This window comes from Carassius gibelio, chromosome A4, assembly GCF_023724105.1.
Source record: "Carassius gibelio isolate Cgi1373 ecotype wild population from Czech Republic chromosome A4, carGib1.2-hapl.c, whole genome shotgun sequence".
Lineage (NCBI taxonomy): Eukaryota > Metazoa > Chordata > Actinopteri > Cypriniformes > Cyprinidae > Carassius > Carassius gibelio.
Genome location: NC_068374.1, coordinates 7,736,627 through 7,808,715, shown reverse-complemented (window position 1 = coordinate 7,808,715; position 72,089 = coordinate 7,736,627). Strand labels below are relative to the sequence as shown.

At 38.8% G+C, this 72,089-nt stretch overlaps 1 protein-coding gene and 1 long non-coding RNA gene across 2 annotated transcripts in view; both read right to left on the bottom strand.

Moving 5' to 3' along the window:
• Positions 1-36,244: 36,244 nt before the first annotated feature.
• On the bottom strand, positions 36,245-59,580 carry LOC127967999 (oocyte zinc finger protein XlCOF20-like). Its single transcript, XM_052568798.1, has 2 exons — positions 59,467-59,580; positions 36,245-40,400 (listed from the first exon to the last, which is right to left on the bottom strand). Exons 1-2 carry the CDS (start codon positions 59,549-59,551, stop codon positions 39,139-39,141), a joined length of 1,347 nt encoding a protein of 448 aa, XP_052424758.1. The 5' UTR covers positions 59,552-59,580; the 3' UTR covers positions 36,245-39,138.
• An 11,033-nt stretch (positions 59,581-70,613) lies between these two features.
• LOC127968582 (uncharacterized) overlaps positions 70,614-72,089 on the bottom strand; it is an 11,456-nt gene continuing 9,980 nt past the window's right edge. Inside the window, exon 2 of the long non-coding RNA XR_008156020.1 lies at positions 70,614-71,428. This is a non-coding gene — a long non-coding RNA (uncharacterized LOC127968582). The remainder of the gene's footprint in view (positions 71,429-72,089) is intronic.

Sequence of the window (72,089 nt, the reverse complement as noted above, 5' to 3'; positions counted from 1 at the left end):
CAAATGTATTGGGAAATGTAAATGTAAATACAGAAATGCATTGCCATTTTACATATTGCATTGTCATTTTGCACATTACATCCCAAATTGAATAAGGCTACCCATATGCTTCCATATATTTCTGATAGCTATTGCCTACTCTCTCTAGTGTTCGATCGACAATGGTGCAGATACTCAGCCAGCAAAGTATAATATGACCTGATGTTACTGGTTTGTTACTTTGAACCTACATGATATCAAAGCGATGTTTTATTTGACCTTAACATGAAAGGCCCGCACAAGTTCTCTCGTAGGCCTACCTATAACATCTGTGAATGTTGAAAAAAAAAGACAATGAACTTAGACTCTCATTGCTGAACATGCAGACTTGTTATGTCTGATTCTAGTCGCTTTGATGTTAGATATTAAATTGTTGATTTAAAGCCTAGCATATACACTCACCTAAAGGATTATTAGGAACACCATACTAATACTGTGTTTGGTCCGTGTACGTTTTGATAGTTTGTTTTCCAATTTGAAATGAAATAAGCAGAAACGAGAAAACGGCCCCTTTATTCGTTTTTCGTTTTTTTGAAAAAAAAACGAAAAACTAGATTTCGGCTTGATTTTTCGTTTTTTAGTTCAGAGACATAAAACGAATAAATGACTTCAAAATTCGTTTTCCACATGTGGGCGGTCCTAAGACGCCCCCTTCCGCCGATTGGTCAAGCAAATCTGAGCATGTTACGTCATCAGTTGTCGCTCAGGTCTGTTCGGCAAAAAAATAGTCCTCTAACGTTACTATGGCTACCGATTCTTAAACTGTGCAGGGCAGGTCCTGTTGGGCTTTCTTCTGTGCAACTTTACGCGTTTCACAGAAATCTTTACATCAGAAATATTAAATATTAGTCTGCCACCAGCCCGTTTTAATTAGCGGTGCGGAGTTAAATCTGTGTGGTGAAGCTGCGCTAGACAGCGCCAAGCGGGAGAGGATCAATGACCAGTGTTCGGTCAGCAGTCAGAACTTGGTACCGATGATGGTGAAATACATTTTTACTGAAAATGACCCGCGAGTATGATTGACAGGACGATAGCGGAGACAATTAGAAGCGCAATATAACGTCTGTATAAATATATATATATATATATAAGCGACTTTGTCTTTGTTTTTAATAAAATAATTGTGAACCACAAACCGAGCATTCGTTTTAAAGGGCGATTTCCAAATATATTTTATTTATTTGTTATAATATGGGTATTTTATGTCACCCGTCTTATCTTAGTTTGATTATAGTAGGCTATACGCGATGTAAAAAAAATTTTTTTTTATTATTGTACTATTTTACTGTTGTTTTTTAATTAACAATATATCATAACAACTTAAAAAGATCAAAATCTGCAGAAGATATTAACAAATAACATTGGTGTTGTCATAAGGCAAAATAGGCAAAACACATCTGCTTTACAGTGTGATGGAAATAAACTTTTCTTAAAGCGTGTTGTATGTCACCACAGCTTTATTGGCACCCTTCTATATGTGTTGTATACTGTAAAAGACAATTATCCTGCAAAATGATGAGGTTTGAAAAAAAAAAAAAAAAAGCATTGCGAGCAAATGTCGAATTGTGTATTGAAATTTAAATCAACAACGTAAGAGGCTTCAGGCTGTCTGATGAACTCTGTATGAACAAACACCCAGCTTTGCAGTATAGGTGGCACAGAAACAGCATCTGACCTGGCTTTAGATGTACTTTACACACTGTCTATTGCAGCTCAAAGGAGGCACTGTGGATTTACATTGCAATTTCATTCTAAGAGGCTATTAAATGTGAAGTGACAACATGAAACACTACTTTTAATATATATAAAAAAAACACCAGCAGTTGGTGGCAAGTCACCCTAATAATGTTTAAATACCAATTTACTCATTTAGACTCACAATAAGCAGATTACATAATTATACCATGAAAAAAATAAAATAAATATATGTGTGTGTGTGTGTGTGTGTGTGTGTGTGTGTGTGTGTGTGTGTGTGTGTGTGTGTGTGTGTGTGAAACCAAGAAGTCCAGTCCTGGCTGTATAATCAAACAATAAAACGAGAAACAATGCATGCCATCAAGAACTTTTTTTATTCCACAGGAACTTGATCCAGTTCACTTGTTAAAGGATACTCCACTTTAAAATAAATTCTGTCATCATATACTTGCTCTTATGTTTTTTTCAGTCCTTTATGAATTTCTTTCTACTCTCAGTCCAGCCTCTCTCATTGTTAAACCATGGTTTATCACATGAATGACTACTGTAGCCCTAATCTCATTCGAGACCACTCTTCTTGTTCCTTGTCCTCCATTTCTGACTCGTCCTCTTCCTCCCCTTGCTCCCCTTCCAACTCCTCTTAGTCGAATTCATCCTCTGGCTCTCCCTCAAACTCCTCTTACTCTGCCTGCATTGTTTGCATCTATTGTCCAAAACCTATTACTTGACCTTTGGCCTGTTTATGGCCACTACTGAAGTTATGATTGGTTGTTGTTAAGTAAAGCTACAAGTGTTTGTACATGTGAGGAGTTAGTGTGATGCACGGATGAATTAGTGTGGCATTTTGATTGGTTGTGTTTATAAAAGGAAATAAAGAAAGTTCCTGTCAGATTTGTGTGTGTTGTATAGAAAATTGTGTGTCATGTTTTGCAAAAAGTGTTTAACGAAATTGAAAACTGAGTAAAAGGCCAAACATTTGTGTATGGTTTTGCAGATTTAGTGTGTGGTTCTGGTGTCTGAGTGTCTTTAGAAATTGGTTTTTAGAAATTGTGTGACAAGTAATAATTTTGTGTGTAAGCAGTTGAAAAAAAAACTGTAAGCATTTTAGAATATTCCCTTGCTTTGATAAATTCTTTGCTGAAATGTATTAGCTTGTGGCTGATGTGATTGATCATAAATGGGCAAGCAACCACAATTTTATCTTTTTTACAAAGTGTTGTTTTCATTTAATGTGTGCATTAGAGTTATTTAAATTAGTATTAAGCTTATTTAGATTAATTTTGTTTCTTAAATCTGAAACTTATACTTGCATGATATTTTAATATACATCACAAAAATTGAAACTTGTCATTAACAAAGACAATTTTTTAAAACCTGTTCTTTATTGCAATACTATTAAAAAACTTGAACCTTAAGTAATTACTGTGATATGAAATGTTGATACTTGCACATGCCTATTACATAATTCACACTTAAACTTTGTTTTACCTGGAATCCGGTGAGCATTCCAGGACTGCACCACACGGTCAAGACCAACTGTAGCAACCTGACAAGATGACACGCGATAACGTTTCAGGTCATCTTCCATGTCCAGTTCCTCCTGGTTCACTAATTGCATCAGTGCCCCTTTCACTGGATAATTCACTCTGTTATTTATTTCAGGCCATATTCTTTCAATTGTGTGATTCTGTTTATTTAAAAGGAAAAAAAGGAAAACAATTAGACTAGCACAACAGCTACATACAGTTAAGGAAGTTAGTTTATTACATACAATCTTGGACCTCTAGAGCAGTGGATCTTAAATCTGGTTGCTTTAAGGAGGTATTTCTACCTGATTCTACATAGAAATTCTAATGTCTTCATTGTGACCTACTTCAATCAGTTCGTTGAAACATAAAACAGGGAAAAGCTGTTATAACCTAATTGAGTTACATTGACTTAACATACAATTTCCATTAATGCTTGCTCAGGATGGACACATTCGACACATGTGCACCTGCTCATGAGTTCAATCAAAGTGAAAATCACAATTGACAGCAATACTCTTCAGCACAATGGTAACCACAAAATTTTATGACAGAAAAAATTGACAGAGTTGACACCCAATTAGATGTACAGTATCTGGAGTTGACCCTTTTCATTAACCATTTATGACAGTTAATGTGTCTGTCTCCCTTTTGCTATTTTTAGTTCAAGAATGTTTCCTCTAAAAATTGTAATGTTGAAAATCTTTGGATGTAAATTATTCTACAGCGCATTCAGGAAAATCTAACACTTTTGGCAAATATTATTTCATGATAGCCCCTGTTAATTATCGCAGTAAATCTTACAGAGTACAGGCATATGTAATTGAATCAATCGACTGCCAATGTAAATGTCACAGGCCGTGACTGTGTCAGAGTCAAGAATGCCTCCGATTTTGTAAATTACCTTCTATCATCTGTTAAAAGTCCCTTTCCTTATCAAATTACTGAAATTATGTTGATAAGATACATGTTCTTTTGTCTAATTATTATTATTATTATTATTAGAAAAGGGGGTTCCTAATGTTTTGGCTCATGGAGGATGCCAAAAGAGAGTGTCTGTGGATCTTTTGCCAAATGCAGTGGAGGATGCAGGCTGGTATGACCGTGAAGCAAGATCTTCATTGACACCAGTTTCAACTTTTGGGCAGTATCCATTTCAGGCAACAGAGGACCAGGTTGCTGTAGAGAGGCAGTTCTCTATGCAGTGTCCTGACATTGCATCTCTTTTTGAACGATGAGGGGGTGGTGTTGGTGTGAGAGACCCGGGTTTGAATCCACTGTGAGACACCAATGTGTCCCTGAGCAAGACACTTAACCCCTAGTTGCTCCAGAGGCGTGCGACCTCTGACATATATAGCAATTGTAAGTTGCTTTGAATAAAAGCGTCAGCTAAATGAATAAATGTAAATGTAAATGAACGTGTTGTCAATTTCCAACAAGAAGAGTTCCAGAATGCTTTGAAAATACTAATTGATCTTGTTCGAATTCATGCTTAAGAAAGAAATTCATAAAGGATTGAAAAAACATAAGAGCAAGTATATGATGACAGAATTTATTTTAAAGTGGAGTATCCTTTAACAAGTGAACTGGATCAAGTTCCTGTGGAATAAAAAATGTTCTTGATGGCATTCATTGTTTCTCGTTTTATTGTTTGATTATACAGCCAGGACTGGACTTCTTGCTTTTACACACACACACACACACACACACACACACACACACACACACACACACACATATATATATATATATATATATTTTTTTTTTTTCATGGTATAATTATGTAATCTGCTTATTGTGAGCCTTTTTATATATATATTAAAAGTAGTGTTTAATGTTGTCACTTCACATTTAATAGCCTCTTAGAATGAAATTGCAATGTAAATCCACAGTGCCTCCTTTGAGCTGCAATAGACAGTGTGTAAAGTACATCTAAAGCCAGGTCAGATGCTGTTTCTGTGCCACCTACTGCAAAGCTGGGTGTTTGTTCATACAGAGTTCATCAGACAGCCTGAAGCCTCTTACGTTGTTGATTTAAATTTCAATACACAATTCGACATTTGCTCGCAATGTTTTTTTTTTTTTTTTTTTTTTTTTACCAAACCTCATCATTTTGCAGGATAATTGTCTTTTACAGTATACAACACATATAGAAGGGTGCCAATAAAGCTGTGGTGACATACAACACGCTTTGAGAAAAGTTTATCTCCATCACACTGTAAAGTGATCTAGAGGAAAAGCAGATGTGTTTTGTCTATTGGCATACACAGCCTATTAAGTGTTTTTTTATTTATGCTATTATAATCACACTGGGTCACCAACTAATGAAAGATTGAATAAATTAACACATCCTTCTTGACTCTTCAACTGAATGTGATGGTATTTAAGAAGCCTTTAACATTATGTGCTCAACATTAAATCTGTAACATGTAGCCAACATTAAGAATAGGGTTGTGCCGGTGAGGAAAATTTCCCATCGATTAGTTAACTTATGACAACACCAATGTTATTTGTTAATCTCTTCTGTAGATTTTGATCTTTTTAAGTTGTTATGATATATTGTTAATTAAAAAACAACAACAGTAAAATAGTACAATAATAAAAAAAAATTATTTTTACATCGCGTATAGCCTACTATAATCAAACTAAGATAAGACGGGTGACATAAAATACCCATATTATAACAAATAAATAAAATATATTTGGAAATCGCCCTTTAAAACGAATGCTCGGTTTGTGGTTCACAATTATTTTATTAAAAACAAAGACAAAGTCGCTTATATATATATATATATATATTTATACAGACGTTATATTGCGCTTCTAATTGTCTCCGCTATCGTCCTGTCAATCATACTCGCGGGTCATTTTCAGTAAAAATGTATTTCACCATCATCGGTACCAAGTTCTGACTGCTGACCGAACACTGGTCATTGATCCTCTCCCGCTTGGCGCTGTCTAGCGCAGCTTCACCACACAGATTTAACTCCGCACCGCTAATTAAAACGGGCTGGTGGCAGACTAATATTTAATATTTCTGATGTAAAGATTTCTGTGAAACGCGTAAAGTTGCACAGAAGAAAGCCCAAGAGGACCTGCCCTGCACAGTTTAAGAATCGGTAGCCATAGTAACGTTAGAGGACTATTATTTTGCCGAACAGACCTGAGCGACAACTGATGACGTAACATGCTCAGATTTGCTTGACCAATCGGCGGAAGGGGGCGTCTTAGGACCGCCCACATGTGGAAAACGAATTTTGAAGTCATTTATTCGTTTTATGTCTCTGAACTAAAAAACGAAAAATAAAGCCGAAATCTCGTTTTTCGTTTTTTTTAAAAAAACGAAAAACGAATAAAGGGGCCGTTTTCTCGTTTCTGCTTATTTCATTTCAAATTGGAAAACAAACTATCAAAACGTACACGGACCGTGTTTGACCCCCTTTTGCCTTCAGAACTGCCCTAATTCTATGTGGCATTGATTCAACAAGGTGCTGAAAGCATTCTTTGGAAATGTTGGCCCATATTGATACGATCGCATCTTGCAGTTGATGGAGATTTGTGGGATGCACATCCAGGGCACGAAGCTACCATTCCACCACATCCCAAAGATGCTCTATTGGGTTGAGATCTGGCGACTGTGGGGGCCATTTTAGTACAGTGAACTCATTGTCATGTTCAAGAAACCAATTTGAAATGACTTGAGCTTCGTGACATGGTGCATTATCCTGCTGGAAGTAGCCATCAGAGGATGGGTACATGGTGGTTATAAAGGCATGGACATGGTCAGAAACAATGCTCAGGTAGGCCGTGGCATTTAAACGATGCCCAATTGGCACTAAGGGGCCTAAAGTTTGCCAAGAAAACATCCCCCACACCATTACACCACCACCAGCAGCCCGCCTAGTGGTAACAAGGCATGATGGATCCATGTTCTCATTCTGTTTACACCAAATTCTGACTCTACCATCTGAATGTCTCAACAGAAATCATCAGAGACTCTTCAGACCAGGCAACATTTTTCAGTCTTCAACTGTCCAATTTTGGTGAGCTCGTGCAAATTTTAGCCTTTTTTTCCTATTTGTAGTGTAGATGAGTGGTACCCGGTGGGGTCTTCTGCTGTTGCATAACTGCCTTCTGGATGTATTTTGCTTTCAACATTGCATATTAAATTAAATTAGATTTATGCATTTAGCAGATGCTTTTATCCAAAGCGACTTACAGTGCATTCAGGCTAACATTTTTTACCTAACGTTTTCCCTGGGAATCGAACCCACAACCTTGCGCTGCTAACGCAATGCTCTACCACTTGAGCCACAGGAACAGATATATGCTCATTCCCTCGTCATTGGGCAATCCTCGAGTGTGGCCTGAGGGAATCCACAGTATTACAGCACAACATCACACAAGCCATGACACAAAGTTATGGAAACCAAACAACCGAAAGCAATATATGTCTTCCTTAGATGTAATGTTAGTTCTGTACTTTAGCGTTGGGTAAAACACTATTATAATCCCCTTTGTGGTAGAGAACGATGCTTACATAGGCTACGGGTAACAGTGAAGATGTGAATTAAACATACACACAATCAGGTTTTCCACATGACCCTATAATCAAAACCTTACACTTAGCGCTTTCTTCATTTCTGCAGGTCAGTTTTTGTAACTGAATTACTTCATCGACCTGCTGCTTTGGTCGTAATCAACAGCTGCGTGCACCACCTGCAGGTGAGCGACTGACAGCAGATGGAGATCATGCATCAGTGCTCTACTGATATTCCTGCAGTTCCCGGATGTGCAATGGGGAATTATCTGCCGAATTGTAACCACTGAATTTGTGGAAGCAAATTTAGAAAGTGAAATAAAATGTACAGAAATTTGCCTGTTGAATATTATACATCGTTTTTTTTTAACTGATTGAATATTTGGAAGTTAATTCTGGAAGGTGAATATGAATTACTAATATTTTTATTATGAAAAGATGTGTGGAATATTTTGAACTGAAATATTCACAGCTTAAATGAACAACTGTGTTAAATTTCAGGACCTAATAATGTAAGCCCCGGAAATAAAAGGCATTAAAATGCAAGTACTGTTAATGCAATGCAATGCAAGCAAGTATTTAAAATATTTTTTTTTTCTTTAATCCATTTTTTTTTCTAATCATATTTATATTTAAGTGTATTGTATTTATATCATTTTATTTTGTCATGAATTATTTTGGATTCGTATCATTTTTTATTGTCTTAAGTTGTTTTCTTATTAAAAGCTGTATAGTTATTTTGTTTGGGTGTACTGCCATTTAGTTGTCTATTAGATGTATATGCAGTTATTAATAGGAGTCCAATTGATGACTAGTCTATTCTTGGGCTATGATCAGACATCTATAAAATTTTCACTGACAGCCCAAATTTAGCCTCTAGCCTAGACATCTGGGCTGTGTTTGGACAGCTATTAGACGTATTTAAAAACTGAAAATTGCTTGCTGGTTATTCTCCACACTGGTGGTATCCATGTTTTGTACTCAATCAATTCAATTCTGCACATACCAAAACACGAATAACAGTGGAAAGTAGTATTGGGGTATTAAAAAAGAGGTGGTCGCAGCACCGCATTTGAATTTGTTTCATTGATTATTATGTCAGTTTAGACAGGCTAATATTTCAGATAAAGTACACGTTTTGAATACACCCCAAATGTGCTTTGTTAAGAATGGCAGTGGAGCGAGAAAGCACAAATGTGATAGCAGCATGCTTTGTATTGCATAATTTGGCCAAGCAATGGAAAATGCCAGTTGATGGTCTGGGAGGTGTAGAAATTGAAGAGTTCCCACAGGAATAGCACTGCAGATAATTTCAAGACCCAGAAGTGCAACAGGGTGTAAATGTCAGGCGTACATCACACAAAATCAGTTCACTTAAAGGACACTATAGCACCTAATTGTCCTTTTTATATATCGTCAGTATTAAGTCCATACACAAATGATTTACAATAACTTATCTTTTTTTTTTTACGATAACTTTTTTTTACGTTATTATTTTTTTATTTAACCTCCATTCATTGTATTACTCAGTGTAGTACTCAGTACAGTACTATTTAGTTTATCTCTTAGTTGTGAATTCAATGACATATCCAAAAATAAATTCTAAACTATTTTTTTATTTTTATATTTCTTGTCAAATAAATTTTATGGTGTCTGCACACACATATTAAATAACTATACAAATTATATTGTATTAAAGTATAAGAATAATAAATATTAAAACAAATGTTGTGCTGCAAACAAGTTACATACAATAATAAACAGTATAGGTCTCAACGGTCCGTGTATCATCCGATTATTCAATTATTCCATTTAATCTGGCAAACCATAAACGAAATAACAAATCAATATTTTGTTTTTCTGTTTTTCTGTATGAACCAAATATGAAAAACTGACGTTTGTTTCTTTGCTTTCAGCTCAAAACGGGAAATATAATAAACAAGGAAACCAAAACAAAATAATGGATCAAATTTACGTTGTCTCAATTTTTCTTTATATGTTGTATATGTTGTAGTAGGTCTAACTATTTCCCACGGTGGCGTCCTGCTTGCTTTGCGCATGCGCTGTGGATAGTTTCAAAGGAGTAGGTCGCCCAACACGTATAGAAAATACGAGGTTTTAGAAGTAAAAGAGCAAGGTCATGCAAACAGATTTTAATAGAAGTTTCAGTCAAATATTTATGTTTTATGCCTATAACAAAACCCAATGTTAAAACAGAGCGCAAACAATTATATCTGGAACATTATGCACTGTAGACTAACCAATATGCGCTCACTTCCGTGTATTCATCGCGGGGATAAAGAACACGTTTTTTTTAAACAATCACAGGCATAGTTACAGTATGTCCAATAATAATACAACACGCTATAATAAAAATCTGAGAATGGTTTAAATGTCCTTTGAAATCACGCTAACCACTTGTTTTGGTATGTGGGGCATTTTAAGTAGATCATTAATTATTAAATACTATCTATCTCTCTCTCTCTCTCTCTCTCTCTCTCTCTCTATATATATATATATATATATCAAAGTTGAAAGAGATGTGTTTTTAGATGTTTCTTGAAGATGCATGCACTGCATGTTATACATATTTAGGTTTACAATATAACAATTTGAAAGGTAACAATGTAATTAAAAAGGCAATGGTTGACATACTGTAATAATGTTTGTAATAGTATTCTACCTGACAATTACTGTATCAGTTAAATATATTACACCCTTTTATTATACTGAATTTATAGAATAGAACACCTTTATTGCACAGATGTACTCTGAAATTTAAGTTCTAGTAGCAATACACACTTACAAACAGTTCTAGTGCACATGTTAACAAATACTGTATGCACAGAACTACGAAGTTAAATATTTACATTATTTTACAGTTACATTGCAATCTGTACAAATAAAACAAATTAATTTATTCCTTGTGTTATGTCTAAACCTAATTTTTTTATTCTTAATTCTCACATAAAATAAATGAATAGCCTAAAGACTACTGTCGTTTTTGTGAAGAATCAGCATAAAATCAGGGTTTCATCCCAATCTTTTTTTATTTAATTTTGAAATCTGAAAAATGAAATTCATTTACTTCAAACCTGCACTCACCAGAAATTATTCTATCAGTGTCATTTTCTATCACAAATCATTTTTATTAACCATTTAAACAGAATGTCTTATTAGGCCTAAATATAAAACCCGATTCCAAAAAAATTGTGACATTGTGAATAAAAACAGAATGCAATGATGTGGAAGTTTCAAATTAAAAAAAAAAAAATTCAGAATACAACATAGAATGCATATCAAATGTTTAAACTGAGAAAAGGTTATCAATTTAAGGGAAAAATAAGTTGACATCCCCTCTTCTTTTTATAACAGTCTGCAAACGTCTGGGGACTGAGGAGACAAGTTGGTCAAGTTTAGGAATATGAATATTGTCCAATTCTTGTCTAATACAGGCTTTTAGTTGCTCAATTAGGTCTTCCTCTTTATGATGCGACAAAAAAGATCTGGACTGCAGGCTGGCCATTTCAGTACCCGGATCCTTCTTCTACGCAGCCATGATGTTGTAAATGATGCAGTATGTGGTCTGGCATTGTCATGTTAGAAAATGCAAGGTCTTCCCTGAAAGAGACGACGTCTGGATGGGAGCATATGTTGTTCTAGAACTTGGATAAAACCTTTCAGCATTGATGGTGCCTTTCCAGATGTGTAAGCTGTCCATGCCACACACACTCATGCGACCCCATACCATCAGAGATGCAGGCTTCTGAACTGAGCGCTGATAACAACTTGGGTTGTCCTTGTAAATGAGCTTTGGCCCAGAGAAAACACCTGCGCTTCTGGATCATGTTTAGATATGGCTTCTTTTTTGACCAATAGACCTTTAGCCGGCTGCGGTGAATGGCACGGTGGATTGTGTTCACCAACAATGTTTTCTGGAAATATTTCTGAGCGCATGTTGTGATTTCCATTACAGTAGTATTCCTGTATGTGATGCAGAGCCGTCTAAGGGCCCGAAGATCACGGTCATCCAGTAGGGTTTTCTGGCCTTGACCCTTACACACAGAGATTGTTCCAGATTCTCTGAATCTTTGGATGATATCATGCACTGTAGATGATGATAACTTCAAACTCTTTGCAATTTTTCTCTGAGAAACTCCTTTCTGATATTGCACCACTATTTTTCACCGCAGCGTTGGGGGAATTGGTGATCCTCTGCCCATCTTGACTTCTGAGAGACACTGAGAGGCTCTTTTTATACCCAATCATGTTGCCAATTGACCTAATAAGTTGCAAATTGGTCCATTTAACTTTTACTGGCCTTTTATTGCTTCCTTTCCCAACTTTTTTGGAATGTGTAGCTCTCATGAAACCAAAGTGAGCCAATATAGGGCATGACATTTCAAAATGTCTGACTTTCAACATTTGATATATTATCAATATTCTACTGTGAATAAAATATAAGTTTATCAGATTTGTAAATTATTCCATTCCTTTTTCACTCACAATTTGTACAGTGTCCCAACTTTTTTGGAATCGGGTTTGTATTTATGTCATCCTTAATGTTAAATTCTTAAATGATAATGTTAAATTGGAATAAATGAAATAATTAAATCAGTATTAATTAAGCCTTCAGAGATAGCTGCGTCTGAAGTTGATTTTAGATGTATTAGGCCTGTTTACAGTATAATGCTGATCAGGCGGCTGTACATGCCTTTACATAGCAATTACAACTGTATAATGAAATGAGATTAATGTTTAATACAACATTTTTAACACAGAAATATGCAATGACAAAATGAAATGATAGGCCTACTTTATGATACTTATGAAAATAATATCTCCACCAGGTGTCGGTAAGTCACTGTGTTAATAAAGAAGCCTTTTATTCAATCTATTCGTTCAAGATTCAGATTCTTTCAGGAATGAATTCAAGTGTCTGTGTTTAATAATTTGTCACAGAATTGTCTATAATAATAGGTCTTTCAAAGACTGATTCATATCAGGATTCAGGAATGATACATCACTCTATAGTCTATACGCTTACTGTGACTTTGGTTTGATGACGTCAAGAAAATACCCCCCACCCATTCACATCTGAAAACTACTACTTACCTATGTCACACAATGTAACTGTAAAAATAATGTAAATATATAACTTCAAATAATTCTGTACATATTTGTTTACATTTTTGCATTTAAATAAAGAGAACTCTTGACCATCTACCTGCTCTCTGTTCGTTTTCTATCTAGGCTACTTTATTTTCATAAAAAAAAAACACTTTCTTTATATATTCTAAATATTTATATTCTAAATACTTGTTTTCTTTGTGTGTGTGTGTGTGTGTGTGTATACAGTAGTCAACATTTGAAGTGGATCAAATCCTTAAATCAAGCTGTCCTAAAACCAAATCCGAAATACGATATTATTTAACCTCTCTCTCTCTCTCTCTCTCTCTATATATATATATATATATATATATAGATAGATAGATAGATAGATAGATAGGCTATATATCGTTTTGATTGCTTTTGTTGATCTCATTAATAATAAAATAATCTGCTAATATGAATGTTTTAATTAATGATCTACTTAAAATGCCCCACATACCAAAACAAGTGGTTAGCGTGATTTCAAAGGACATTTAAACCATCTCTGATTTTTATTAGAGCGTGTTGTATTATTATTGGACATACTGTAACTATGCCTGTGATTGTTTAAAAAAAACGTGTTCTTTATCCCCGCGATGAATACACGGAAGTGAGCGCATATTGGTTAGTCTACAGTGCATAATGTTCCAGATATAATTGTTTGCGCTCTGTTTTAACATTGGGTTTTGTTATAGGCATAAAACATAAATATTTGACTGAAACTTCTATTAAAATCTGTTTGCATGAACTTTAACTTTGAAATATTTTAAATGTTGCCCCGCCTTTTACTTCTAAAACCTCGTATTTTCTATGATATAGTGCTGAGAAAACATGAAGGAACTTTGTGCTTCGTGAGATGGGCGACCTACTCCTTTGAAACTATCCACAGCGCATGCGCAAAGCAAGCAGGACGCCACCGTGGGAAATAGTTAGACCTACTACAACAAATAAAGAAAAATTTAGACAACATAAATTTGATCCATTATTTCGTTTTGGTTTCCTTGTTTATTATATTTCCCATTTCAAGCTGAAAGCAATGAAACAAACGTCAGTTTTTCATATTTGGATGAATATTGCATGAATATTACCTTTCATGCAGTGTGTCATGTAGCTGTATGTGAACATAAACTATCTGTAAAGATGTGAAGTTGACTGTGCATGATAGATAAAGTTGTCCTCTGCTTGCAATCGCCTAAACCAGTCATCAGAAATTCAAATCTTTTTCTGTTATGGTTTCATGTCACAAAGTAACACATTTGCATAATGTCTGCGAAGCCAACTTGACTGCTCACAAACACACTCAAATTTCAGTGTGGTAAACATCATGTTGAGAAGACGCTTTAAGAGTGAATTTGTTTTATCACATCATTTAAATAACACAAACTTGTTAACACTTGACACTTACCACTGAGAAACGTCCTGCTCCAGTCGTGCTTGTGAATCAGTCTCTGGTTGAGCCAATTCAACCATTTCATCATCAGACTCTAGCTCGAATTGCTGAGGTACAATCAATACTATTTTTACTTTGTTTTGACACGTCTCCAAGGTTTTCATTTGATCATGGCAATCTCTACGACTCTGGACTAATCACAAAGGACTGTGCCATCTGACCAATCACAGCAGTGCTCATGGAAATGAGAGGTTTAGAGAGACTGATTCCTTGAACTGCTTCGCACAAGTCATTTACGAATCATCTAGAAATTAGGTCAAATTATTTTTTTTTTTGAAAATTAAAGTGTTTTTTTTTCACCTTGCATGCATGTAAACCGAGCGGCAACCTCTCTCTCTCTCTCTCTCTCTCGTGAAGCCAATAAGGAAGTAACTAAAACTGCAATTCATCGACTGGCTGCTTGAGGCTGGCTGCAAAAGGGAGTCAGTCCCATAGACTCCCCATGTTAAAATGCCCAACTTTACAGCAGAAAAAAACATGTTTACAGCCTGGTTCAAAAAATGATTTTGGTCTATACTGCTAATTTTGCCCTTTATGACAACTGTGAGGGGGATGAATTTTTTTATAACTCATCCGTTTAAATTATATTAAGCCTTAAAGTTCTGCATAATTAAGGATATGGCCACTTGAGTGACAGGTGGATTGCCGCTGCTGACAATGCCGTCGCGCTAGGTGGGGGTAGCTTCAGCAATCAGCTCCCGCCTTTTTGCCCATTTCCATTATCCGGGAGAGTCGCGCGATGACACGCTGCCAAGATGGCGACTGCCCGCTCTGCATACTTTAGGCTTCAAAACGCTATTGAAGAGTCTATGGGTGACGTCACCGACACTACATCCATATTTTTTTACAGTCCATGATGTAAACCTGTTTTAAGAAACTCATAACACAATATTAGCAACCTTGAAATGCCATTATAAGGCCACGTTAACCCTTGGTCTTAAAGGGTTAGTTCACCCAAATAGCAAAATTGTGTCATTAATAACCCCTCATTTTGTTCCAAACCCGTAAAACCTCCGTTTATCTTCAGAACACAGTTTAAGATATTTTAGATTTAGTCCGAGAGCTCTCAGTCCCTCCATTGAAACTGTGTGTACGGTATACTGTCCATGTCCAGAAAGGTAAGAAAAACATCATCAAAGTAGTCCATGTGACATCAGAGGGTCAGCTAGAATCTGCAATTTAACTGTCAATATGACTACTAGGCAACATTTCAATGATGTTGAAGGAGTCAGTGATGTGCTGGTTGATCCAAAATGAGCGGGTGTCTGCAGTCACCCGCAGTTACGAGCAGTGTTGGGCAGTAACGCATTATTAGTAACTCGTTACTGTAACGCAGTTACTTTTGACAGTAACTAATACTGTAACACATTACTTTTTAAATTAATTAACTCTGTTGCCATTGCCATATGGTGCATTGTCCGTTACTTTTAAAAAAATAATAAATTTTGTGGCAGCGACGCATTGTAGGATTGGTGGATGCCAACCACTGTAAACTCGAAGACGCACTGTGGACATGTTTCCGTTTATTCAAGTATGTGCGGCAGTCATGGCGAATCAAGGTGAGAGCAAAACGAGTTTCTCAAAGTGGAAATATGCTCATTATTTCTCTTTAGTTGAGCATAAAGACAAAAACCTTTTAGTCAAATGTAAGCTGTGTCTTTCTGGTTTGAATGTCCTATCCTAGCCCACGAATTTCCAATCCGTGTGCTCAGATTTTGTAAACCATACCCTCAGTTTTTGAATCTGTACCCACAAATTCATAATCTGCGCGCACACTTTCGCATTCCGTTCCCATGGATTTGTAAACTGTAGCCTACTCACGGATTCATGCAGCCAGCTCCTACGTGTTAACATACAGTTTTAATGAATATTATTATGTGGAATGGGTCTACAGCAAAGTGTCTTAAGTGATTCTCTGTATGTTTTTCTCATACAGGTGAAACATTGTTGAAAACATGCAGTCTGTCTCTACTGTGGAGTCACTGGCTTTCAGTTAGCCCCTTAGCATGATAACATAGATTTCATTTTTAAACAGCATATATATATATATATATATATATATATATATATATATATATACACACTTTAGTATTTGATCCTGAATATATTATTCAGGTGTTTTGTTTTTTATTTCAGAAATCCTTATGATAAACAATATTCAGTTTGTGCTGGTCTGACTAAATCAAAATAGTGTTTAAAAATTACTTTCTGTTTTACTTTGTGTTTGTATAGACCATAATGCATAAAAGCCCATTAATGGGAACATTAAAGAAAGGTCTTTAAAAAAGTAACTAAAGTTACTTTTAACAGTAATGCATTACTTTTTGGTGTAAAGTAATTTGTAAAGTGTAAAGTCGTTTGAAATAAAAATGCCAATTAAACCTTTGTAATTTATATAGTACTATTCACAATTTTGAAATACACAGGCCTACACTTTATTGGCTGAATAACTTTTATGTTTATGTTTTTTTAACATTTACACACACATATAAGCAGCTCACTCACTGCAAAGTCTTGTTTAGCCAGTCTGACATTTCCGAGCGTTTTCCTTCTGTACTTGACCTTTGGATTGTTTATACCGACTCTGATTCTCTGCTGCCTGCCCCCGACATCTGCTTGTTTCTGTTATCAATTCTGATTATCCCTACATACCTGACGCCGTTACTGATCATTCTCATCATTAAAGTTCTGCACATGGATCCGAACGTCTCTGTCTCATCATTACAGAAGACTTCGCCATACCAGGATCCAGCAGCCCAGTATCCCCTTGTCACTGAGGTATCGGTTCCTGTTTCAATGTCGGCATATCACCAATCCAGCCTAACCACAGATCCAGTTGACCTGCTGTTAAATCTAAAGCAAGGAGATCGATCTATTAAGGACTATGTTCAACAGTTCTGTGAATTGGTATATCGAGTTCCTCTAGACGATGAAGTCTTGTTTAAGGATTTATTCCATTTTGGACTCAATGAACCAGTAAAATCATGGTTACCTAGAGGGGAGTTTAATTGCAGCTTAAGGGATATAATAGACTTTTCGCTCTTGTTATGTGGTTCTCCTTTCACTGTGGGAGAGGCAGAGGACTTTAAAGCCCCAAAACCACTGCACAAGATGGCTGCCATCCCAGCGCCGCTGCACAATATGGCCGCCAGCCCAGCGCCACAGCACAAGATGGCCGCCAGCTCAGAGCAACAGCACCAGATGGCCGCCACAGTGCCACCGACTCGCCACCATAGAGGGTGGAGGAGGAGGAGACGGGCGTCTACCGTTCCTCAAAGCGCGGAGTTCATTCCCGAGGCGGTGCCCGAGGCCGGTACCGAGGCGGTGCCCGAGGCCGTTCCAGACGCGGTGCCCGAAGCCGAGGCATTTCACGTCTCTACAGGCAGTGCCCGTGGACTTTCCAGAGTCGAGTCAAGTGCTCGTGGACCCTCCAGAGTTGAGTCAGGTGTTCGTGGACCCTCCAGAGCCAGGGCTAGTCACCGATGACCCTCCAGAGCCAGGGCCAGTCACCATTGTCCCTCCAGAGCCAGGGCTAGTCACCGATGACCCTCCAGAGCCAGGGCTAGTCACCGTCGACTTTCCAGAGTCAAGTAAGGTCACCGTTGATCAGGTCCCCGTTGATTTCCCAGAACCTAGCCAGGTCACCGTTGATCAGGCCCCCGTCGACTTTCCAGAGTCAAGTCAGGTCACTGTTGATCAGGTCCCTGTTGATTTTCCGGTGTCTAGTCAGGTACCCGTTGACCATTCAGAGATGGGTCAAGTCACCCCTGACCGTCCAGAGACAGGTCAAGTCACCTCTAACACCCAAGAGTCAAGTAAAACAACAGTTAAACTTCATGAGCCAAGACAAGTCACATTTGATCCTCAGGAACCTAGTCAGGTCACCGTTGATCAGGTCCCCGTTGATTTCACAGAATCAATCAATCAATCAATCACCTTTATTTATATAGTGCTTTAAACAAAATACATTGCGCCAAAGCACTGAACAACATTCATTTGGAAAACAGTGTCTCAATAATGCAAAATGATAGTTAAAGGCAGTTCATCATTGAATTCATTGATGTCATCTCTGTTCAGTTGAAATAGTGTCTGTTTTAATTTGCAATCAAGTCAACGATATCGCTGTAGATGAAGTGACCCCAACTAAGCAAGCCAGAGGCGACAGCGGCAAGGAACCGAAACTCCATCGGTGACAGAATGGAGAAAAAAACCTTGGGAGAAACCAGGCTCAGTTGGGGGGCCAGTTCTCCTCTGACCAGACGAAACCAGTAGTTCAATTCCAGGCTGCAGCAAAGTCAGATTGTGCAGAAGAATCATCTGTTTCCTGTGGTCTTATCCTGGTGCTCCTCTGAGACAAGGTCTTTACAGGGGATCTGTATCTGGGCTCTAGTTGTCCTGGTCTCCGCTGTCTTTCAGGGCAGTAGAGGTCCTTTCTAGGTGCTGATCCACCATCTGGTCTGGATACGTACTGGATCCGGGTGACTGCAGTGACCCTCTGATCTGGACACAGACTGGATCTGGTGGCCACGGTGACCTCGGAACAAGAGAGAAACAGACAAATATTAGCGTAGATGCCATTCTTCTAATGATGTAGAAAGTACGGTGTTATGTGAAGTGTTCCGGTTCCAGTTTACCTAATTAATGCAGCCTAAAAATCCTTTAACGGATTTGGATATTAAAAGCATATTAGTATGTTATGTGTATGCCAGGTTAAAGAGATGGGTCTTTAATCTAGATTTAAACTGCAAGAGTGTGTCTGCCTCCCGAACAATGTTAGGTAGGTTATTCCAGAGTTTAGGCGCCAAATAGGAAAAGGATCTGCCGCCCGCAGTTGATTTTGATATTCTAGGTATTATCAAATTGCCTGAGTTTTGAGAACGTAGCGGACGTAGAGGAGTATAATGTAAAAGGAGCTCATTCAAATACTGAGGTGCTAAACCATTCAGGGCTTTATAAGTAATAAGCAATATTTTAAAATCTATACGATGTTTGATAGGGAGCCAGTGCAGTGTGGACAGGACCGGGCTAATATGGTCATACTTCCTGGTTCTAGTAAGAACTCTTGCTGCTGCATTTTGGACTAGCTGTAGTTTGTTTACCAAGCGTGCAGAACAACCACCCAATAAAGCATTACAGTAGTCTAACCTTGAAGTCATAAATGCATGGATTAACATTTCTGCATTTGACATTGAGAGCATAGGCTGTAATTTAGATATATTTTTGAGATGGAAAAATGCAGTTTTACAAATGCTAGAAACGTGGCTTTCTAAGGAAAGATTGCGATCAAGTAGCACACCTAGGTTCCTAACTGATGACGAAGAATTGACAGAGCAACCATCAAGTCTTAGACAGTGTTCTAGGTTATTACAAGTAGAGTTTTTAGGCCCTATGATTAACACCTCTGTTTTTTCTGAATTTAGCAGTAAGAAATTACTCGTCATCCAATTTTTTATATCGACTATGCATTCCATTAGTTTTTCAAATTGGTGTGTTTCACCGGGCTGCGAGGAAATATAAAGCTGCGTATCATCAGCATAACAGTGAAAGCTAACACCATGTTTCCTGATGATATCTCCCAAGGGTAACATATAAAGCGTGAAGAGTAGCGGCCCTAGAACTGAGCCTTGAGGTACTCCATACTGCACTTGTGATCAATATGATACATCTTCATTCACTGCTACGAACTGATGGCGGTCATATAAGTACGATTTAAACCATGCTAATGCACTTCCACTGATGCCAACAAAGTGTTCAAGTCTATGCAAAAGAATGTTGTGGTCAATTGTGTCAAACGCAGCACTAAGATCCAATAAAACTAATAGAGAGATACACCCACGATCAGATGATAAGAGCAGATCATTTGTAACTCTAAGAACTTAGTCAGGTCACCGTTGATCAGGTCCCTGTTGATTTCACAGAACCTAGTCAGGTCCCTGTTGATCAGGTCCCCATTGATTTCACAGAACTTAGTCAGGTCACCGTTAATCAGGTCCCCGTTGATCAGGTCCCCGTTGATTTCACAGAACCTAGTCAGGTCACCGTTGATCAGGTCCCCGTCGACTTTCCAGAGTCAAGTCAGGTCACTGTTGATCAGGTCCCTGTTGATTTTCCGGTGTCTAGTCAGGTACCCGTTGACCATCCAGAGACAGGTCAAGTCACCTCTAACACCCAAAAGGTCAAGTAAAACAACAGTTAAACTTCATGATCACATTTGATCCTCAGGAACCAAGTCAAGTCACCAATGATCTTCATGAGCAAAGTCAAGTCACCAATGATCTTCATGAGCAAAGTCAAGTCACCCTTTACCTCCGTGAACTAAGTCAAGTCACAGTTGATCCTCAGGAAACAAGTCAAGTCACAGTTGATCCTCAGGAACCAAGTCAAGTCACCAGTGATCTTCATGACCAAAGTCAAGTCACCAATGATCTTCATGATTAAATTCAGGTCACCAATGATCTTCATGAGCAAAGTCAAGTCACCATTAACCTCCGTGAACTAAGTCAAGTCACAGTTGATCCTCAGGAACCAAGTCAAGTCACCAACGATTTTCATGAGCAAAGTCAAGTCATCAATGATCTTCATGAGCAAAGTCAAGTCACCATTTACCTCCGTGAACTAAGTCAAGTCATAGTTGATCTTCATGAACCCAGTCAAGTCACCACAGATCTACCAGAGCCTCGTCACACCTCAGCCGAACTCCCAGAGCCTCGTCACATCTCAGAGCTCTCGTCTTATCCTGTCACGACCAGGGAGGCCGTCAATGAGCTGTCATTCATTCCGGTCAGGGCTACGGAGACCATACACCAACTCTCTGTCTGTCCTGTCATGGCCACGGAGGCCGGCTACCATCTCATCACGGCCACGGAGGCCGCTATTAACCTGTTAATGTTCTCTGTTTCAGTCCTACCAGAGGAGACTTACTCTCCTGTGCCATCGACTCCACTGTGGTGGTCCTCTGCACCGCCCTGGTGGGCTTCTGTGTCGTCTGCTCGGCTGTGGTGGTCCTCTGCAACGCCCTGGTGGGCTTCTGTCCCGTCTTCTCAGCTGTGGTGGTCCTCTGCTTTGCCCTGGTGGGCTTCTGTCCCATCTTCTCGGCTGTGGTGGTCCTCTACTCCTCCCTGGTGGGCTCCAGCTCCACCTGCTCTATTCTGGTGGGCTCCCACGCCACCTGCTCTGCTTTGGTGGACCCTTGTTCCCGAGTTAGGCCCATGGCAGGCTCCTGTTCCCGAGGTAAGCCCTGTCCCGAGTTAAACCCACGGTGGGCCCCTGTTTCCTATGTCAGGCCCAGGAGGGGCTCCTGTTTTCCCGAGTTAGGCCCAGGAAGGGCTCCATTTCCGCCTGCTCTGCCCCGGTCCCCGACCACTGCACTTCCTCATGGACCTGGCCCTCCATCCCTCCCCCTGTTCCGCTTCCGCTCCACCGCCCTCTTAGATTGTTTTGAGCGTCTGGAAGCCGCTCCTTTGGGGGGGGGGGGGGGGCTATGTCACGAACATTAGATGGAGTGCCCATGAGCTTTAGTAGAGGGCACTCCACTCAAGACCATTCCACCCATCAACCACCAGATGTCACTTGGACACTAGCACCTCTCATACTGTTGCACCACACCCAAACTACATTACCCGTAAATCACTGCATCACAATCACCCTGCCACACATGCACCTCATTCATCAGCCAATTTCCTTGCCACACCTGCACCTCATTTACACACATACATATAAGCAGCACACTCACTCTCACTCACTGCGAAGTCTTGTTTAGCCAGTCTGACATTTCCGAGCGTTTTCCTTGTGTTTTCCTTCCTTCCTTGTGTTTTCCGTTACTGATCATTGACTGTCTGACCATTCTCATCAAAGTTCTGCACATGTATCCGAACGTCTCTGTCTCATCATTACACACGCACACAATCAATCTATATATATATATATATATATATATATATATATATATATATATATATATATATATTCCGTATTTTCCGGACTATAAATAGTTTGGCTAGTCCTGTGACTTATAGTCGGGTGCGACTTATTTATTGAAATTAATTTGACATGAACCGAGAGAAATGAACCAAGGGAAAACATCATTACCATCTTCAGCCATGAAAGGGCACTTTATGTTGCTCAGTGCTCCTGTAGTCTATTGTAAACTGAGAAAATAGAGCGCCCTCTCGCATCTGTAGACGGTAATGTTTTCTTTTGGTTCTTGGTTCTTAATAAATGAGACTTATAGTCCTTATATTTATATTTGTTTTTTTCCTCATTTTTGGACTAATGCGACTTATACTCAGGTGCGACTTATAGTCCGAAAAATACGGTATAAAATGTTGTTTTGACTTTTTTTCTCTCACTACTGGGAATTTTCCCTTACACTGCTGTGTATCTCATCACCACGGTAAGCAGGGAGGGGACCAGAGCATATTACAGTGTCTGACATCGTGCTTGCAAGTTCAGACACCTCTTTAACACTCCATTATGGGCTGAAAGTGCTCTACCTAACTTAAAATTGTAAGTTTCCTACTTCAGTGTGTTACACACATAATTTTGGTGTCTTTGGAAAGAAAACCCTCTGGGCTTTGATAATGCTCAAAAATATTAAAAGTTATAGACGGTTTCAACGGCAACAACATAAACAAACGTTACTGCGCATGCGCGGCTTTGTGGACCTAACTTAACTTCCGGTAGAGTTCCGCAAATAACAAAAACAACAGCAAACTCCATCTAGAGTAGATTTCTAATAATAAGCTAAATATATAGCAATTAAATTAGGTAGCAAGTAGGTAAAACTATGTCTAGTCATTATTATTTGGGGTTACCAGTAGATGAAAAGAACCATTATTTGACAAACTTAAATGCGACAAAGTTACACTACCAGACCCGTTCAAAAAAATTTTGAGGCAAGAATGTTTTTCTGCAGACCTATCTGATTTACCGGAGGTCAGTCAGGTACACATCTTTGAATACCTAGTCGAGAAGGAATGTGTATATACAAGGGAGGCGTTCAAGGCATATCGCAGCTTGGATGCGTATAACCATTTTCATTCCGGAAAAGTTAAACGGATTCTAACCTATACGAATGGAAATACCTGTGATGTTTACGGGGAAATTGAAGCGGGTCAGACGCTTTCAAAGAGCTACTCCGCCTGGATCGTTGTGAGGAAGTCTAGCGAAGTCCAGAGTGGGCATTGTACCTGCATGACAGGGTAAGTATGGTTGTCTAACTAAACAATACAGCTAACGTTACGTTTTAAAGTAGCATTTAGATAACCCATTTAAATAAAATGTCTATCTGGATCTGTGCAGCAATGGAGAGGTGTGTAGTCATGTGGGTATGATTTTAGTTGCTGTGGAGCAGTGTGTCCAGGATGGATTCCAGAGTGGCCCATCTGTCACTTCAAAACCAAGTGTTTGGTCACGGGTGACTAAGAAGGGGAGCTTCCCTTTCGAAGGGAACTTCGACAATACGTCAACGACGCTATGGGGAACGCCTCAGGTGTGACAGGTGTCTGAAATCAAATATCAACTCACAGCAATCATGCTGACCGGCGACAGCCGTGAATCATCAGCTTGAATGATGAGCGTGCGACCTGGATATAAAAAGGGCGCCTTGAAACCATGACAATATCCTTTTCGTCTTCAGGGACTGTTTTGTCTGATTTAAACGTCTGCTTACAGCGAAAATGAAACGCACATCTAAGGCAAGTCCTAAAAATTTCGTGAAATGTGCTGACCCGTGCCCAAGATATTTGTCGCCGGGTGACACTCACGAGATGTGTGTGTACTGTTTGGGTGAAGAGCACGCACGGGATGCTCTTGAGGGAGCGTCCTGTGCAAATTGTGAGCGTTTTCCCATGAGAACGCTCCGCTCTCGTCTGGCTCTCTTCTCGAGGGAAGAGAGTTCAGCGTCTGGTCCTCGCGGATCGGGTCCCGCTCGTGCCGAGGCAGAGCGGCGACGCGCTTCATGGGGCTCCCAGATGGAGCTCGCTGACAGTCTCGAGGGGGGCGTTAACCTCTCGGACGCGTCATCGGCTGACGAGAGTGAGCTGCAGGGGGATGACGGAGACTTTTCTCCTACTAATACTGCAGCGAGTGCTCTTCGGGCCGGGCAAGAGATGGCTGAGGAGGATGATTTAGATCCTCAACCTCGTCAGCCATCCTGCCCCGTGTACGCAGAGTTGGTGGAAGTTATGGAGCGCGCCACTGACAAACTTCAGTTGCCATGGCGGCGCGCTCAGGGAGAGATCGTTCGCGGTCGTTTGGATGATTGGTTTCTCCCTGAACATAGACCACCAGCTCAGCAGAGCCTTCCATTCCTTCCTGATCTCCATTCAGAGATCGAGAGGGCATGGAAGAAACCGTACTCTGCCCGTATTCATCGACATCAGCAGGGTAACTTCGCTGATGTTGAGGGGATCGGTGAGTACGGTTATGTGTCCATGCCGCCCGTTGACGAGACGTTTGCGAACTATCTCGTTTCTGGGCGGGTGTCGACACTAAAAGCTCCGACTCTGCCATCCAAGCCCCTTAAAACCACGGCTCGCTTGAATGGCAGAGCGTACACGGCAGCAGGTCAGGCTGGTGCTGCCCTTCATACCATGGCAGTGCTCCAAGCCTACCAAGCTGACCTGCTGCAGGATCTCAACCAGGGGGCAGGGCTGTCCCCTGAGGCGGTCGCTGAGTTGCGCCGGACCACAGATTTGTCCCTCCGGGCCACTAAACAGACTGCTGCCGCGATCGGCCGATCGATGGCGGCGATGGTGGCCACAGAGAGGCATCTGTGGCTCAACTTGGCTGATATCGGGGAGAAAGAAAAGTCCCTTCTCCTTGATTCACCGGTTTCGCCTGCTAAACTTTTTGGCACCTCCGTTGAGGCGGTGGTTGGGAAGTTTAGGGAGGCGAAGGCGCGCTCGGCTGCATTTAAGACCTGTATACCGCTGAGATCCGGGCCCCAGCCCAGGCAGGCGGGAGGACCTGGTCCGTCTTGGTCTGAGGACCGTAGGCAGGACCAGAGGTCTAGTGTCGCCTCTCGTGCCCCCCCTCCATGGAGGAGTAGGACACAGAGGAGGCGAGCCTCCCGCAAAAAGAGGGACTTAAGGGAGGTCATTCAGCACAAGCGCTGCAACGCTCAGCGGAAGTAGGGTCTGATCTCCCTGGAGGGCTTTTTCTACCAGCCCTCTCCCTCTTCTTGACTCCCCAGGCGTTTACGTTACACCAGCCCTGGGGATGGGCCTTATGATGAGAACTATGTTCTGGTGGGCCGCCGTAGCAACTGGTTGATGTGAGCGCCTCTTTTAGGCATGTAAAAGTGGTGGACCCCAGATTCATTGAGAACTCTCTGGCGAGTCTTCACTCTGCACGCCGCAGGTGAACTTTTGGTTTGTAAAATTCTGTGTGTATAACTAACACTGATTGTATTTCTCTACAGACCCTGTTCCCTGTATAGACCTAGGGGGTCATTCTTAGAGGAGCAATTAAAGTATGGACTTTAGGGCCCTGAAGCCTCCCCCAGTTGGTGGCTAGAACGAATTAGGAAGAAGCTCAAAGAAGATTTGGCTTCTGTGCTGAGTATGTGATGGCCTTCCTGTCATAACATTTTATATGCGTGGTGGGCCACCGCTCATTTCTGTTAGCCTCAGGGCTATTAGCCACCCAGAGGGTAGAGTAGTTGGTCTTCCTAGAAAAAAAAAAAAAAAAAAAAAACTTTTTTGCTTTAGGTTTAGACTGACGCTGGCGCTTCAGATAGATCTTCAGATAGATGTCCTGCCTATCGGTTTGTGACATTGGTATCCTGAGTACTCGCTCCCCTGAGCTCTGTTGGGTTTCAGTAGGTTGAGTGTTTTCACGGCCTCTCAATCAAGTAGGCTGTGGCTCCTCCGAGCCCTCAGGTAGATCTATGCTTGTAGGTCGGCCCTCATCCGGGCCGCCTCTGTAGCTGGCCTAGGCTATGCTAGGGATGTTGGAGGTGTGTTGCTAAGTATAGCTGCCACATTCATTATGTGTTAGGCTTCCTCCCCTTGATTTCAGCCTCCTCCCTTAAATGGGAGTTGTTGGCCAAGGCCCGCCCCTTTCTCTGCATTCAGGGGTGACAGAGTAATGCAGGGTGGTAGCTGAGGTAGGATCAGTCTGGCAGGGTTAGGCCATCTTTCGCTCTGCGAAGTGAGAGTTTGTCAGACCCTGCCGAACAGAGATGTTTTTGGGCCTCTAGAGCTGGCTCCACTCAGCCCGTTGGGCTAATCGCTCGACCGATGGGTTGAAGTGGGTTGGCTTGCAATTTAGCCCCCCCGCTCCCCTAGGCTGGGCGCAGGACAAATCCCTGTCACCCTTTGGAGCCACTTGCAGGCCTGTTCCCTGTCTAACATTGCAGGGGCATATGGTTGTTACTCCCCCGCTAACTCAGGGTAGTTTTGAGTAGTCCATTCTCAGCTCTGTATGTATCTACGTCACACCACGATGGCTCCGGTTGAGCAGGGAGTTCTAAACTACATTCCATTCCGGTTTTTGAACTCCGCTCCCTTTGAAGCCAGAGCATTGCCATGGGCTGATGCCTATGCATTTAGTAGGTAGGCCCCTAATGGGGCCTCCACTAGGCAGAATGGCGTATGTTGTACTCCCCTGCTATAAGGGTATTGCTATTTGCTGAGTACACTGCCTCTGGCAATGTGATTAGGTACCAGGATGCTGTAGCAACAGATTTCTGCCGCAAAGGCTGCAGTTGGGTAGTAGGCCCCAGCAGGCCTCCTTGACGGAATAGCCCCCAATAGGGCTCCTAGGCCAGCTCACCTTCGATGGTTGGCCCTGGTAGTTCGGGCAGAAGGCTCACTGCTGATTAGTAGGCCTTAACAGGCCTCCTCTGAGGTGGGTCGCAACATTGTGGAACATACACTTGGACAAAACTATAGGAAAAGTTTTTAATAGTATGGTTCCAGCAGTGTTCGGTAAAGTAGCAGAATAGACTCGCTATCAGCTAGCAGGCTCGCCCAGGCCTCCCTGTTAGGCGAGTCCCCAGCAGCAGTTACATCCAACTGATTAGACTGTTTCAGGTAGTAGGCCTCTTCAGGCCTCCTTGAAGGTGGGCTCCCACATTTTGTGGTAGTCAGGTAGTAGGCTTTACTAGGCCTCCCTGAGGGTTTAATCCCACATACTGTGGTTACTAGGTGGCAGGCCCCACAGGCCTCCCTGGAGTTGAATTCCCGCTTCTTTGAACTGTCAGGCAGTAGGCCTCATAAGGCCTCCCTGAAGGCAAAGCCCCAAATACAGTCAACTGGACTGCCAGTCTGGCTCACTATCAGCTATGGTTTTCAGGTAGTAGGCCTCTCCAGGCCTCCCTGAAAGTAAGCTTTCCTGCACTGTGTTTATCAGGTAGTAGGCCTCACTAGGCCTCCCTGAAGTTGAGCTCCCACATACTGTGGTTGTCAGGTGGTAGGCCTCACCAGGCCTCCCTGGAGTTGAGTTCCAAATGACTTTCAGTTTCCACTTAAGGTGGTTATCTGGTAACAGGTAGTAGGCCTCTCTAGGCCTCTCTGTAGGTGAACTCCCACATATTGTGGTTATCAGATAGCAGGCTTCACCAGGTCTCTCTGAAAGTGAGCTCCCACATACTGTGGTTGTCAGGTAGTAGGCTTCTCCAGGTCTCCCTGGGAGTAGTTTCACGGTGATGCTGGGTTTCGTAAGCTAGTGGCCACTTACTTTCAGTTTAGCAGTCCTTATCAGGCAGCTACTGGAGGTGAGTTTGCGCCCTGGCTCGGCTCAAGTTTTTATTCTCTGCTACGGGTTCCCTCCTGGAACCTTTTTTATCCTGCTACAGCCTGGTTGCCTACCAGGTAGATCTTATGCTCCCCTCACTGAGGGTCAATGTGAGTATGTGGTCTCCTGAGTCTGGTCCGTCGGTCGTAGGCCTCTCATGAGGCCTCCCAGTTAGATCAGTCCTAAGGCCCTCACAGGCCTCCTCAGTGTTTTTGAAACACAAACACTGGGTAGATCCGTGGATCGAGTAGAGAAACTCCCCTCGCTGGCAAGGGTTGTAAAGCACTACGCTGAGTCATACTCTCCAGGATATCCCGTCTCTGAGATCCGGGCCGAGTGGTTCACTGCCTGCTCCGCAGTTCCTCGGGCTGGATGCCTTCCTAAAGGCAAGTGTCCAGAGGCTCTGTCTTCGGACAGACAGGAAGTGGCCAGTCTGTAGTGTCTTATGTAGTGACACCAGGTCAGGCCTGCCTGGTGGCTTTTCAGGTGGTACATTCCCCTGAATAGTGACTGGCTGGGGTTCCCTCGGGTTCCCTAGCCACATTCCCTAGAAGGGACCCCTTCTAAGAAGTTGAAGTTGTGGTCCTAGGCCCTTGAGCAGGCCCAGGTAGACCTTTCACTAAACTATGTTTATGGAGGTTTTCTGTGGTATCATATAACTTGGGCTATGACCGTAGGGAGTGCTGTCACTGACAGCCCTGTGTGACCTGAGGGTGAGTGGTTCTAGCGTTCACTGAATGCTGGTTCTGACAGTTGTCACTGCCATTGGGCATGCACTCCCTTTAGCATGGTGGCGTGGGTATTTCGTTCCCCATAGCGTCGTTGACGTATTGTCGAAGTTCCCTTCGAAAGGGAACGTCTCAGGTTACAAATGTAACCTTGGTTCCCTGAGAACAGGGAACGAGACAATACGTCTCCCAGCCATGCCTCAGGGTCTGCCTGCCAAACAGTCCCTTCAGACGAAAGGATATTGTCATGGTTTCAAGGCGCCCTTTTTATATCCAGGTCGCACGCTCATCATTCAAGCTGATGATTCACGGCTGTCGCCGGTCAGCATGATTGCTGTGAGTTGATATTTGATTTCAGACACCTGTCACACCTGAGGCGTTCCCCATAGCGTCGTTGACGTATTGTCTCGTTCCCTGTTCTCAGGGAACCAAGGTTACATTTGTAACCTGAGACGTTTTTTTGCAATGATTATATTTAATAAATTAAATAATTATTGGTATTTTGCACAACATTACATATATCATGGCTATTTTCCTTAATAATTATTTTTATAAAGTATGTTTATTAGGGGTGTAACGATACGCGTATTCGTATTGTACCGTTCGGTACGAGGCTTTCGGTTTGGTACGCGGTACGCATTATGTATACCGAACGGTTCATTGGACTAATTAATTATGTTTGAAAAAAAAAAAAGAGAAATATAATGATATGCGTTCAACAAGGTAGCCCAATAACCCAAACGACGTAACAGGCAACGCTCCTGACACTCCCGAAGAAGAAAAAAACACCAACTTATAGTTAATTGTTTATGTTAGGATACTCAGTCCGGCGCTCGCTCACTCAGTACGCGCTGAAGGCTCGTTGCAAAATGGCCAATGCGTTTAACAGACCAGAAATAGAAGATCCTCCAATAACCAACAGGTCTGGTGTTTGGGTGCACTTTGGATTCCCTTTAAGCTATAATGGTGATGGCAAGAGAGTGGTGGATAGAAAAAAACAACGGTATGTCGCATCTGCTACATGACAATAGGGTACACCAGCGGGAATTAAAAAAAAAAAAAAAAAAAAACGCGGGAATACTTGAAACATGTCAACTGGTTTACGCCGACATCACATTATTGTGTCAGTATCTGGGAAAAGACGAAAAAAAGGAGAAACATACACGCAACAAACTATTCCCGCAGAATTTAGACACCGGTACACCATTATAGCTTACAGGGAATCCAAAGTGCAACCAAACACCAAACACCAGACCTGTTGGTTATTGGAGGATCTTCTATTTCTGGTCTGTTAAATGCATTAGACATTTTGCAACGAGCCTTCGGGGCCGTTCACATATCGCGCCTAAAAACGCGATATGTGAACACATATCCTTTCCAAAGCGCTCGGGCAGAAGCGCTCATGAGGCGTCTGCCTTTGCTAAGCAACAATGAAGTGCTCTCTCCATGAGACGCGGAAATTTCAGCAAAGGATAAATGGATTTGCAGCTCTAAAAATCGCTTGCAGTAGCTCTGCTACTAAATTTATTTCAAAATTGCAATCCATATACAGCTATGATCAGCTGTTCCTTCATCTTGGCTGAGCTTTCAACGTTGTTACGGTAAAGGATTAAGCTGATTGGTTAGTTCTTGTCACATGACCCGCGGTGCGCTTGCGGCATTCTGAAAAGTTGAAATGTTTTTACATTTTGCTATAATCTAAAACGTACCGAACCGAACCGTGACATCATCGTATCGAACCGAACCGTGAATTTTGTGAACCGTTACACCCCTAAATTTATGTACAATGTTAACCCCTTTGAGTGCAAACATCGCTGACGGCCCCAGTTTATTATTGTTTCACTTTCACAGCACATTAAACATCACTGTCTTACTTCATCTGGACAAACTGTGCATCAATGGAAAGTTTAAAGACTCAAGCTTCGATATTTGACCAGTATTTTGATAAAACATTGTTGCAGTGACAGATATTTAGTGATTTATGTCAGGAGTGCAAAATAATAAATCCGTATTATGCCACATTTTGAATAGAAATTAACAACTCCCTCATATTCAGTCACGTCAAGAGCGGTTTATTTGTGTTCACATAGACTCACTGAACAGCGTCAATAAGGATTTACAGACCAAAGATGCATATCTGCGGAGATATATGGATATATTTACTGATGTTTACTTCATATTTCTTCAGACAGAATCGTCATTTCTATTCATTTTCCACGGATTTACGCGATCAGATGATAAACAGCCTCTCCCAGCGATCTGTGTGTGCGTGCAGTAGTCACAGCTCGTGCGGTGTGTGACTCAGACTCTGATTGGGTCTTTCAAACGTCAATCTGAGAGTGTAATATCTGGACACCGCCCCATCGTGTCACATGCTTCCTGCACACTTCCTGGTAGTTATCTGGCCAAAACAACACTGAAACACCTCTGTACACACAAAATATCCGAATAATAAACCCGCGATTACGATAGTAAAGCTTGGTTTGAGAATTTCTTGAGATCTGGGGCGTTTTTATAAAAAAAATCGAAAATGTACATCGGAAATGCTAACTTGTGCAGCGATGAAAAAGGCTACAAATAACATATTTTTACAACAGTAAACGACCAAATTCCACCCCTGATCGCTAAAGGAAGTTATTATAAACACTCGATCGGGGTTTAAAGTGAGTTTTGAGTAAAAGTGTATTAATAATTTCATAAATTGTCAGATGTAGCTTGATGCTAACGTTAGCACCAATGCTTCTAATAGCAGGTGCTTTTCTTCTTCATAATGCATTTTTGTCTCAATAATTCACGTAAGGTCGTAAGAAAATGTTTTGTTGTATTTTTATACTAAGACTTTTGATAAATAAGGGCTAAATGCAAAGAGAGACTGAAGTGAGATCGCTGCTTTGTTGCTTTGTAAAGCCTGAAAAACCACAATCAAGGCTAATAAAGGTGGAATAAAAACAAAAGAATAATGATAAAAGAATAATGCGGATAATGTGTCATACTTGGCGGAGGTGTGAAAGAACCGTTTGGTGAGAACAATACAATCATGACTCGGGCAGTTTTCAACAGTGAAACATACACAAAGAGCACAGGAGAGTTTACATGTGAGATCTTACAGAGATGACAAGGGCCATAAATCAATCTGATGAGCCTTCTCTAAAAACACACATGACATGGCCTTAGAAAATATTTCATAAAATTCACAGTTTTACAGATTCGATTATGAAATTTTTTATGAAGTCTTGGAAGACTTGTGGCCTTAGCTACACTGTGTTTTCAAACTCATTTCCTACATCAACATTTTTTTAAATACATTTAAAACATATGTTTTTAATATTTTTATTTTTGTTTTTATGTTTGAGCTTATATATCTCTATTATCATAACAGTCTGAGTGATTCTGATTCCTGAACAGTAAACTTTAAAGTGTCAGCTTTGTGAATAAAGGTTGGTTATGTATCTAGTGAGAAAGAATCATGAGCAGAAACCTTTTTATTTTGGGTATGTAATTTCGGTCTCCATGCCAAAAAAGGGGGGTTACTAGTAAGGGGTTAATTTCAAATATTCTTTTAGGCTGATCCACAACCAGTAGCACAGTGTGATTTCTTGAAACCTGGCAAAAAGATCAACCACCCATCTCCCCTCTGCCTTCCACCTCTAAATCCAGATGGGTCACCAAAAAAGCTTTTTAAAGCCCTGAAAGTAAGTTATATTTCATATATATCTAACAAATCAACCAGTTGGTCTAATGTAAAAGATTCAGTACGATATATATGGCAGTGTAGGTAAGATCTTTTCACCATTTCTTTTAGGAAGTTGTGCCAGACTGCGCTCTCTTTTCTGTCATGTGTGACAACAGTGAGACAGACACAGCCTCTAAGTCAGGTAGTCAGGATTTCACCAGCAGTCAGGGAGAGCAGGGTGCTCAGGGAGAGGAATTCAGTGTGTGTAGTAGCTTAGCTCAGCTCCACAGTGAACATGGTAGTGCTCTGAGCTGTCCTAAGTGCACAATATTTTATGATGCCTTCATTAAACTGAACCCAGATCAAGTGGTTGAACTAGAGAGAAACACAAGAAAACAGAGCATAGAACCACTCTGGCATGATGCACGCAAGCTGCGCATAACAGCAAGCACAGCCAGCAAAGTGCCTCAGCGTGAGACAACTGACCCCGGTGAAGTTTGAACACCTCTACTCAAAGTTCCAGAGAAGTGTGGCCACAAGGTATGGGAAAGAAAGTGAGGGACTTGCAAAGGAGCAGATTAGGGAGAGGGGCTGCATATTGATGGACAGAGGGTTGGTGGTATGTCCTGGAGACCCATGGCTGGCAGCAAGCCCTGATGGTATCACTGATAACAAGCTGATAGAAATAAAATGCCCCATAACACTCAGTGCTTGCACATCCCTTCTTGATGCACTCACTACAACAAACCAAGAAATCAGAGTGGAGGGTGGGCAGTACATTTTGAACCCAAAAGGCCCCAGCGGTTACTATAGGCAGGTACAGTTAAGGATGCACTGTCTTGGGCTGAAAACCTCCTGTCTTGCTATTTGGACCCCAATACAGCACCTGGTGCTTGATGTGCCTTATGATAAGGGATTTGTCAATAGATAAATGCAAAGGCTACATAGCTTTTACTTTAAACACATGCTGCCAAAACTTGTGGATGAATTTGTAGAGGGAAGACTGCAGTTGAGTGACAGTTACATGAATATGGTTTCAAAAGCAGCTCAGTAGCGCTGATCTAAAATCAGTCTAGCAAGAAAAAGGGTGTTTTCTGAAAAAAATAAAAATAAATCTTTCACTTTTTACATTATATAAATAAATTAAAAACAGCAGAAATCGTATTCTATAGTACTTTATTCATCAGTCAATAAATCAGTTAATCAGTGTTTGTTAGTGTTCATTACTAAGTAGTATATAATTTCATTTTTTATTTACAATCCATGTGAAACACTGTGATACAAGTGCAACATTAGAAATATTATAATGCATGTTTTTGACATTTTAAAATATGTAATAAAAAAAGTGATCTCGTATCAAATGAAGTTGTGGTTCAGTCTTGCTTTATTTTGGTAAGTGGTTTCCCCAAATTTGAAAGTGCTGCACAAACAATTATTATTCTATCTATTGTGCAAAGACTGTTATCATTTCTCCGTTTGACCATACTGACTGGCAGGGTGTTCCGCAGAATTCTGAATGACTTCAATTTTCCTATGGCCCTTTCCACATGGATTCTCACTCGTGACATTTTTCTAGAGTGTTTCACCTCTAATCCTCTCAATTGTTTTCTTCCTTTTGTAGATGCTGGTACATGAAAACGGACACATTTGTTTGCAAAATATTCAGGAAAATTGAAGCCTCTATCAGCCATTACATGGTCTCCTTGTTCAAGAAGGTTAATCAATCCAGAATTTTTAGTTATAACTTTGTCGCTAGCACGACCACCCCAGACTTTTGACAAAAATGTAATAGTCCCTGTTGGACTAATACCAACAAGGAACTTCACAGTATTATGTGATTTGTAGTGGGAGTATGTGATTGCTCATGCTTGCAAACTAGTTGGCCTCTCAGTGAACACTTCAGTACAGTCTATTATACATCTAACTTTATTGAAACCTGTTGTCTTGAAGAGGGTGGGGAGATTTCTTCTGATTTCTTTTCTGGATGGCCACCGGACAAGGCATTGTAATTCTTTAGCCATCACACCGAGCCATTCATGAAAGATGTTTGAGACAATTCCACAACTCATTTTTAAATCGAAAAACTAGGTCTTGATGAGTTAAGCCTAGACGAAGCTTCATCAGGACCACAAGAAACTGCTCGGGAAGGGTAAGTATTGTTGATGATGCATTCCATATTGCTGTCAGGTAAGTGAGGAGGGTGAAAAACACAGAAGTAGATGGTAGACCTGTGTAAAAATGAGTGTGCTTGTCATCATTTAAAATAAAATCAGACAGACTGACGAACATATGATTTTGTATTTGTTTTTCTTGTGATTCCAGTTTCTTCTCCAGTGAAGCCATTTTTCTTTTTAATTCAATGTTTTCATTCTGTAGCTGGTCAGTATCTGCCATTGACAGATCTGTACACACAGCAGTGCATCCTTCTTCAGGGTCAGTCTGTGTGACCTCTAAGGAAGTTGAATCCATGGGCTCAACCACAGATGATCTCCTCTGACTCCTCTGGTATCGCTCCAACTTCCGTGAACCATCAGTGGTGTTTTTGTATGTGAATATTGATGGAACATAATCAGGATGGCATGGGTCCACTGATGGTGCACCTAAAATAAAACAAGTGACAGGAACAGTTAGTGTTGACAGTATTGCACCTTGCTGAGCATCATACATCCTTTGCATAATCCATCAATTTTCTGGTTACATGCACATTTTTGTGTAAAGAAATTATTATATGATATTGCTTAAAAATGATTAAATGTATTAGTATCCTACTATTACAATGAAATGAGATATATCAAATTTATTTGTAGCACTTCTCACAATTCACATTGTTGCAAAGCAGCTTTACAAATAAAATAGTTTTAGTGATAGTGTAGTAAATTTGTCAATGAAAATGTTGTAAAAGCCTTAATTTAGTAATTCATTTAAAGCTTCATTAGAAAAGCATACGTATTATTGTATGTGTTATGTCCCCAGGGAGCAAGCCAAAGGTGGCTGGTAAATACTTGTGTTTTTTGTACAGCATTGATGGAAAACCATTGTGGCTCTTATGTTTGAAAAATATCTGTCTCTCTATCATGAGTTTGTTACCTGTAACGAAGTGCGTGTTACAGATCCTTGAATTCTTGCTTGGCAGCCAAGCCTCTCTTCGCACAGCGGTAATCCATTCTTGCCGTCTCGTCTTGTCTTTAGGAAACCGAAACATTTTTATTTTTGTCAAGGCGTTTGTTCCAGATGTCAGATTGCATCCCACAGCACAACACGCTGAGCTCAACTTCGATCTACTCATCACCTTAACTTTAACTGCGTTTGTAGTCGGTGCCATATTACTAACCAGGCCACTGACCCATAAATAATGGCAATATAATAATATATAATTATAATATAATAGTAATAATATATTATAATTGTTATATATATATATAGTGAGTCTGATCGATAAACAAACACAGACTGGAAATTAACTTAGGTTCACATGCATGACCATGGTAACGCGCATGCGTTCGATGAAACCGTCTATAGACACTGAAGTGCCTTGAATTTTTTTTTTTTTTTTTTTTACCACACTTTATTTTTTTATTTGATATGAAAATACATTAAGTGAGTCCTTAGTGAGTTGAAAATCACGTCTCATGAGTTTAGATTTCAAATCTGAATAAGATAGCATGAAAAATTAGATATTTTTATGAGACTATGTCTAGACCCCCCACCCCCCAAATATAAAAATATTTACCAATAGTATTGAAGGCTTCTACAAACTATTTAGTCATTAAACATACCACTGCATAGGTTTTTTTTTCAATTATAAAACACTAGACAGAAACTTAGACATCATATAAGTGATTTATTTGAGCACTAAAAAATACAGTAAGAATAACTTGAGTAAGAATAATAATAATAAAAAAGATTTACCTTTATTTGCCAATTACAGAACATCCTGAGATTGCTAGAAATGCAGCATTTACAATGAATTACAATGAAAATAAGGGCTGATGTGCTGATGGCCACTTATACAGATGGTAATAACACAAAGGTGCCATAAAGTAAATAATCCACTCTCTCTATTGATAGACACGTTCACTTTGATAGCCGTTATCATACAGTAATAGCGAGCTGATTTGGGCTCAAATCAGAGCACGTCACGAGCCGCCATGAGACAAAATTCAAATAAACTATCTTTCGCCTATCTTTCATTCATAATTTTTTTCTGGTGAATCATCTCATTCTGTTTGTGACACTGTACGCTGCAAAACCATGCCGTTTTTTTACTACCAAGATACAGTTTCTGACCATGAGTTATTCCATAACGGACGCAAACAGTTCTGATGCTGAAGAACTGAAATGTAAACAAAGGAATTATGATGCATATTACAATGTTATTGCTTCATTGGACTAAACGTGCTCCATGAGATGTCGTTCAGTGGACCCTTACCTTTCTAACTAAACTGGGATTTACAGCTGTGGATGTGTTTATGACTCGTTGTAACGACGAATCTGGTATGTACTGCGTTTCCATTGTGCATGTTTTGATGTGTACTGCTTACACAAATCTAGTCAAATACATTCTTTATAAGCTTTCCATTCAAAAACAGCGATCTGTCGTCGATGCTTGAGGCTTAGACGTTTATAATGATACATAGTTTGTCAAGATTAAATTTTTCCCGTTTCATTTAATCTATTCATAAACACTGACACCTGCGAGTTGAGGGGCATTGAGGACGCCCGCGTCGGGGTGCAGGTTAACAGTTTAATGTTATTTTTAGTGATCTCCGACTGGGGAAAATTCTAACATCATTAGTTAGAATGATGTTAGAACTTACTGTATTTATACTTACTGTATTTATGTTTAGCATTAGCCAGCACTTTTTAAGCGTGAGTGGAAATGTGAATGACAAGCTAACGAATGCTAATGCGGTGTATGGGCAAAGCATTTGCAATGTAAAGTTAAAAGCGAATGGTCAGATTAGTTTGATAGATAATATATGGTGGGAATTAGGTTTATATTTGATCACTTTAGACAACAGAGAGTGATAGTAAGATGGAGATTCAACAGAAAAGCGAAGCTACATGGAGCTACAACCACACATGGAGCACTTATACACACGATGACAACTGGATGACAAGGAAAACAGGAGAATACACCGGAGTGATCACTGGAAAGTGGGAGCACAGGTAAGCAGTTTATTCTCAATAGAGTGGCCACATGCGCCGTTCATACGGGACACGTCCTGGCCAGGATTTTAATATTGCCTAAAATATCCAGGTTGTGTGACATTCATGAGCTATAGAGAGCAGAGCAGACAGCTCCTAATGCTTTCGATTTGCTCTCTCGATCCTACTTTGGTGTCTTTTTTAGATTGGTCAAACGACAGAACAAACACGTTTGGACCGCTTTGATCGTTCCTTGTAGTTCTCACCCTCTCACGCCCAGCCCCACAATTGGTCAATTATGAACAATACCTGCATGTTATTGGTCAAATTGTTTGGATGTCAACTCTTTTAGGTCTTCTTTGTCACATCTTCTTCTTTATGATGCCTCAAATGTTTTCTAAAATTGGGAGGGGGGCTATATAAAATAAAATTCCAGTACAAAATATTATCCAATTATTCAATAGCTGCTTGATAACCTTACTAGACATACTCTTTCACACCACACAGACAATATGTCCAGATCAGGGATAGGCAACGTGGTCCTGGAGTGACGATGTCCTACAGAGTTTAGCTCAAACCTTGAAAAAACCAACACCTGCCTGTAGCCCTTGTAAATTTGAAGACTTTAATTAGCTTGTTCAGGTGTGTTTGATTAGGGTTGGAGCTAAAATCTGCAGGACAGTGGTACCCAGAACCATCGTTGCCTATCCCTTGTCTAGAGTGTTGAAATGAATAATCAGTTATCACCTTCAAGATATTTAAAAGAGTTTCCATATCTGTAAGAATCTCTTCAGTTTACCAGCAATTTCACATCAGAATTTCTCCATATGTAGCACACTGCTAAACTCTGTTAGCCACATCTCAAATTTGTGTACAAACTTTCTTCCACATCTTCAAAATAGTGTTTTCTTTGCCATTGTCATCCCATACTGGACTGACTGATTTTGACTGGGACTATAGGTTTCCAAACATGGAGACCAGCCGAATTCTCAAGTGTTTCTTGAGGCTTCCTCCAGTTGAGCAAAGTTCTCTTTCCACAGAGATGGCACAGTAAAGGCTTTTCTCAGACGTGAATTTTAACATGATTCTTAAGATGTTCCCTCTCTGTGAAACTCATTTCACACTGATGACATTTAAAACTGTTCTCTCTTGAATGAAACTTAATGTGATTATTAAGGCTTTCTTTATATCTGAAACTCTATCCACACTGACCACATGCGAACGGACTCTCTCTAGTTGTGAATCCTCATGTGATTCTTTAGGTATATGTTATGTGAGAAATTCTTTCCACAGAGTTTGCAGATAAAAGGTTTCTCTCCAGTGTGAATACTCATGTGGACATTAAGGTGATTTTTCTGTGTAAAACACTCTCCACAAATTTTGCAGGTGTAAGGTTTCTCTCCAGTGTGAATTCTCATGTGGACATTAAGGGTATTTTTCTGTTTAATTCACTGTGAATGCTTGTGAATCTTAAGCTCTCCAATTCGTGTGAAACTCTTCTCACACAGCTCACAGGTGTAAGGTTTCTCTCCAGTGTGAATTCTCATGTGGCCATTAAGGGTATTTTTATGTGTAAAACACTTTCCACACAATTTGCAGGTGTAAGGTTTCTCTCCAGTGTGAATTCTCATGTGGACATTAAGGGTATTTTTCTGTTTAAATCTCTTCCCACACTGAGGGCATATGAATGGTTTCTCTCCAGTGTGAATTCTCTTGTGGGCATTAAGGTGATTTTTCAGTGTAAAACACTTTCCACACACTTTGCAGGTGTAAGGTTTCTCTCCAGTGTGAATTCTCATGTGGACATTAAGGGTATATTTCTGTGTAAATCTCTTTCCACACTGAGGGCATAAGAATGGTTTCTCTCCAGTGTGAATTCTCTTGTGGGCATTAAGGGTATATTTCTGTGTAAATCTCTTTCCACACTGAGGGCATATGAATGGTTTCTCTCCAGTGTGAATTCTCTTGTGGACATTAAGGCTATTTATCTGTTTAAATCTCTTTCCACACTGAGGGCAAATGAATGGTTTCTCTTCACTGTGAATTCTCTTGTGGACATTAAGGTGATATTTCTGTGTAAAACACTTTCCACACAGCTCACATGTGTAAGGTTTCTTTCCAGTGTGAATATTCATGTGGACATTAAGGGTACGTTTATGTGCAAAACACTTTCCACACAATTTGCAGGTGTAAGGTTTCTCTCCAGTATGAATTCTCATGTGGACATTAAGGGTATTTTTGTGTGTAAAACACTTTCCACACAATTTGCAGGTGTAAGGTTTCTCTCCAGTGTGAATCCTCATGTGGACATTAAGGGTACGTATCTGTTTAAATCTCTTTCCACAATGAGGGCATATGAATGGTTTCTCTTCACTGTGAATTCTCTTGTGGACATTAAGGTGATTTTTCAGAGTAAAACACTTTCCACACACTTTGCAGGTGTAAGGTTTCTCTCCAGTGTGAATACTCATGTGGACTTTAAGGTTATTTTTATGTGTAAAACACTTTCCACACATTTTGCAGGTGTAAGGTTTCTCTCCAATATGAATTATGTTGTAATTAAGGGTTTTAGTTTGTAATTTCTGAGTCTTTTCAGTCTGTGAACAACTAATTGATTTTTCTTCAGTTTTGAAATCATGATGTTTCTCATTTTGATCTTTCTCTTCTGTTTCATTCATTCCTTGACTCTTCTCTTTCAGTGCCATCAGGTCTGAGGTAAAAAGAGACAAATACTGGTTTAATTACACAAAACAACTGACATCTAAACATTTAGACTAATGCTGTCAATCGATTAAAAAAATATTAATTGCATATTTTCAGAAAATAAGTTATTGTATATATTGTCAACTTCACATTGAATCTCCAAATTAATGTATAGACAACGTAAGTCATGTCAAGTCTGCTTTATTGTCAATTCTTCCACATGTACAGTACATACATACAGAGAATTTAATTGCATTACTCTAAGACGCTCGGTGCAGACAGGTAACACTAACGGTAGAACATTAAATACAGATAAAATATCAATTAAAGCTGCAAGAAGCGATGAAAGGGCCCTCGCACCCGGGCTCAGCACCACCCGTTGCCATAGGAGAACAGCGAACATTGGGCCATATGCTTATAAAATGGTAAATATTTGAGCCACATTCCCTGCTGCCAACAGTAAATGTACATGTGTTCAGGCCAAGACTCTTTCCAAACATGCAAAGTTTTGGTCAGATTAGACATTGCATGTTTAAGTTAGTGTAAAAGAAGTAAATTCCTGTTGCCGAGAGGTGGCGCTAAGACTAAATAAATATTGGCCTAAAGATCAGTTGAGACCAGGGCCCGTATTCATAAAGAATCTTAATGCAAAAAGTAGCTCCTAGTGACAAAATTCTAAGAAAATTCTTAGAAATGTGGGCGTTTACTCTTAAAATTAAAGAAAAAATCCTAGTAAAGAGAAAAGTAATTCAGAAGGGATCTTAAGGTCAAACTTGTTAGGAGCACAGAAGAGGACTTTTAAGATGCTTAAGAGTTTCTTTAGCAGAGGAGAAAATGGCAGAAAGAAGAAGAGGCAGAAGAAATGTGTTGCAGACAATGACAGTGAGTTAATAAGACGCTATAGATTAGATCGTGCAGGGATCATGTTTGTGACTGATCTTATTAGAGACGTGCTAACATCTCTGACACAGCGCAGAAATGTCATAGCGCCAGAAATTAAAGTAATCACTACATTACAATATTTGTCAACTGGGAAAATGCAACAATTCAATAGTGATGATTTGGGTCTGTCACAACCTTCTGCAAGCAGAGTGATCACACAAACAATTACAGCACTTTCAGAACATCTTATTGTGTCGCAGTTCATTTAGTTTCCACTGGATATTCCCTCCTTGCAGGCTAAAAAAACTGCATTTATGAATATAGCAGACTAGTGTTGTCAGGATACCAAAATTATTGTTTCGATACCGATACCTAGTCAAGAATTGCGATTTCGATACTTTTTCGATACTTTTCCTGAAAAGGGAAAATACACTCTCAAATATCATTGCTGTGCTTTATTTTAAAACCGGGACAAAATTCTAATCATATAACTCACTAATAAATGAACTTATGAACAGCAGATATATTAAACATTTGAACAAAATATGAAATATAAATAAATAAATAAAGCAATGACATTCAAGGTAAAGAAATAATACATTTAGCAGCATTAACTCAGTTATCATAAGAAACATTAGAGTAATAAATTTATCTTGATTCTGAACTTTGAATAAAAATATGAACAGCGATTATATTAAACAATGATTCTGAACTCAGAAGTTTAAATGTCAAAAGATAAATAATATCAATTTAAGCAATGGCATTCAAGTAAAAAAAAAAAGCTAATAAAATGTAGCAGCATTATCTAGATATTGTAACTTATTCTGTCAGTTATGCAACCTTTTCTTTCAGAGGAGAAAACTAAAGCCAGTGAGCTTTAATGAGCGTCATCTTTAGTGAGCGTCATCTTTTTCTACCAGTCGTGGACCGGCGGCCACAGTACCACTTGTGCTCGCAGATGCAGTCTAGTGATGCGGGTCCCGCTTTTATGAAATTATTTGGCCCGCCCCAGCCCAAAAATAAAGTAACATTTCTTTACCCATCCGGACCCGCGCATCGGGGACATCACGGAAGATACGTTGCTACTAGACTCTCTTGTTCACTGAAGTTCCCATAGACAGTAAAAGTTCCTCCCTCCACAGCAGCGCATGCGCAGCTCGTGAACAGCTCTTTGAACTGCTTCATCCTGTCAAAGAGTTACTCAAGATGTGACAGAGCATGTGATTTGTTGAATGTAGTGAACGAATCTGCCCTTCACTGAACGAGATCGAGGGACCTTCTCATTCGTGAACGAGCTGAATGATCTGATACATCTCGTTTATGAATGAAATGAGTGAGCCAAGCATGTAAATCTCGATCAGCAATCAGCAGATACAAAGCAAGTTATAGGTGCTGTGCAGATACGCTTTTTTCATTTTCATATTTAGCATACAGAACATAACTCCATGTTTAAGCCCCGATTAATGTGAATATTATATATGAACTGTCTGACCAAACAATTAAAATGTCAATTATGCAAAAAAATCTCGTGCTTTGTTCATCTGAACAACTTATCTAAACTATTTAATGTGATTATGCACACATTTTAGTAAAGTCAAATCAGTTTTGTAAAGCCATTAATGCAGACATCTCGCTGTAGTGCTTTTTTGCTGCTTGCGTGAAAAGAAAACACACAGACGTCCATAGGGAGGCACTGGAAGCGTGCGTTTCACCAACATGAAATACGTCTCTTTCAAATCTGGAACTCAGTCATTCTTTGAAGTATCAATACTAATAAATTTAGGTATCGTGACGTATGACGATACTTTTGAAGCATCGGTGCACCGTGCAACACTATAGCAAATTTATAGGTGCGCACAAGCAGAGGGAATGAACCGTTAATAGTTTGTGTTATACGCTCCCATGTCTGCTTCTTGTCCCTTGCTGTGACACCTGGTCCGAATTTTCCTTTAAGAATGGCCTTGTGTTCATCCACTAACTGGGCTAACATACATAGCAACGGGGTCAACCCCGCGTTCTCACTAAGATGAAAGTTTTTGTCTTTTCCTTACTCAGAGTTGCTCTCAGATCGATCCCTAATCGCTCTTAAGCTAAGACTCCAACGTAAAAGGTTTTAAACTAAATTAAGAGTTTTCTGAGAGGATTCTTAGAATCTTTATGAGTACAGGCCCAGAAATCTTATCAAACGTGAAGTTTAGGGCAGATCAGAAATTTTATGTTATACATGTTATAAGTTTATGTTATAATTTTAAGTTATATAGGAGGAGTTACACCGCACTCACGATCACCAAGGTGCCAGACAAACAAGACTGAAAATCTCAAATAATAAACTGTCTGCACACTTGAATCCTTAAAGCATATTTAATCACCAAGCATTAAGTCAAATGACCTGAGGATTAGGTTATTTAAAATAACAACATTTCCTGTTGCCAGCAGGTGGCGCTATAATTTAATATTAGCCTTTAGATGTTTTCAGGCCAGGACTCTAATCAAATGTTTGAGGCAGATTGGACATTGTATGGACAAGTTATAGTAATGTTCTAGTTTCACTGCATTAATAGCATGTTTTAACACTTAGTTAAGTGTTGCTAGCTTTTAGCATACTTCTAAAATGTTGCCAGCCTATTACACACTTGTTGATGCTTTTTATTATGTTGCTAGAAGTCCATAAATGTAAACCATGTCACTTCCTGTTACCAGCAGGTGGCGCTATGACTATAACTGAATTTGGGCATGATGATGTGTTCAGGACAGGACTCTTGTCAAATATGTGAAGCTTAGGGCAGATTGGACATTGCTTGCCTTAGATACAGCAACTTTCTTTATCACTGCATTAGTAGCATGCTTTAGCACTTACCTAAGTGTTGCTAGCATGTTTTATTATGTTTCTAGCATGTTGCCAGCCTATTTAGCACTTGCTGACACTTTTTAATATGTTCCTAAACAGTGTTAACCATGTCACTCCTTGTTGCCAGTAGGTGGCGCTATAGCTATAACCGAATACGGGTTATGTTGATGTGTTCAGGACAGGACTCTTGTCAAACATGTGAAGCTTGGGGCAGATTAGACATTGCTTGCCTGAGTTACAGCAACTTCCTGTTTCACAACAAAACAACAAAATTTGTGAGGCCGCCAGAGAGACACCCCTTGATGAAAACTCAAAATCTTCACAATTTAACATCACAAAGGTCTTATGATGATCCTCACTTCACCAATTAATCAAATCACAATCGCGATCTGAGACATTGTGATTTTGCTAATCGTTAAGCCTGCGACATGATATTACTCTGTTCCAGAGCTGTCAGCCTTGAGTGACAGTCTTACTAACCAATAGAGTGAGGGCACCTCCGTTCTCCCCAATCAGCTCTGCTCTAACCAACTGTGTAAACGCCCACCATAAAAAAAAGAGAGTGAGTGTTTGTGTGTGATTATGGCATCTGCAAGGTCGATAAATTAATGTAATATGAGATTACTTGGCTTCTAACAGATAGACAACAAACAAAAAGTAATGTTAATTTACAAGAGCTGTGTCACAACAATTATCAAGAGCTCCCTTATTGGTTCTGCTTTAAGTACTTAAAAATTAGGGCTGCAACAAACAATTATTTTGATAGTCAATTATTCTAACGATTGTAGCCGATCTGACTCGAACCAGACGATTAAAGAGTCGATCAGGGCTGTGCTTAAAGATTCATAATCCTGTTTGGTATGTGTGTGATTGAATCTGCTTGCTTGAAACAGTCATGACCATCAGTTATTTGTCAAATGTATCATATTCTTGTTAGGAATCATGTCCAAAATTAGACCCTGCAAGAGCGGGAAAATTCGGACCATGTGCTTGATAAGATAACATATGATTTATGATACCCCCGAGCCAAGACAATATCTGATTGGTCAAGACAACATTTGAGGTGTGGCCAACAGGCCAGTTTAAATACTTAGGACACCATAAAATCTTGCATTTAGTTTTTAGCTATGCGTTTAGCTTCTGCTATTAGTCATGCCTGCTTTTAGTTTGCTTTTAGCTTTTGCTTCTTAGCTCTAGCTTTTAGCCATGATGTTTGTCATCACTGTTCTTTGAGCGCGGTTCTAGCGTGCTTCGGCCTGCACGCCTGATGCTACTTAGCTACAATGAGAAGAAACACCACCTAGTCTCGTAAAACTTTACTTCTTTTCTTTTCCATTTGAGAGTTTTGTGTTCTGAGTTAAGTTTTGTAACCGAGTTCAACTTCAACCAGCCACACAACTCTGCATCTTCAGCCAACGCCCAACCACGGGCTTCCCAAGACGTCACTTCAGCGATTACTGAACTTCCAGCCAATCAGCGACATCGGAAACCCCCTTTCAACGACAACAAAGGGACACCTTTGCACAGGCAATGTACTTTCAGACATTTGTACTGGTGTATCTAATATAATTTTAACCTCATAGAGGAACTCAATGTGAGGGTTAATTAAGTGATTGATGGTTGTTCATGTCTATGCAATTTAACGTATTGCTGTAAACTTGGGATTCCACATTTCCATTCTCTTAAACTCATCTTTCCCTAACTTTCGATCTACCTGCAACTTGTGTGAATGTGTTAGTGTGTGTGTGCTTATGTGTTAGATTAGTTTATATTAGGGCCGGGACTCGATTAAAAAAATTAATCTAATTAATTAGAGGCTTTGTAATTAATTAATCGAAATTAATCGCATTTTAATCGCATATTAATATTTGACCTGAGAACAGTGAGAAGTAATTTTTTTTCACATGGATTTATAGTATACCATTGAATAATGACTGAATACATAAGCTTAAGCAACAAAATATTGTTTATTTTTGTTCAACAAAGTCTAGCAGACCAGTGCAATTTTTGCCATTAAGTGTAGCAATAGCATATTTAGATACAATTTAGAAATAGTACATTTCAGAAACTCGTGAAATAGGTGCTGGAACCTTCTTTAAAGTGTTTTTTTAAGTAAAACACAATACTGTCAATTACATTCAGAACATTGGAAACCCTGACTATTAGAAAACATCTCTCTGTTGCTTCAGAGGCCATAACATACTAAGTCCAACTCTCAATAACCTTGGCCAAAACAATAAAGAGTTCAACATAAAGTGCCAGTTGCACCAACAAAATAATACACAGTTCAACATAAAGTGTAAAGTCCACGCTAGCTGCTATATGTTTTGAGTTGAGGTGATACTTGAGGCTCGATCTTTCTTTTACTGTCTATGGGCTCGATGTGCTGCAGTCATATGCGAACGCTAGTTGGTGCTCCAGTATAATCGGTCCGCCGAAACTCATCCAGTGAGAAACGTTCCCGGTGCAAAAATAAGTTATTAAAAATGCGGGAATTTTTTTTCTGTAATTAATTAATCTTAGTTAACGCGTTATTTTTTGTGTAATTAATTCATCTCAATTAATGCGTTAAAGTCCCGGCCCTAGTTTATATGTCTTAGATTTATCTTAGACAGTTAAAATACTGTTTTACATAAATAAATAAAAGATAGTCTAATCATTTCAGCTTTGGGAAATAATATTATGTAAATACAATTATTATATAATTAATTTATACAAATAGATATATTTGACAAAATGAGATGACAGAGAAACCATTTAAGTACTATATGAAAATTAACGGAAGGACACATCATTCTGCATAACATCTCCTTTCGTAAGTGTGTAACAAGGATAAGAGTCAAAATCAAGTTAAGTGATTAGATGTTTTCATAAACCATTTTATTCACAATATACACTACCACTCAAACATGTTTGAACAGTAACATTGTCTTTAAAGAAGTATCTTCTGCTCATCAAGCCTGCATGTATTTGATCCAAAGTACAGCAAAAAACAGTAACTATTTATTTTAAAAAACTTTTTTATTTTAATATATTTTAAAATGTAATTTATTCCTGTGATTTCAAGGCTGAATTTTTAGCATCATTACTCCAGTCACATGATCTTTCAGAAATCATTTCATTCTAATATACTGATTTGCTGCTCCAAAAGACATAATTATTATCATTATCATTATTATTGAAACAGCTGAATATAATTTGTTCAGGTGTCTTTGATGTTCTATTCATCAAAGACACCTGAAAAAAATATATTCAGCTGTTTCAATTATAATAATAATGATAATAATCATAAGCAGCAAATCAGTTCAGAAGATCAGAATTTATCTGAAATATAAATCTCTTGTAGCATTATAAATGCATGTCAATTTAAAGCATCCTTGCTAAATAGAAGTATTAATTTCTACAATAACCCCCCACCCCAATAAAAAAATTAAAATAAAAATTATATTGACAAGCCTTTTCATGGTATTGCATATAATGTTACAAAAGGTTTTTATTTCAGATCAATTCTGATCTGATTTATTACATTGCTGTTTGCTTTGATTTTGGATTAGATTGGTGTTCTTGTTGTTAGATTAGTTTTGGAGTATTTCACAACCCTAGTAATTTTGTTTTTAAATTAGGGTAATTTAGTTCATGGTGTCGCATACGCCAAAGATCACACATTTTTCTTTTTAGTTTAGAAGATAGTTACATATACATTACATAAAAAAAAAACACATACAAATGAAAATAGCAAATAGAAGCAATTCAGACCTATATAAGGGTAACAGTATTCAAGTGCTGTAACAAGCCTTAAAAAAGCTCATTGAAGACTACTTTTGACGCAGCATCCTGGATCAGTTGCAGAGTCTCAATAGTACATGCCGGAAGGCCTGCTAAGAGAGAAATACAATAGTCCAGTCTGGAGAAAACAAGAGCTGTGTGGGCTGCTCTGATAGGAAGGGTCTAATCTTCCTAATGTTGTATAAAGCAAATCTGCAGGACCCAGCCGTTGTAGTAATATGATCTGTGAAGCTTAGCTGATCATCAGTCACAACTCTAAGGTTCCTGTCTGTCCTAGAAGGAGCAATGGTGGACGATCCTAGCTGTATACAGGGTTCCCACTCTTTCATGAACACCAGATTCAAGGACTTTTTAAAGCACCATTTTTTTTTTTAAATCAATCACCTTTGAAATTCACAACCCCAGCACATCAAGAAAGTCCTTACTGTACTTACCATTTCACTTGAACTTAATATTTACATAAAGAAATGTCAGAGTAATAATGATGTTTTGAATGTGTAGGTTTTATAAAATTAAACCGTTTTAGACAGTCGTGTTTAAAGGACTTGAAATCCATTAAATTCAATACTTGTAATATTCAAATGCAGTTTCTGAAATATTGATAAAAAAAATGCATTACACTGGTTTTTAAAGAGTTTTTAAATTAAGAAATAATTTGTCTCAGCATTTTTTAAATAAAAAGTTGTTAAATGTTTTAATAACAGTAAAACCTGTTAACATTTGCACATTTGCACATTCACTCAATAGAGACGTGCAGGGGCATAGCCATCTTTTCAGAAGTGAGGGGGACAGAAATCACACACAGACACACACACACACACATATATACATTTATACACAAACATATATATATATATATATTACACACACACACACAACATTGCAATATAATATAAAACATTACAATGTAACATTTCTGTAATCAATATAGTCTACCAGTCTACAGTTTTTTAATAAAATTTTTAATGTTTTGAAAGAAGTCTCTTCTGCTCAACAAGGCTGCATTTATTTGATCCAAAGTACAGCAAAAGCAATTGTGAAATATTTTTACTATTTAAAATAACTTATTGTAAATTGTCATTTATTCCTGTGATCAAAGCTGAATTTTCAGCATCATTACTCCAGTCTTCAGTGTCTCATCCTTCAGAAATCAGTTTAATATGATGATTTGCTGATGATCAATATTTTAAAACAGATGAGTACATTTTTCAGTATTCTTTGATGAATAGAAGGATCCAAAATTCAGCATTTATGTTTTTAGCAGCAAATCAGAATATCAGAATTATTTCTGAAGGATCATGTGACTGGAGTACTGATGCTAAAAATTCAACTTTAAAATCTCAAATTACATTTAGAAATATATTCAAATAGAAAAGTTATTTTAAATAGGCTAGTAAAATTTTTCTAAATTGTAGTTTTACTGTACTTTGGATCAAATAAATGCAGGCCTGGTGAACAGAAGAGATTATATACTGTAATAAATGCAATTAGTACTGCATTGTTCATATAGCTACTTTATTTATCACCTGCTGGAGATGACTTGAAAAAAACATATATTGTCGCAATTGTGTTCGTGTTTCCAAAAGTGTCTGTTTTTCTGTGAAAACAACTGTTTTCATACAGCAATAGCTGGATGCTTTTGTCCATATTAGGAGTTTCCTGGTATGACTTTCTGAGCAAGAGCACCCTCCGTCTTCGAGTGTGAATGAAACACACTTCATGAGAGTTTAGCGCTCCTTGATGTTCATCTCGCCTTCTGGGTCCGAATGAAATATCATGTCATGCGCAGACGGTCCTGTCTCTGAGTTTAAATCTATATTTATTCACACCAGCTCTTGAAAACATCTATTCGAACACACTTGACCGAAAAAGTGCAGGGGACACATTTCTGTGATATAAAGTGGGGGGACATGTCCCCTGCATAATCTATGCCTCTGGAGACGTGTTAAAATTATTTTGTAAATCCCTTTTTTATTGTAAATCCCATTGAATTTGCACTTTCCCGGCATTGAGACTGATAGCCTGATTATCACTGCTTCTCCATAGGTTAATGCGCTAGACCTTGGAACTGGGTTCCCGCTGGACGCAAATCTCGTGGTTAGAAACGAAAATTATATGCCATATACAGGAGCAGGACACACATTACAGGAACGCAGGAGGTAGGGTACAACGGGGCTAAAGACACACCTTAAGAAAAACTGCGCTATTCACTGCACCTAAAATATGTTATATTACAAAATAATACATACAAAATAATACATACAAAAATATTTTTGTATTGACTATTATCGGAGCAACTGATTGAATTATTAATTCAAGTTATTTGTTTTGTTTAAAAATCCTATAAATGTATGTGGTGGCAAGAGGGGCCTTTTACCCCACACATGGGGGAAGAGGCACCCCAGCATGGGGTAAAAGGCCCACACAGCCCCATAGGTAATACTTAAAGGTTTAGTTCACCCAAAAATGAAAATTATGTCATTAATGACTCACCCTCATGTCATTCCAAACCCGTGAGACCTCCGTTCATCTTCTGCACAGTTTAAGATATTTTAGATTTAGTCCGAGAACTCTCAGTCCCTCCGTTGAAACTGTGTTTACTGTCCAGTGATGTCCGGTTCGTGAACTAATGATTAGATTGAACCAGTTCACCAAATCAAATTTAATCGTTTAAACCGGTTCACGTCTCCAATAAGCATTAATCCACAAATGACTTAAGCTGTTAACTTTTTTAATGTGGCTGACACTCCCTCTGAGATAAAACAAACCAATATCCCGGAGTAATTCATGTACTCAAACAGTACACTGACTGAACTGCTGTGAAGAGAGAACTGAAGATGAACACCGAGACGAGCCAGATAACGAACAATAGACTGACTCGTTGTCGAGTCAAGAACCGTTTCTGTCAGACGCGTCCGATTCGTGAACCGAAGAGCTGATGATACTGCGCATGTGTGATTCAGCGTGAAGCAGACCGACACACAGAGCGTCTGAACTGAACTGATTCTTTTGATGATTGATTCTGAACTGATTCTGTGCTAATGTTATGAGCCCAGGTAAACCGAAGGTTTGAATCAAGGGCAATCATCGCAAATGACGTCATTACTTCGAGCGCAAAAGAAACGGTGAACCGTTTTCTTCAACCGGTTTATTGAATCGAACTGTCCGGAAGAACCAGTTCGCGGAAAAGAACCGAACTTCCAATCAATACTGGTGATCTGAAACCCGATGCAACCGGATTTTGACTAGAGAACGAATCAATCTTTCGTTCATTATCTGGCTCGGCTCTGTGTTCATCTTCAGTTCTCTCTTCACTCTCTTCATTACTCCGGGATATTGGTTTGCTTTAACTCAGAGGGAGTATCAGCCACATTAAAAAAGTTAACAGCTTAAGTCATTTGTGGATTAATGCGTATTGGAGACGCGAACTGTTTAAAACGATTCAGTTCGATTTGGTGAACTGTTTCAAGAAGATCCGGTTACATCGAATGATTCGTTCGCGAACCGGATATCACAAACTGCTTTGTTTTGAACTCTCTCACAACAGACACGGAAGAGAAGACAATGCTGAATAAAGTCATAGTTTGTGCTATTTTTGGACCAACATGTATTTTCGATGCTTCAGAATATTCTAACGGACCCTCTGATGTCACATGGACTACTTTGATGATGTTTTTCATACCTCCTGGACATGGACAGTATACCGTACACACAGTTTCAATGGAGGGACTGAGAGCTCTCTGACTAAATCTAAAATATCTTAAACTGTGTTCCGAAGATAAAAGGAGGTCTTACGGGTTTGGAACAACATGAGGGCGAGTTATTAATGACATAATGGGGTGGTGTTGGCACAGTGGATAAGACACATGCCTTTGGTGTGAGAGACCCGGGCTCCAGAGGCGTGTGACCTCTGACATATATACAGCAATTGTAAGTCGCTTTGGATAAAAGCGTCAGCTAAATGTAATGTCAATGTCACAAATAATTTTTGGGAGAACTAACCCTAAAAATTCATTTATTTATTTATTTATTTAATGTTTAAGTTAATACTTGTTCAAAACAATCACTTTAGCAGAGTTTGTACTATTTTCTGCACATTTTAAAAATAAAAATATTTTTTTGTTCAGTCTATGCATTTAAGCGTTTTGTGGCATATCGCCAAAAATAACTTAAATTGCACTTTCAGTTTTGATCGTACAGGTAAGAGCAATACATCAATGGAATCTGTAAAGGGTCTACTTTTATTTGTATACACACATAAGAAAACTTTGTGCATTTATAAAATAAAGAAAACAAACATAGTGTGCTGTCTGCAGCCTTGGTCTGCGTGATCTTCATTTAGAAATGCATCATTAAAATGAACTGAAACTCAACAAATACTCCACAAGGAGATATGAGAGATATTTCTAGAGAAATACTTTTAAACTAAGCAAGTCTTATTGACAACAAATATTAAGTAATAAAGTAATCCATATGAAACCAACACGATCTCCAGTCTTTTACGTCTCCCTTCACTAACTCTTACGCGACCACGCCCACATGCTATAGATATATAATCATCCATGTGAAGCGCGCGGCGCGTACACATTATTAATATCATGTTTTTAAATATGATGGTTTCATTCTAAACATGGTGATTATCTCCAAGGACACCCAACATAATATGGTATTAAGCAACTGAATCTAACCATCTCATGTCAGCAAATGGAAAAATCAGCAGTCTATTAATTATCACGTTAATCATGGAGCCTTTAGTCGCTACAGCGGGGGCGCATTTTACACCAAATACCATAAATTGACATATTCTTTCGTTATTTAAAAACCGTTGCTTTAATTATCATAAACAAAACTGAAAATCATAAAGAAGACCTATTGTCTCAAAATATATGCATTGATTTTTTTTAGCTATTCTCATTTGCTACTTAAATTTACAACATTTAAAAAAACTAGGGCCGGGACTCGATTAAAAAAAATAATCTAATTAATTAGAGGCTTTGTAATTAATTAATCTAAATTAATCACATTTTAATCGCATATAAATATTTGACCTGAGAACAGTGAGAAGTATTTTTTTTTCACATGGATTTATAGTGTACCATTGAATAATGACTGATTACATAAGCAACAAAATATTGTTTATTTTTGTTCAACCAAGTCTAGCAGACCAGTGCAATTTTTGCCATGAAGTGTAGCAATAGCATATTTAGAAATAGTACATTTCAGCAATTCAGGAAGCTTATAGGTCCTGGAACCTTCTGTAAAGTGTTTTTTAAGTAAAACACAATACTGTCAATTACATTCAGAACATTGGAAACCCTGACTATTAGAAAACATCTCTCTGTTGCTTCAGAGGCCATAACATACTAAGTCCAACTCTCAATAACCTTGGCCAAATCAATAAAGAGTTCAACATAAACTGTTGCACCAACAAAATAATACATAGTTCAACATAAAGTGTAAAGTCCACGCTAGCTGCTATATGTTTTGCGTTGAGGTGATACTTGAGGCTCCATGTGCTGCGGTGATATGCGAACGCTAGTTGGTGCTCCAGTATAATCGGTCCGCACAGTTGCCAACTCTCGCGAGACAAATAAGCAAAGCAAATGGATCTTCAAAAACAAGCCCAATATTATTTGATTATTTATTTTCCGCATCATAATTTATTAACAATAAATGAGCCTGCAACATATTAAACTAAAACCACTGCTTTATTAGAAAAGGATAAACTGATTAGGAAAAAAAGGATAAATAAAAAAAATCTGGGAACTGCAACAAAGCGGAGAGAACGCACTTTCCTCATCTCCGATCACCTGTGAGGCTGAATCGGATTGGAGAGAAGGAAAAGGACAAAAAGACAAGAAGGGAAAGACAAGAGCATTAAGGGGAGCTGTAACATATTTAGCTTAATAAAATAAAATTCTCCACTTCGTTGGAGGCATTGTTTGTAGAAACTGAAATACGTGTTTTCTGTAGATCATAGAGCGCGCCGCCTGCACGTTGAAAGTGATTTTACTCCAATGAGGGGATAAGGGGGCGGATTCAGCGGAATGTTTTGACGAATGTTACGCCACAGCACTTATATGATTGCACTGATTTGGCTATATCTGTAAGCAGACAGTGTTAATCAATGTATCAGTATCAATGTACACCATAGATGTAAAGAAAACAAAGTTGCTTGTCAGACTTTCCTAACAAGCAACCATATATTCTTTAATAAGCCCAAAAAAACGCAACCCGTGCTGTTTTAACGCGACTTACAAAAAAAAAAAAAAAGCACAAAGTCGCGTATTATAAGCGGACATGGCAACTATGTCGGTCCGCCGAAACTCATCCAGTGAGAAACGTTCCACGGTGCAAAAATAAGTTATTATAAATGCGGGAATTTTTTTCTGTAATTAATTAATCATAGTTAATGCGTTATTTTTTGTCTAATTAATTCATCTCAATTAACGCGTTAAAGTCCCGGCCCTAAAAAAAAAAAAAAATATTAGATCAAGCAAGCACAGAATCAACTTTGTGGTGCTGCGCACGATCGCGTCAGAGATCAAACAGATAACCTCCCCTGTTTAGTTCTGTTTTTGACAGAAGCACATATTGGACAATTTAAAAAATAGCACAAACAAAACTGATTTCAAATTTAATTCAAGCACTTTCAAGGACCTATGTTAGTTTTAAAGTACTTTCCAGGCCTTGAATCCATATGTCTGAAATTCAAGCACTTTCAAGTACTTTCAAGAAGGGTGGGAACCCTGTGTATAGAGAAGTTGTGATGAGGTGCTGGGTTGGCAAAGACCACAACTCATTCTGTCTTCACAAGGTTGAGTTTAACCCTCTGGAGTCGATTAATGCAGATACGCGTTATGAGGCATTTTCTCCTGATAACCACGAAAAGAACTTAAATTACACTTTCAGTTTTGACAGTAAAGATAAGTTCAATAGATCAATTAAATCTGTAAAGGGTCTAATTTTTTTTTGGATACAGACATAATAACAACAGAACTTTGTGCATTTACAAAATAAAGATAACAAACAAGGTGTGCTGTCTGCAGCCTTTGTCTGCGCTAATCTTCATTTAGACACGTGTCATTAAAATGAACTGTAACTGTAACGTGAATACTCAACGAAGAGACGTGAGAGAGATATCTATAGAAAGCTTGACATGTCTGCTTTTAAACTAAATAAGTGCCACCGAAAACAAATATTCTGTGTTAAAGTAATCCATAGGAAAACAACGCGATGTCTGTTTTTCACGTCTGCCTTTATTATCTTCTAATGTGACCACGCCCCCGCGCTATTCAGATTCAAACTGAAGCGCGCTGCTTGAATACGCCCATACAGAAGAAAAAGCAGCCAGACTGTTCTTCAAGTTTTTTTATTTTACTGTTTGTTTCGGGATGAGAGGAATAAGACATAAATCACCCCAAAAAAGATGTGATGTGGTTGAGGATTTGGATTTCCTCAGAAAAAAAGAATGAAGCACTTTATTCAGCAGAGATCATAAACATGAGTAAGTCTCTTTTAATTATTTATATACTTGTATTAGTTTTCACATAACGTGTAAAACATTTTACTAGTTAGACTTTTTCCAAACTTTAAATCCTGACTAAATGTATAATCAAGTGAAACATTATGAAATTTCAATAACAATATACAATACAGTCAGACCCTGTTTTTCAGTTCAACCTATTACTACTTATAAGATGAATGAAATTGGCAAATTAATTGAACAATTGTGCCAACACACACACAAATTAAAAGACTCATCACGGGGAGCTTTGGTGGATTCCTGCTTGTCCTGTAGATGATCTGCTCACGTGCTTTAATTTAGCACACAAGCAGATAGATTTCTTAGATTAGAAGTGTTCAGCTTTTCCACCATGTAAACATTACGACCATTACTTATTCATAGAAAATAGAGAAAACCCATTCCAAAAATGCACCCCAGCGCACGGAACATTTTTCCGTCGTTAAAATAGCAAAAGTGGATTTGGAAACGCCCTGAGTGCACCTGTGCCGTGCACTTTACACTTTGCATTTAAATTGTTACAATAGGGCCCTATTAAAAGAGCTAATTCTGTTTTTAATAGTTTCTAAAATCTGTTCCCTATTAGGGATGCACCGATCATGATTTTTCATGGCCGATTCCGATACCGTTTTTTTACAAGCAAACTGGCCAATTCCGATACCGATTTCCGATTTTTTTTTTATCTTTTAAGCAACAAACAAGAAAGAAGGAAAGTGTGCATAAACAAGATATTTGGTATTTAATACGGTATTTTAAACTGTAATCATCTGAAATTAACAGCAGTAACTGCACAGTATAGTAGCCTACATTCAATACAAACACAGATGGTACAGACATCAACATTTAGCTTTTGTTTTTGAATTGGGTTGAAACTACAAAGAACTGGCCTTAAATTAAAAGATTAAGTGTAACCATGTGACATTAAAGGCAATAACTGCATAGTTCTACAATCCAAACAACACACATTCAATAACATGTTTCTTAATCAGCATTCAGTATTTTAGTTTTTAAATTTGCTTTTAAACAAAAAAAAAGGTCTTTACCAGTGAGACTAAATAAAAGTATGCTATATAAATACATTTTCCAAAATGTTAAAATCAAATAATGTTTGTGCGAATAAAACAAAGATGCAAAGTGTTTCATTCATCCAATTAAAAAAAAAAATTGGGGTAATGATTCATATTTCTTTACTTGAGCCAATGAAAAATAAATAACTTATTGTCTAAAGTAAAAAAAAATAGATGTGTATCTTTACCCTAATATGTTTTAATTGGATGAATGAAACACTTTTTGTCAGTCTGCTACAGCAGGTGATTTTTAAATCAAACAAAGTCTATGTAATTTTAAGGTAAAATTAAAATAATCATCCTAATGCAGACCTGACGTTTATTTCTGGCTTTTCAAACATGTATGCAAGTTCAAAAAAAAAAACAAAAAAAAAAAACATTTCAGTTTTGTCAGTTTAGTCCGTTTCGTTTCTCATCCAACATGTGAGAAGTTGATCTGAACATCTCTTCATGGTCTACTCGTGTTCAGGGCGCGGACCGGTACAGTATACGCTCGCGCAGCTTCAGTGCGCAGGAAAGGGACTCTTATTTGTGCGCCAGTACACCAACGGCTGTTCACTTCCTGCTATCTGTGCCTCAGACATGTAGCTCTGCACTTCCAGTACTGATCGGCTGCCCGTGTCCTGTGCACAGATTTCGAAATACTTCCACACAAATGACATAGTGAACGATTACAATGTAGTCTGTGGACACGAGCGCACTTCCGGAAAACCCGGCCGGTTCCGATTTATGGCCGGTCAACCTGTGCATCCCTATTCCCTATCATAAAAATAAGTGCCGATGATTTAATATGCAAGTAGGGCTGTGCGATTAATCGAAATCGAAATAAAAACACAATTTGAGTGTGCACGATTTCTAAATCGCTTTATAGCACGATTTTCCACAGTCCCGACCTCCCGCAGTATGTTATCTGAACCAATCAGGATGCAGCGCTCCTAGCGCGAGAACAGAGCAGACTGGGCATATGCATAACTCCAGGTTCACACACACTGTGATGCGTAGCCATTTTTTCGAGCCCATGTTAATGGATCAGAGCGGTCACACTGCACGCAGTAAAAAGATGAGAACAGAAAAGGTTATAGATAGAAAGGTGCGAAAAGATGTAATATCTTGCGCATGAGCACAGAGAGAGTTGTGAGTGCACAGGACACAGGTTGAGCGAGAGGAGACACGTTGTGAGGCAGTGTGTATCTGAGCCTTACACAGTCTATTGTCGGAGCACGTGTGTCTGGTTTTGTTAACAGAGCAAAGGAAATCTGTGTGTGAGTGGATAGATTCGGGCTCGTGAACTATTTTATGTGCTTTCACGTTACAATAATGCGGTCTCGTTGCTGCTTCTGAATCACGTACACATAACTTACTGTAAAAGCACTGCAGATGGAGTACGTGTGAACCTTGGGCAATAAATATATTGGTAGGGCTGTGCAAAAATCTCATTAGTAAAGACGCTCTTGTAATATCTCCAGCACGTCCGTTCAGATCAGGGTTGCCAGGTTTTCACAACAAATCCTGTCCTGTTAAAATATACGTTTTTTAGCAGGGTTGCTTTGGTAAAATTAGCATTTTAGGGGCTAAATATCACGTTATTGGGGTTGCTTCAAAACGCGGACATGAAAAACAACCGCAGACTTGGCAACACTGGTTCAGGTGGAGCGGCAGTTACTACACAGAGCCGTAGTCTACCGACAACTAACACAAAATCGCTTTCAAAATCGACAAAGAATCGCCTTGTGTAGATTGTCAGTGAATTACGGCTCGGTGTAGTAAATGCCAACCAGTGTTGCCAAGTCTGTGGTTGTTTTTCATGTCCGCGGGTCAAAGCGACCCCAATACAAATGACGTGATATTTAGCCCCTAAAATGCGAATTTTACCAAGGCAACCTGCTAAAAAATGTATATTTTAACCCCGTTGAGAAGCAACTGGGCAGGATTTGTTGTGAAAACCTGGCAACCCTGATCTGAACACGTGCTGGAGATATACTTCTAATTACAGGAGTGTCTTTACTGATGAGATGTGCATGAAAATCGCATTCATTTTTTGCACAGCCCTATATATTGGGCAAAACATATAACACCCGAGGCACCGCTACAGTGAGCTTTATGACCGATGCATGGCAAAAAAAAAAAAAACATCTCCCTGAACACGGGTTTAATTTATTTTTTTATTATAATATTTTGCCATATGTCTAGATTTCTTTGACATCTTTACTTAGTGATTATTTTGACTCGAGTCTGTTCTAGAGACATGTTACAACTTTTTGATAAAGCTCTCATTGGTTTTCTTTTGGAAATATGTTTCAAATTTATACTGATGCATTTATGACTGTAAAGCATGTCTGTGTGTGTCAAAATAGTGATTAAAATTGAAATTGCAAAATTGATAAAATCATGATAGGTTTTTTTTTTTTCATATCGCACAGCCCTATATGCAAGTAAACTGTTATAGATGCAATTTTATGAAATTCTAGATCCTTAGAAAAGCTTGCATTTCTACAGTATTAGTGTGTAATAATTTTGATTGCAGTTGTATCTTTAAGCTGGCAGTTATCAAACATCTCATCAAAAATCATGTTAGAGGACCACAAGACTTCGACCCAGCAGAACTGGTTTCTTACAGACATCTAGGTCTAAAACATTAGAAACACTTTCCTCTACACTAGGTTCAGTTTTGTAATAGCAGTTTTGTATTAAATTCAAAAGATCAAGTCACAAGCCAAAAAACAACAACAAATCTCCACTTATCTTGATCTTGATGGAGGGATTCACAATCACATAATTTTTCACAATTAGGAAACTAACTGTTGCTTTCACAGAAATAGTTTTTTTTTATTATAATATAATAGCCTTCTGTTAAGACTACTTTTATTAATAACTGGAAATATCAACACTAGAGTTTAATGTGTTCTGTAGAGCTGGACATTTTAATAATGATCAACTGAGTTCAATTTTGAGAATAAAAACTAACCTGTTTGTTCCTCAGTCTCTTCATGTTTGACTCTGAATGTTTCTTTAAACTTCACATCTTCTCTCTCCTCTTTAATAAACTCCATCTTTATAAAAGTTTCACATGGACCTCAGTTTATCTGTGATTAAGATGAGAATAATTAACAGAAATAATCAGCTCTAGTTCAGTAGTCAGCACACTGCTAAGGGAGTCAGAGTTAATGGACTTAAAATGTATGACATTAAAAACAACATTAGCAATCAAATTAATAAAAGGACAGAATTTGGTTTACATGTGTATTAAGACGTATATTTAGTATTGATTGATGTGTAGATTATATTTAATAGATTTCACTTTCAGGAAAACATTTGCAGTTGGTTAGTAAAAGTAATCATTAAACAGGTTTGTGTTTGTTTTCATCGCATTTACTCTGTTTTAAACAGCAGATGACGTCAGATCACTGAATCATTTTGCGATTCAATTGATTCATTGCTGTTTTCTCCAACACTACTAACCAGTAACCGAGGTCTTGTTTAAAATGAACTGATTCACTATATAGGGAGCGAAATGAGACGCACTCTTACTTCTGTTCGGGAGCACTTTACAAGCATTAACCATCATTAATAACACTAGTTAAAGCATAACAATGTGACACGGGTTCAGACTTGTTTTCACAGTGTAATAATATACGACTCTAAATGAGTTTAGTCGATTGAAACACTTTAAACTATTAACATCACAAACCTTTCTTCAGCCGAATCACAGACGCGTGAGAGCGCGCAGCCTTATGACGTCACACCGCCAGAGCAAAATAAAAGTCTTTTTTTTCTAAAAAACATATAATTTTACATTTAAAAACAAATGTAATACAGTACTGGAGCAATCGAAGACAGCAAAAATATTTAACTGTTTAATCAACTGAATTATCATGTCAATATAATCATCTTCAATCTCAGTTTCTCCTCAGAATGTAACAGGCAATAAATCAAATTTAATCTTTATTTAGTTAAAGTGCATTATATTAAAAGGTTATTTCTTAAATATATACATGCATGTGTTTGTATTTATATCCATTTACATTTAGTTGTTTAGCAGACACTTTTATCCAAAGCGACTCACAAATGAGGACAAATGAAGCAATCAAATGTAACAAAACAGCAATGATATATAAGTGCTATAACAAGTCTCAGTTAGCTTAAACGCAGTTCACGTAGCAAGTTTTTTTTTAAATTATATAATAAAAAGAAAACAGATAGAATAGAGAAAGCTAGTGTTAGATGCCTTTTTGCTTTTGTTAATTGTATAATAAAAGGAAAATAGATAGAATGCAAAAAGAATAGAACAGTAAGTGTTATTTATTTAGTTTGAGAAAACAAGTAAATTAATAGCGTTTAAGTCTAAATGGGGCACTTTTTTAAAGAATAGAATTAGAATAGTGAGTGTTAAAGACAGAGATGGGTTTTAAGCCGAATCTTGAAGATGGCGAAGGACTGAGTTGGGAGGTCATTCCACCAGGAGGGAACTTTTAATTTAGAAGTCTGTAAAAGTGATTTTGTGCTTCTTCTATCTTCAATCTTCAATCAAGATCTGTATACTACTCATCAATATATATATATATATATATAGAGAGAGAGAGAGAGAGAGAGAGAGATTATAGTTCTAATGCTCACAAAGTTTGCATTTATTTGATCAAAATACAGTGTAATAGTAATTTACAGTTATAGTGTAATTTAAAATACCTGTTTTCTATTATATATATATATATATATATATATATATATATATATATATATATATATATATATACCAAAAGATTGGACACACCTTCGAATTCAAAGAGTTTTCTTTATTTTCATGACTATGAAAATTGTAGATTCACACTGAAGGCATCAAAACTATGAATTAACACCTGTGGAATTATATACATAACAAAAAAGTGTGAAACAACTGAAAATCTGTCATATTGTAGGTTCTTCAAAGTAGCACCTTTTGCTTTGATTACTGCTTTGCACACTCTTGGCTTTCTCTTGATGAGCTTCAAGAGGTAGTCACCTGAAATGGTCTTCACTTCACAGGTGTGCCCTGTCAGGTTTAATAAGTGTGATTTCTTCCCTTATAAATGGGGTTGGGACCATCAGTTGTGTTGTGGCAGATGTCCTGTTGAGAGCTTTGTTGTTGAATATAAGGAACGGTGAGCTGAGGCTAGGAAGGTTATAAAGTGTGTGACGAGAGAGAGTTGGCAGAAGTTCTGTGGCACTCTTGGTTCTGAGACTACTGTTAAACAGGTTTGGAATATGATTCATCGTATGGCGGGAATTAATAGAGGTTTTTCTATTCCTGTTTTGGTAGAAGGTATAAATTATATAAGCTATATTGATCTCCACCTCAACACTCATATTCCAGCAGAAACATGTAACATATTATAATGTGTTCTGTGGGAGTGTGTGTACCGTTTGTGTATTTGTGCATGTGTGTGTTTTCTGAATTGGGGATATTCTGTAGTCTCTGCCCTTCGTTTGGGTATAAATCTTTATTGGATTGTCTCAGATTTTGTACATAAAAAAAAAAAAAAAAAAAAATGTAATAAAAACACAACTTTCAGTTTTCCAGTGAATTCCATTCATTCCTATATGGTTATTTCGGGGAGGAGACGAGATGGAGATGTACGTACGCACAATTTTCCCATGACTGGGATAAAAAAAAAAAAAGTTTTGTGCAGGTTCTGGCGTACATCTTGTTTTTTTTACCTATGTACACTTTTAGGATGAAATCTACAGAGTGTTTTATCAATGAGACCTCAGGTGATTTTCCACTTTTTTTTTTTGTGCACACTGAGAAGACCAGGTCTCCGAAGTGCACGAAGGGTCCTGCAAAGTGTATGAGATCCTCCGCCTTCACAGGATTTCCTTAATCTGCCACCAGAGGTTCCCGATTAGCGCTCTTTCACATAGCAACGGTGCGAGAAGAGAGCTGACGAGAGGAGAATCCTGCCAGGACAGGTGCAGCCAGAACTTTTTTTTTTTTTTTTAGGTGGAGCCATAACTGCTAAATTTAGCTTTTATGTATTACGTCATAATGGAGGTGATGTACCTCAGACTTAGCCAGTGTTAGGCAGTAATGCGTTATTAGTGACGCATTACTGTAACGCAGATACTTTTGACAGTAACTAATACTGTAACGCATTACTTTTTAAATAAGTTAACTCCGTAACCATTACCACATGGTGCATTGTCCGTTACTATTTTTAATTAATTAATTTTGCCTGAAGTGTAGCCTACAGCCTAACCTGTTTGCAGCAGCGACGCATTGATTGGAGGATGCCAACCACTGTAAACACCAGACGCACTGTGGACGTGTTTCCGTTTTGAGCAACACGAGTTTCTCAAAGTGGACATATGCTCTTAAGCATAAAGACAAAACCTTTTAGTCAAATGTGAGCTGTGTCTTTCTAGTTCGAATGAATGGAGCCCCGCACGTCACCTGTAGGAGTAAAAAAAATATTGGTTTTGCAATCCGTCCTGTCAGTTCATAAACCATACTCCCAAATTTTTAAACTGTTCCCTCGGTTTAACAAATCGTGCCCACTGATTAACTGAATTTTCAATCCGTGCGCTCAGATTTTTTAGAATCTGTACCCACGAATTAATTATCCGTGCGCACGCTTTCGCAATCATTCATGCAGCAAGCTCCTACGTGTTAACATACAGTTTTAATGAATATTATTATGTGGAATAGGTTTACAGCAAAGTGTCTTAAGTGATTGTCTTTCATGTGTAGTAAGAGTTGGAATACAACAATTTAATAAGAAAGATGTGCATCAAAATCTTGTTTAATTTGTGATAATCTTAGCACTTGATTATTGTTATAAAATAAACCTGGCATTGTGACTGACTCTGGAGTAATTTGTTCCTCTTTTGTAAGTCGTTTTGGATAAAAGTTTCTTATGCATAAACTGTATAATAATATGTGATGCGCCTTTTTTCCGAGCCCATGTTAACGGATCAGAGCGTTCACACTGCATTCAGTAAAAGGCTAGAAATAAAAACTTGCGAAAATAATGAATATCTAGCACATCATCATAGAGAGAGTTGTGAGTGCACAGGACACAGTTTAAGTGAGAGGAGACAAGTTTTAAGTGCACACACTCTCTCCGGGCAAGCACGCCTGGTTTTGTGACAGAGCAAAGGAAATCTGCGTGCGCACAGAGGGATTCACACTTGTGCATTATTTTAATGTGCTTTTGCATTACAATAACGCACTCTCGCTGCTGCTTCTGCATTGCATTAGTGGTGGAAATTATGATTCTTTCCAGAGATTCGTTCATTTTCAGTTCGTTCACCAAAATGATTCGTTCAGAATCGGTCAATGATTCATTCAGTTATCATTTCTTCTACAGATGCCAGCAGGTGGCAAAAAAGAGTGTATTATGTGTTATGTCTTTAGTCAACGAACGTATTCACTTGTTACAAAAACTGATCTGGCTTTATTAAAGTGTGTGTATAATCGCATTCAATATATAAAGTCTAAAGCACTATTCGGACGGGACTAGTTTTCTAAACTACGTTTGAGTTTCGATTCTTACCACCTGACGTCTGTGATTTTCTTGTACCAATTTGGACGGGACTAGTATCTCCGTGTTTATTAGAGGTGGGAGGGTCTGATTTGTGCATCTGGGCGTCACAGGGATCACGCGCTCTGTATGCGTGCATTGCATTCATTCAGAATGATTGCCTTAGTATTATTACACAATAAATACTAAATGGCTAGTATAGCAAAACCATGTTAATGTGTGGTTCCTTTACTTTAACTTGCTTTCCTTTTTTTTTTATTAAATGTAATTAAAACATTATGTAACTGAGTACATAAATGTACGTGAGTAATCTTACCTGATGCTGATATTACAATAGCTGGTATTAACAGTTAACGCGATCTTGCTCTTGATTTTATTATTTGTATTATTTTTTTATTATTATTTATTTGCCGCTAAGCAAATATATCAAACATCCGCGCCGTAAGAGCATCTACGGTAATTTACGTTGGCCAAAACACACAAAGAAACGCGTTGTGAAATAAAATATCACCGGCAAAACTGCTAAACCTGTAGTAAGGACTGTGAAGAGATGGACCAGCGAAACAGAGCAGGATTTACAATCTTGTTTTGACCTCACTGATTGGAGTGTTTTTGAAGCTGCTACCACCGATCTGGACGAACTCACAGAGACCGTAACATCCTATATTAGTTTCTGTGAGGATGTATGCATTCCTACCAGGACTTATTTAACATTCAACAATGATAAGCCATGGTTTACAGTAAAACTCAGACATCTTCGTCAGACCAAAGAGGATGCCTACAGAAATGGGGACAGGGTCTTGTACAATCAGGCCAGGAACACACTGAACAAAGAGATCAGAGCGGCTAAAAAGACCTACGCTAAAAAGTTGGAAGACCAGTTTTCTTCCAACGACTCAACTTCAGTTTGGAGAGGACTGAGGGCCATCACAAACTACAAGACACCATCCCCTTGCACTGAGGCTAATCAACGGCTTGCTAACGACCTGAATGAGTTTTATTGCAGATTTGAAACCCCCAACACCCATTCTGACCATCTCCCTGCACAACCATTAACACCTCCTGCAATCCCCCGTTCCACACCTACTGCTCTTCAAATCTGTGAAGATGATGTGCGCCAGGTCTTCAAGAAGAACAAAAGAAGAAAAGCACCAGGCCCAGATGGTGTTACACCAGCCTGTCTGAAAATCTGTGCTGACCAGCTGGCCCCCATCTTTTCACAGATCTTCAACAGATCCCTGGAGTTGTGTGAAGTGCCTTCCTGCTTCAAACGCTCCACCATCATCCCCATTCCAAAGAAACCCAAGATAACAGGACTTAACGACTACAGACCTGTGGCTCTAACGTCTGTCGTCATGAAGTCGTTTGAAAAACTGGTTCTGGGTTATCTGAAGGACATCACTGGACCCTTACTGGACCCCCTCCAGTTTGCTTACCGAGCAAACAGGTCCGTGGATGATGCAATCAACATGGGATTGCACTTCATCCTGCAACATCTGGACAAAACAGGGACTTATGTGAGGATCCTGTTTGTGGACTTTAGTTCGGCATTCAACACCATCATCCCAACAGCCCTTCAGACCAAACTGACCCAGCTCTCTGTTCCTAGCTCTATCTGTCAGTGGATCACCAGCTTTCTGACAGATAGGCAACAGTTAGTGAGACTTGGGAAATTCCCATCAAACAGCTGCTCCACCAACACTGGTGCCCCTCAGGGATGTGTTCTCTCCCCTCTGCTCTTCTCCCTGTACACCAACGACTGCACCTCTAAGGACCCCTCTGTCAAGCTCCTAAAGTTTGCAGACGACACTACAATCATCGGCCTCATCCAGGACGGTGATGAGTCTGCTTACAGACAAGAGGTTGAGCAGCTGGCTGTCTGGTGCAGTCTCAACAACCTGGAGCTGAACACGCTCAAAACAGTGGAGATGATCGTGGACTTTAGGAGAAACCCACCTGCACTTTCCCCACTCACCATCATGAACAGCACTGTGACTGTAGTGGAGTCATTCAGGTTCCTGGGAACCACCATCTCTCAGGACCTGAAGTGGGACAATCACATTGACTCCATTGTTAAAAAGGCCCAGCAAAGGTTGTATTTCCTTCGCCAGCTGAGGAAGTTTAACCTGCCACAGGAGCTGCTAAAACCGTTCTACTCAGCCGTCATTGAGTCTGTCCTCTGTACTTCAATAACTGTCTGGTTTGGTTCAGCAACAAAATCAGACATCAGAAGACCACAGAGAACTGTTCGGACTGCTGAAAGGATTATTGGTGCTCCCCTGCCCACCCTCAAGAACTGTATACATCCAGAGTGAGGAAAAGGGCTCAGAAAATCACTCTGGACCCCTCACATCCAAGTCACAACATCTTTAAACTTTTGCCATCTGGCCGGCGCCTCAGAGCCGCAAACACCAGTACAGCAAGGCACAAGAACAGTTTCTTCCCCCAGGCAATCTGCCTTATGAACAGTTAAATGTTCCCAACTTATGCTTATAAACATGCAATATCCTTATATTTATTTGTTAACCCTCCATCCTAGAACATTCCTGCATCTCACTCAATCCTATTCCATTATCATTCATAGCACTGTTGTTAAGCAATTGTTTATACACTTATTTATTTCAGCCTGTATCAAAGGGGGGGTGAAATGCTCGTTTTCACTCAATATCCTGTTAATCTTGAGTACCTATAGAGTAGTACTGCATCCTTCATAACTCCAAAAAGTCTTTAGTTTTATTATATTCACAAGAGAAAGATGGTCTGTACCCATTTTTCCCGGAAAAACACGACCGACTGGAGACATGACGTGTGGGCGGAGCTAAAGAATCACGAGCGCCAGTAGGCTTTTGCGTTGAGAGCGTTTGGAAGCTGTGACATTACCGTGAGGAAAAACCAACCAAAACAAATCATGGCTAACAGTCAGATTCAGCCGTTTATTTATGATCCAGAATCAGATCCCGAGGCTGAAACTGAACGAGAGCAGCAGCAGCAACGACTCGCTCCGAGCGGGGCTCGAACCCGGGTCTCCGGCATGGGAGGCGGACGCACTAACAAGGAGACAGAGATATTTTAAGCAGTTTTACTCACCGCCTGCGGTTCCAACACACGATTGTGACCCTTTTTCGTTGGGATTGCATCATCCTTAAGCAATAAACGATACGCAAATCCGTCGTCAAACTGGGCCTTGTTTGTAAAACAAGCATCTTCGAAATGCAGGGAACAAACAAAAACACTTGCACAATTCCGTTGATGCTCTGTAAAAATAAACTCCATCCACTGGTCCCTTAATGCTGTTTTTTTTTTTTTTTGGTAATCTGTGCAGGGTTGTCTTGCCCTGGCAACCAAAAACACACTTCTTTTGTGACATTTCGTGACGCTCTCGCTCTGATCAGTGAAGTCTGTTGTGCTCTCAGTGCTCTGCTATACTGGAGCGCGCGCTCTTCCGGCAGAAGTGCCTCAGGACCCATATAAGGAAATTCTGCTCCATCTAACGTCACACAGAGCCATACTCGAAAAAAACTTTCCGAAACTTGTGACAAACCGGAAGGAGTATTTTGGGAACAAAAATACTCCTTCAAACGTACAACTTAATTTTTGAAACTTTGTCCATGTTAAGCATTGGAATCCAACTCTTTAACAGTGTAAAAAACTCAGTATGCATGAAATGGCATTTCACCCCCCCTTTAAAATACAATAGGTGCATAATTGATGTTCACTTAAGCACTATTACAGTTTAAAGTTGTGACCAAGCCAAGATGCACATACTAGACTTGGTCAAGCCTCGCTTTTTCAGTTATCCTTGATTTGTTTAATTCTAATTTTGTGCAATAGCCCCCTGGATACTGTTTTTCACTGCCTTTTGCTGTTATTTTTGTAGGCAAATGTGAGACATTGGTAGCACACATACATGTCTGCGGCGTCTTCTGAACAAAACAAGGAAGTGAGCAACGACAACAACTCCTATTGGCTGCTCCCATTCACCTTCGGTTCAACCTCAGAGTTGGTACATTCCCTTCCGGTTGTTGATGTTTGTAAATTTGTCTTGGTGTTTGTAAAAGTGTGTTCTTGGTAATTTGTTTTCTGAAATTTACATTTGTTTCAGGACTAGTAAATGTGTTATGGTAATGTAATTTGTTTCATGATATTTAAAAATGTTTTCTAAAATTTTAAATTGGTCTCAAGCTCTGTAAAAATGTTTCAGATTTTGTAATGTTAGTTTACACCTCCAGGCCACCGTACTTTTCATGTGTGTGTGAGCCAAACATTATTGTTCCATGTGCTAGTCAGCGTTTTATTTTTACAATCTGGAAGTGTTGTACTGTATTAGTGATGTCCCCACACTCTAGCAACTACATCTGAGGAGTGAGCTGAGTTGGTACAAGTGAACCTTACTACAGTTAGCATTCTAACCAAACCCTTTTCATGTTGGTTTGCACCTCCAGGCCACCATACTTTTCATGTGTGAGCCTAACATTGTTGTTTCACTTATCCCACGTTCCACTTGCTGGTCAGTGTTTTTTGTTTTGAAGTGTTGTACTGGTGTTACACAAATACAGTTTTCAACTTTTCAATATTGAGTATTGTTTTTACAGTTATTTCTAATTAATAAAGATAATTAATCTTTAAATTGCATTAACAGTTTGTTCTTGTATTTCTCAAATATACCTCAGATATCATTCTCATATATAGCTTCAGTAAGACATTAAAGATAAATTATCAAGAGATGGAAGAGACGTTGAACACACAATAATAAGATCTCTTTTAAGGCTCATAATTCTCAGATTTGTCTCATAAACGTCTCGGATTCATCTCATGTTATTCTCTTTAATTCTCCTTCAAATAACCAAGACATAATTGAGATCAGGGGTATACAATTATGAGATCTCCGCTGTTTATCCCACTTCTCAAGTATTGCTCAAATGGTTTTCTCAATTTAACCTCCTTTGTCTTACTAGTGTCTCGTCTCTTTTTAGCTTATGTCTTGCTCCTAAGGGACCCTTAGGAGAAGTAACTCAGAAACAAATGATCACAGAATGATATGAATATGAGAAGATCAAATTGATCTAAAGAGATGAGATTGAACAGCAGATGAGCAACACATTTTTCCTATTGGTGGGTGTCCACTAGAGGTCTCACTTCCCCATATCATCACCCCAATTCAGGAACTGTTTTCACACAAGCCTTTATCTGGACTAATCACTTCATTGCACACAGATGTTCCCACTCAAATTGTTTGCACCTGTCTATATATACCCTGTTCGTTTCTGTCATTGTCACGGAGTCCTTGTTTAATGTCACCCTGTATTTTGTGTTTCCTTGCCATTGATTATGTTTCTTGTTTTCTGGATTGCTTACCTGATTTTCGACCTTTGCCTGGCTGAATTATGTTTCTAGATATACCATTAAACACTGCTACTGGATCTCCCTGTTTGTGTGTGTGTTTCGTGACAATAGTGTCTTTCAGAGGATGTAGTGCGAGTTCCCTCAAGAGGGAATGTCTCAGGTTATGCATGTAACCATGGTTCCCTGGGAGGGAACACGACAATGCATCCACTTGCCATGCCTCTGGGACGCCTGCTTCATCTCCTTCAGACGAAGAAGTAGATGCAGTGTCTCGTTGGGAGACTGGGATTGTCACTCTAGCCTTTTTAGGCCAAGATATACCATATTCATATTTGTGTAACCAAAAGATGACATTGAGATATTTTAGTTAATTAAATTTACTTTGAATGTTAATAAATATTACTAAACAGTCATTAAATATTCATGTTGACTTGAGCAAATTTAAGCGTTTTCATAAATCATGTTTAAGATTTATTAAAAAAAATAATAAGCTATTGTTTTTGTTCTGAAAAGAGAATAAAATATTACTGTGGTATTTCTGAAGAAACAATACTGTTGTATTTTTTTTGTCTTTATCATATGCAGTGTCCATTTATTTCTCATTTATTACACTGTTAGAGAGACCAGATTGCTCAGAGTGGAATACGGGACAAACAGCTAAGTTTAGTTAGAGTAGTGCCCAAAAATGATTTATGTCCTAGGAAAATGGACATTGTCACCCTTTATTCAAATGTTTTATTAGTAAGAATATTTTAACACATATTGCAAATTTGTGCTTTCATCAAAGACGAGGGAACCAATTAAATATTAATAAATTAGTTTATTATTGTATTTAATGTATGCCTTATTTCCTGTGAGCCTTTTGGTATTCTATGTATTTTTTTATTTTGTAAGATCATCTAAAGCAAATATAGAAATGTCCTCACCGGACATCACTTTTGGCTACAACTGCATATAAGAAATGGAAAATGAAAAGCATGGCCTTTATTGCTGTTGGTTGAAATTTTTCTGCTGTCCATGATGCATTAGTTAACGAGAAGATGTAGATATACCACTTAGGCACAAAATAGACGCCACGGCTAGTTAGAAGACGTGTGAGTGAGCGACTTGCTCACCATCAACATTTATATTATGCAATTATTTTTATATTCTAATACACTGTTGAAATTTAACATTTAGCTGTCATATCTTGTTTTCAAGACAGATTTATAAAAAAATACTGTGTGAGACAATGAGACAACACTAACAAGTTAAATAGACATAATGAATAGTGCATTTAATAAAATGCTTTTATTTGTTGACTGTCATGTTGTTTCAAACTCATTTTCTATTGCATTCTGAATGTTTCTGTTTTCAGAATCCAACCCAGATATGTTGATGCATCAACAACTTTACCTCATTGGTTCTTGCATATCACAAGATGAAAACGATCAACTAATCAAAGAGTTAAGTGTGAATATTGACCCCATTGACTTTCAATGTGTGGAGATGAGACATTCTACAAAATAACTTTTTATATGTTCCTCGGGAACAAAGAATGTCACGTGTCAAAATAACATTAGAGTAAGTAACTCGGCTCAGTTATCTTCTAAACAAAAAACAGAAACAAACACAACACAGTGATACAGAACATTGAAATATTAACAGCCTTTAAATCTCATTTGTAAAAGCTTTACAAGGCATAAATAGTCCTCACTTTAGATGAGCTCACAAAAATAGTTAACTAACAACTACATATGTTTTATAACAACCTGAATAAACCCTGAATTACAGTAGAAATACATGTTAATAAACCATTTATTAACACTATAAGTATCTATTACTATATGTCTGAATAAAAATATGTTTGGAATAGGTTTGAAGTGCCATGGTGTGTGGTGACGTGTACTGGTGCTCCGTTATCTGCCCGTCTTTCCTCTGTGTCCTTATGTGCTGGGTGCCCGTGTCGATCTCCCGTGCTGGGGCTGGCCGGTCACACACTGCTTTCTGTAAGACTGGTTTATCAGAGGCAATAGCGTGGAGTCTTCTGGAGACGTGTCTCACCAGTGGATATTTTTCATCTGCAGTCCCCTGGCCAAGATTAAAAAAAGCATTAAATACGAACAAGAAAATACATGTGCAAGTCTATGGCAAATTGACTACAATATAACTACAATATAAATTACACTGTAAAATAACTCAAAGTACACTGTACATGTTACAATAATAAGACACACAAAAAATACATTTTCAAAATAGCTAAAGTATATCAAATATATAATACAGCTCAATGGGCTCGGCTTTTAATGTTGGCAGACATTATTGTTAATGAGCCAAATTTTAATTTTTTTTGTAGAGACCTTGTAAGTGATGAGCTGTCTAACCTCCTCAGGTATATAATTCCATTCAGTAGCATCCCTCACTGACCAGGACGAGTGACTGAAAACACTCCTGCACAGAGGGATGACACAGTCCCCTCTGGCAGAGCCTCAAGTAACGCGCTCAGAGCTGTTTCTTTGGCTGATGAACTCAGCCAGAGGAGCTGGTGCCAAATCATGTGTACCTTTGTTTATGAGATTCTGATTTAAAAACTTATGAATACTGTTGCAGTTTAAAAGGCTGTGTGTTTTCTTTAAATTGCACAGTGATGATAGTGCCTTGTTTTATTTTTTTGTCCATTATTTTAATGGCTTGTTTGTATAATGTTTCCAAAGGTATTTTTGCGCTCTGACTTGCTTGAGACCAACTTGTA

Coding starts and splice junctions, on each gene's coding strand:
- LOC127967999 (XM_052568798.1), bottom strand. CDS start 59,551: ATGGAGTTTATTAAAGAGGAGAGAGAAGATGTGAAGTTTAAAGAAACA. Junction 40,401..59,466: donor AGAGACTGAGGAACAAACAG/GTTAGTTTTTAT, acceptor TTTTTACCTCAG/ACCTGATGGCACTGAAAGAG.